Source organism: Procambarus clarkii, unplaced genomic scaffold (genome assembly GCF_040958095.1).
Source record: "Procambarus clarkii isolate CNS0578487 unplaced genomic scaffold, FALCON_Pclarkii_2.0 HiC_scaffold_115, whole genome shotgun sequence".
NCBI classification, from domain to species: Eukaryota; Metazoa; Arthropoda; class Malacostraca; order Decapoda; family Cambaridae; genus Procambarus; species Procambarus clarkii.
This window is the reverse complement of record NW_027189148.1, coordinates 2,654,866-2,720,359: the sequence shown is the minus strand read 5'-3', so window position 1 is coordinate 2,720,359 and position 65,494 is coordinate 2,654,866. Positions and strand designations below refer to the sequence as shown.

General features: G+C 53.9%; 1 protein-coding gene across 1 annotated transcript; it reads left to right on the top strand.

Annotated features, from left to right (window-relative positions):
- Positions 1 to 9,840: 9,840 nt before the first annotated feature.
- Positions 9,841 to 24,193, top strand: LOC138360544 (uncharacterized; the record flags this gene model as incomplete). The annotated part of the gene is made up of 7 exons (XM_069320287.1): positions 9,841 to 10,056; positions 10,944 to 11,087; positions 13,038 to 13,241; positions 17,109 to 17,408; positions 19,120 to 19,251; positions 23,245 to 23,484; positions 24,182 to 24,193. Coding segments are annotated over 7 exons (1,248 nt in total), but the record flags the coding sequence as incomplete, so codon positions are not given.
- Positions 24,194 to 65,494: the final 41,301 nt, after the last annotated feature.

Below are 65,494 nucleotides of genomic sequence, written 5' to 3'. Positions count from 1 at the left end.
TAAAGATTGTGGTGCTGGTTGTGGTGCTGGTTGTGGTGCAGGTTGTGGTACTGGTTTTGATGCAGGTTGTTGTGCAGGTTGTGGTGCAGGTTGTGGGGCTGGTTGTGGCGCTGGTTGTGGCGCAGGTTGTGGTGCAGGTTGTATTCGAGGTTGTGGTGCAGGTTGTAGCGCAGGTTGTGGTCGAGGTTGTGGTGCAGGTTGTGGTCGAGGTTTTGGTGCAGGTTGTGGTGCAGGTTGTGGTGCAGGTTGTGGTGCAGGTTGTGTTGCTGGTTGTGGTGCAGGTTGTAATGCAGGTTGTGGTGCAGGTTGTGGTGCAGGTTGTGGTGCAGGTTGTAGTGCAGGTTGTGTTGCAGGTTGTGGTGCAGGTTGTGGTGCTGGTTGTGGTGCAGGTTGTGGTGCAGGTTGTGGGCAGGTTGTAGTGCTGGTTTTGGTGCAGGTTGTGGAGCAGGTTGTGGTGCAGGTTGTAGTGCAGGTTGTGTTGCATGTTGTGGTGCAGGTTGTGGTGCTGGTTGTGGTGCAGGTTGTGGTGCAGGTTGTGGTGCAGGTTGTAATGCTGGTTGTGGTGCAGGTTGTGGAGCAGGTTGTGGTGCAGGTTGTGGTGCAGGTTGTGGTGCAGGTAGTAGTGCAGGTTGTGGGTGCTGGTTGTGGTGCTGGTTGTGGTGCTGGTCGTGGTGCTGGTTGTGGTCCAGGTTGTGGTGCTGGTTGTAGTCCAGGTTGTGGTGCAGGTTGTGGTGCAGGTTGTGGTGCAGGTTGTGGTGCAGGTTGTGGTGCAGATTGTAATGCAGGTTGTAGTTCAGGTTGTGGTGCAGGTTGTGGTGCAGGTTGTAGTGCTGGTTGTAGTGCAGGTTATGGTGCAGGTTGTGGTGAAGGTTGTGGTGCTGGTTGTAATACAGGTTGTGGTGCAGGTTGTGGTGCAGGTTGTGGTGCAGGTTGTGGTGCAGGTTGTAGTGCAGGTAGTGGTGCAGGTTGTGGTGCAGGTTATGGTGCAGGTTGTGGTGCAGGTGTTGGCTCAGGTTGTGGTGCGGGTTGTGGTGCAGGTTGTGGTACAGGTTGTTGTGCAGGTTGTAGTGCAGGTTGTGGTGTTGGTTGTGGTGCTGGTTGTGGTGCAGGTTGTGGTGCAGGTTGAGGGGCTGGTTGTGGTGCAGAATGTGGTGCAGGGTTGTGGTGCAGGTTGTGGTGCTGGTTGTGGTGCAGGTTGAGGGGCTGGTTGTGGTGCAGGTTGTGGTGCAGGTTGTGGTGCAGGTTGTGGTGCTAGTTGTAGTGCAGGTTGTTGTGCAGGTTGTAGTGCAGGTTGTAGTGCTGGTTGTAGTGCAGGTTGTGGTGCAGGTTGTGGTGCAGGTTGTAGTGCAGGTTGTGGTGCAGGTTGTGTTGAAGGTTGTGGTGCAGGTTGTGGGGCAGGTTGTGGTGCAGGTTGTGGTGCAGGTTGTGGTGCAGGTTGTGGTGCAGGTTGTGGTGCAGGTTGTAGTTCAGGTTGTAGTGCAGGTAGTGGTGCAGGTTGTGGTGCAGGTTGTGGTGCAGGTGTGGTGCAGGTGTTGGATCAGGTTGTGGTGCAGGTTGTGGTGCAGGTTGTGGTGCAGGTTGTGGTACAGGTTGTTGTGCAGGTTGTGCTCGAGGTTGTGGTGCAGGTTGTGGTGCAGGGCGTAATGCAGGTTGTTGTTTAGGTTATTGTGCAGGTTGTGGTGCAGGTTGTGGTGCTGGTTGTAGCTCAGGTTGTGGTGCAGGTTGTGGTGCTGGTTGTGGTGCAGGTTGTGGTGCAGGTTATTGTGCAGGATGTGGTCTAGGGTGTAGTGCAGGTTGTGGTGCAGGTTGTGGTGCAGGTTGTGGTGCAGGTTGTGGTGAAGGTTGTAGTGCAGGTTGTGGTGCAGGTTGTGGTCGAAGTTGTGGTGCAGGTTGTGGTGCAGGTTGTTGTGCAGGTTGTTTTGCAGGTTGTGGCTCAGGTTGTGGTGCAGGTTTTGGCTCAGGTTGTGGTGCAGGTTGTGGTGCAGGTTGTGGTGCAGGCTGTGGTGCAGGTTGTGGTGCAGGTTTTGGCTCAGGTTGTGGTGCAGGTTGTGGTGCAGGTTGTGGTGCAGGCTGTGGTGCAGGTTGTGGTGCTGGTTGTAGTGAAGGTTGTGGTGCTGGTTGTGGTGCTGGTTGTGGTGCAGGTTGTGGTGCAGGTTTAGGCTCAGGTTGTGGTGCAGGTTGTGATGCTGGTTGTGATACAGGTGTGGTGCAGGTTGTGATGAAGGTTGTTGTGCAGGTTGTGGTGCAGGTTGTGGGGCTGGTTGTGGCGCTGGTTGTGGTGCAGGTTGTGGTGCAGGTTGTTTTGCAGGTTGTTGTGCAGGTTGTCGCTCAGGTTGTGGTGCAGGTTGTGGTGCTGGTGGTGATGCAGGTTGTGGTGCAGGTTGTTGTGCAGGTTGTTGCGCAGGTTGTGGCTCAGGTTGTGGTGCAGGTTGTGGCTCAGGTTGTGGTGCTGGTTGTGGTGCAGGTTGTGGTGCAGGTTGTGGCTCAGGTTGTGGTGCAGGTTTTGGCTCAGGTTGTGGTGCAGGTTGTGGTGCAGGTTGTGGTGCAGGCTGTGGTGCTGGTTGTGGTGCTGGTTGTGGTGCAGGTTGTGGTGCAGGTTGTGATGCAGGTTGTGGTGCAGGTTGTGGTGCAGGCTGTTGTGCAGGTTGTGGTGCAGGTTGTGGCTCAGGTTGTGGTGCTGGTTGTGGTGCAGGTTGTGGTGCAGGTTGTGGCTCAGGTTGTGGTGCAGGTTTTGGCTTAGGTTGTGGTGCAGGTTGTGGTGCAGGTTGTGGTGCAGGCTGTGGTGCTGGTTGTGGTGCTGGTTGTGGTGCAGGTTGTGGTGCAGGTTGTGGTGCAGGTTGTGGTGCAGGTTGTGCTGTAGGCTGTGGTGCAGGTTGTGGTACAGGTTGTGGTGCTGGTTGTGGTGCTGGTTGTGGTGCAGGTTGTGGTGCAGGTTTTGGCTCAGGTTGTGTGAAGGTTGTGGTGCTGGTTTTGATGCAGGTTGTGGTGCAGGTTGTGGTGCAGATTTTGGTGCAGGTTGTAGTGCAGGTTGTGGTGCAGGTTGTGGTGCAGGTTGTGTTGCAGGTTGTGGTGAAGGTTGTTGTGCAGGTTGTGGCTCAGGTTGTGGTGCAGGTTGTGGTGCTGGTGGTGATTCGGGTTGTGGTGCAGGTTGTGGTGCAGGTTGTGTTGCAGGTTGTGGTACAGGTTGTGTTGCAGGTTGTGGTGCAGGTTGTGGTGCAGATTGTGGTCCAGGTTGTGGTGCAGGTTGTGGTGCAGATTGTGGTGCAGGTTGTGGTGCAGATTGTGGTGCAGGTTGTAGTGCAGGTTGTAGTGTAGGTTGTGTTGCAGGTTGTGGTGCAGGTTGTTGTGCAGGTTGTGGCTCAGGTTGTGGTGCAGGTTGTGGTGCTGGTGGTGATGCGGGTTGTGGTGCAGGTTGTGGTGCAGGTTGTGGTGCAGGTTGTTGTGCAGGTTTTGGCTCAGGTTGTGGTGCAGGTTGTGGTACTGGTTGTGATGCAGGTTGTGGTGCAGGTTGTGGAGAAGGTTGTTGTGCAGGTTGTGGTGCAGGTTTTGGCTCAGGTTGTGGTGCAGGTTGTGGTACTGGTTGTGATGCAGGTTGTGGTGCAGGTTGTGGAGAAGGTTCTTGTGCAGGTTGTGGTGCAGGTTGCAGGGCTGGTTGTGGTGGTTGTGGCGCAGGTTGTGCTGCAGGTTGTATTCGAGGTTGTGGTGCAGGTTGTGGTCGAGGTTTTGGTGCAGGTTGTGGTGCAGGTTGTGGTGCAGGTTGTGTTGCAGGTTGTGGTGCAGGTTGTGGTGCTGGTTGTGGTGCAGGTTGTGGTGCAGGTTGTGGTGCAGGTTGTAGTGCTGGTTGTGGTGCAGGTTGTGGTACAGGTTGTGGTGCAGGTTGTGGTGCAGGTTGTGGTGCAGGTTGTGGTGCAGGTTGTGGTACAGGTTGTGTTGCAGGTTGTGGTGCATGTTGTGGTGCAGGTTGTGGTGCAGGTTGTGGTGCAGGTTGTGGTGCAGGTTGTGGTTTTGGTTGTGGTGCTGGTTGTGGTGTAAGTTGTGGTGCTGGATGTGGTGCTGGTTGTGGTGCTGGTTGTGGTGCTGGTTGTGGTGCAAGTTGTAGTGCAGGTTGTGGTGCAGGTTGTGGTGCAGGTTGTGGTCCAGGTTGTGGCGCTGGTTGTGGTCCAGGTTGTGGTGCTGGTTGTGGTGCAGATTGTGGTGCAGATTGTGGTGCAGGTTGTGGTGCAGATTGTGGTGCAGGTTGTAGAGCAGGTTGTGGTGCAGGTTGTGGTGCAGGTTGTAGTGCTGGTTGTAGTGCAGGTTGTGGTGCAGGTTGTGGTGCAGGTTGTGGTGCAGGTTGTAGTTCAGGTTGTAGTGCAGGTTGTGGTGCAGGTTGTGGTGCTGGTGGTGATGCGGGTTGTGGTGCAGGTTGTGGTGCAGGTTGTTGTGCAGGTTGTTGTGCAGGTTGTGGCTCAGCTTTTGGTGCAGGTTTTGGCTCAGGTTGTGGTGCAGGTTGTGGTGCAGGTTTTGGTGCAGGCTGTTGTGCAGGTTGTGGTGCTGGTTGTGATAAAGGTTGTGGTGCTGGTTGTGGTGCTGGTTGTGGTGCAGGATGTGGTGCAGGTTTTGGCTCAGGTTGTGGTGCAGGTTGTGGTACTGGTTGTGATGCAGGTTGTGATGCAGGTTGTTGTGCAGGTTGTGGTGCAGGTTGTGGGGCTGGTTGAGGCGCTGGTTGTGGCGCAGGTTGTGGTGCAGGTTGTATTCGAGGTTGTGGTGCAGGTTGTAGCGCAGGTTGTGGTCGAGGATGTGGTGCAGGTTGTGGTCGAGGTTTTGGTGCAGGTTGTGGTGCAGGTTGTGGTGCAGGTTGTGGTGCAGGTTGTGTTGCTGGTTGTGGTGCAGGTTGTAATGCAGATTGTGGTGCAGGTTGTGGTGCAGGTTATGGTGCAGGTTGTAGTGCAGGTTGTGTTGCAGGTTGTGGTGCAGGTTGTGGTGCTGGTTGTGGTGCAGGTTGTGGTGCAGGTTGTGGTGCAGGTTGTAGTGCTGGTTGTGGTGCAGGTTGTGGAGCAGGTTGTGGTGCAGGTTGTGGTGCAGGTTGTGGTGCAGGTTGTGTTGCAAGTTGTGGTGCAGGTTGTGGTGCAGGTTGTGGTGCAGGTAGTAGTGCAGGTTGTGGTGCTGGTTCTGGTGCTGGTTGTGGTGCTGGTCGTGGTGCTGGTTGAGGTCCAGGTTGTGGTGCTGGTTGTGGTCCAGGTTGTGGTGCAGGTTGTGGTGCAGGTTGTGGTGCAGGTTGTGGTGCAGGTTGTTGTGCAGATTGTAATGCAGGTTGTAGTGCAGGTTGTGGTGCAGGTTGTGGTGCAGGTTGTAGTGCTGGTTGTAGTGCAGGTGATGGAGCAGGTTGTGGTGCAGGTTATGGTGCAGGTTGTGGTGCAGGTGTTGGCTCAGGTTGTGGTGCAGGTTGTGGTGCAGGTTGAGTTGCAGGTTGTGGTCGAAGTTGTGGTGCAGGTTGTGATACAGGTTCTGGTGCTAGTTGTGGTGCTGGTTGTGGTGCAGATTGTGGTGCAGGTTGTGGTGCAGGTTGTGGTACAGGTTGTTGTGCAGGTTGTAGTGCAGGTTGTGGTGTTGGTTGTGGTGCTGGTTGTGGTGCAGGTTGTGGTGCAGGTTGAGGGGCTGGTTGTGGTGCAGGTTGTGGTGGAGGTTGTGGTGCAGGTTGTGGTGCTGGTTGTGGTGCAGGTTGAGGGGCTGGTTGTGGTGCAGGTTGTAGTGCAGGTTGTGGAGCAGGTTGTGGTGCTGGTTGTAGTGCAGGTTGTTGTGCAGGTTGTAGTGCTGGTTGTAGTGCAGGTTGTGGTGCAGGTTGTGGTGCAGGTTGTAGTGCAGGTTGTGGTGCAGGTTGTGGTGAAGGTTGTGGTGCAGGTTGTGGTGCAGGTTGTGGTGCAGGTTGTGGTGCAGGTTGTGGTGCAGGTTGTGGTGCAGGTTGTAGTTCAGGTTGTAGTGCAGGTAGTGGTGCAGGTTGTGGTGCAGGTTGTGGTGCAGGTTGTGGTGCAGGTGTTGGATCAGGTTGTGGTGCAGGTTGTGGTGCAGGTTGTGGTGCAGGTTGTGGTGCAGGTTGTTGTGCAGGTTGTGGTCGAGGTTGTGGTGCAGGTTGTGGTGCAGGGTGTAATGGAGGTTGTTGTTCAGGTTATTGTGCAGGTTGTGGTGCAGGTTGTGGTGCTGGTTGTGGCTCAGGTTGTGGTGCAGGTTGTGGTGCTGGTTGTGGTGCAGGTTGTGGTGCAGGTTATTGTGCAGGTTGTGGTCTAGGGTGTAGTGCAGGTTGTGGTGCAGGTTGTGGTGCACGTTGTGGTGAAGGTTGTAGTGCAGGTTGTAGTGCAGGTTGTAGTTTAGGTTGTGGTGCAGGTTGTGGTCGAAGTTGTGGTGCAGGTTGTGGTGCAGGTTGTTGTGCAGGTTTTTTTGCAGGTTGTGGCTCAGGTTATGGTGCAGGTTTTGGCTCAGGTTGTGGTGCAGGTTGTGGTGCAGGTTGTGGTGCAGGTTGTGGTGCAGGTTGTGGTGCAGGTTTTGGCTCAGGTTGTGGTGCAGGTTGTGGTGCAGGTTGTGGTGCAGGCTGTGGTGCAGGTTGTGGTGCTGGTTGTGGTGAAGGTTGTGGTGCTAGTTGTGGTGCTGGTTGTGGTGCAGGTTGTGGTGCAGGTTTAGGCTCAGGTTGTGGTGCAGGTTGTGATGCTGGTTGTGATACAGGTGTGGTGCAGGTTGTGATGAAGGTTGTTGTGCAGGTTGTGGTGCAGGTTGTGAGGCTGGTTGTGGCGCTGGTTGTGGTGCAGGTTGTGGTGCAGGTTGTTTTGCAGGTTGTTGTGCAGGTTGTCGCTCAGGTTGTGGTGCAGGTTGTGGTGCTGGTGGTGATGCAGGTTGTGGTGCAGGTTGTGGTGCAGGTTGTTGTGCAGGTTGTTGCGCAGGTTGTGGCTCAGGTTGTGGTACAGGTTTTGGCTCAGGTTGTGGTGCAGGTTGTGGTGCAGGTTGTGGTGTAGGCTGTGGTGCAGGTTGTGGTACAGGTTGTGGTGCTTGTTGTGGTGTAGGTTGTGGTGCAGGTTGTGGTGCAGGTTTTGGCTCAGGTTGTGGTGAAGGTTGTGGTGCTGGTTGTGATGCAGGTTGTGGTGCAGGTTGTGGTGCAGATTTTGGTGCAGGTTGTAGTGCAGGTTGTGGTGCAGGTTGTGGTGCAGGTTGTGTTGCAGGTTGTGGTGCAGGTTGTTGTGCAGGTTGTGGCTCAGGTTGTGGTGCAGGTTGTGGTGCTGGTGGTGATTCGGGTTGTGGTGCAGGTTGTGGTGCAAGTTGTGTTGCAGGTTGTGGTGCAGGTTGTGGTGCAGGTTTTGGTGCAGGTTGTGGTGCAGGTTGTGGTGCAGGTTGTGGTGCAGATTGTGGTGTAGGTTGTAGTGCAGGTTGTAGTGCAGGTTGTGTTGCAGGTTGTGGTGCAGGTTGTTGTGCAGGTTGTGGCTCAGGTTGTGGTGCAGGTTGCGGTGCTGGTGGTGATGCGGGTTGTTGTGCAGGTTGTGGTGCAGGTTGTTGTGCAGGTTGTTGTGCAGGTTTTGGCTAAGGTTGTGGTGCAGGTTGTAGTACTGGTTGTGATGCAGGTTGTGGTGCAGGTTGTGGAAAAGGTTGTTGTGCAGGTTGTGGTGCAGGTTTTGGCTCAGGTTGTGGTGCAGGTTGTGGTACTGGTTGTGATGCAGGTTTTGGTGCTGGTTGTGGAGATGGTTCTTATGCACGTTGTGGTGCTGGTTGTGGGGCTGGTTGTGGCGGTGGTTGTGGCGCAGGTTGTAGTGAAGGTTATATTCGAGGTTGTGGTGCAGGTTGTAGCGCAGTTTGTGGTCGAGGTTGTGGTGCAGGTTGTGGTCGAGGTTTTGGTGCAGGTTGTGGTGCAGGTTGTGGTGCAGGTTGTGTTGCTGGTTGTAGTGCAGGTTGTGTTGCAGGTTGTGGTGCAGGTTGTGGTGCTGGTTGTGGTGCAGGTTATGGTGAAGGTTGTGATGAAGGTTGTTGTGCAGGTTATGGTGCAGGTTGTGGGGCTGGTTGTGGCGCTGGTTGTGGTGCAGGTTGTGGTGCAGGTTGTTTTGCAGGTTGTTGTGCAGGTTGTCGCTCAGGATGTGGTGCAGGTTGTGGTGCTGGTGGTGATGCAGGTTGTGGTGCAGGTTGTTGTGCAGGTTGTTGCGCAGGTTGTGGCTCAGGTTGTGGTGCAGGTTTTGGCTCAGGTTGTGGTGCAGGTTGTGGTGCAGGTTGTGGTGTAGGCTGTGGTGCAGGTTGTGGTACAGGTTGTGGTGCTGGTTGTGGTGCTGGTTGTGGTGCAGGTTGTGGTTCAGGTTTTGGCTCAGGTTGTGGTGAAGGTTGTGGTGCTGGTTGTGATGCAGGTTGTGGTGCAGGTTGTGGCGCAGATTTTGGTGCGGGTTGTAGTGCAGGTTGTGGTGCAGGTTGTGTTGCAGGTTGTGGTGCAGGTTGTTGTGCAGGTTGTGGCTCAGGTTGTGGTGCAGGTTGTGGTGCTGGTGGTGATTCGGGTTGTGGTGCAGGTTGTGGTGCAAGTTGTGTTGCAGGTTGTGGTGCAGGTTGTGGTGCAGGTTGTGGTCCAGGTTGTGGTGCAGGTTGTGGTGCAGGTTGTGGTGCAGGTTGTGGTGCAGATTGTGGTGCAGGTTGTAGTGCAGGTTGTAGTGCAGGTTGTGTTGCAGGTTGTGGTGCAGGTTGTTGTGCAGGTTGTTGCTCAGGTTGTGGTGCAGGTTGTGGTGCTGGTGGTGATGCGGGTTGTGGTGCAGGTTGTGGGTGCAGGTTGTTGTGCAGGTTGTTGTGCAGGTTTTGGCTCAGGTTGTGGTGCAGGTTGTAGTACTGGTTGTGGTGCAGGTTGTAGTACTGGTTGTGATGCAGGTTGTGGTGCAGGTTGTGGAGAAGGTTGTTGTGCAGGTTGTGGTGCAGGTTTTGGCTCAGGTTGTGGTGCAGGTTGTGGTACTGGTTGTGATGCAGGTTGTGGTGCAGGTTGTGGAGAAGGTTCTTGTGCAGGTTGTGGTGCAGGTTGTGGGGCTGGTTGTGGCGGTGGTTGTGGCGCAGGTTGTAGTGCAGGTTGTATTCGAGGTTGTGGTGCAGGTTGTAGTGCAGGTTGTGGTCGAGGTTGTGGTGCAGGTTGTGGTCGAGGTTTTGGTGCAGCTTGTGGTGCAGGTTGTGGTGCAGGTTGTGTTGCTGGTTGTAGTACAGGTTGTGTTGCAGGTTGTGGTGCAGGTTGTGGTGCTGGTTGTGGTGCAGGTTGTGGTGCAGGTTGTGGTGCAGGTTGTAGTGCTGGTTGTGGTGCAGGTTGTGGGACAGGTTGTAGTGCAGGTTGTGGTGCAGGTTGTGGTGCAGGTTGTGGTGCAGGTTGTGGTGCAGGTTGTGGCGCATGTTTTGGTGCAGGTTGTGGTGCAGGTTGTGGTGCAGGTTGTGGTGCAGGTTGTGGTGCTGGTTGTGGTGTAAGTTGTGGTGCTGGTTGTGGTGCTGGTTGTGGTGCTGGTTGTGGTGCTGGTTGTGGTGCAAGTTGTGTTGCAGGTTGTGGTGCAGGTTGTGGTGCAGGTTGTGGTCCAGGTTGTGGCGCTGGTTGTGGTCCCGGTTGTGGTGCAAGTTGTGGTGCAGGTTGTGGTGCAGGTTGTAGTTCAGGTTGTAGTGCAGGTTGTGGTGCTGGTTGTGGTGCTGGTTGTGGTGCAATTTGTAGTGCTGGTTGTGGTGCAGGTTGTGGTGCAGGTTGTGGTGCAGGTTGTGGTGCAGGTTGTGGTGCAGGTTGTAGTTCAGGTTGTAGTGCAGGTTGTGGTGCAGGTTGTGGTGCAGGTTGTGGTGCAGGTGTTGGCTCAGGTTGTGGTGCAGGTTGTGGTGCAGTTTGTGGTGCAGGTTGTTGTGCAGGTTGTGGTCGAGGTTGTGGTGCAGGTTGTGGTGCAGGGTGTAATGCAGGTTGTTGTTCAGGTTGTGGTGCAGGTTGTGGTGCAGGTTGTGGTGCTGGATGTGGTGCAGGTTGTGGTGCAGGTTGTAGCGCAGGTTGTTGTCAAGGGTGTAGTGCAGGTTGTGGTCGAGGTTTTGGTGCAGGTTGTGGTGCAGGTTGTGGTGCAGGTTGTGTTGCTGGTTGTGGTGCAGGTTGTGGTGCAGGTTGTGGTGCAGGTTGTGGTGCAGGTTGTAGTGCAGGTTGTGTTGCAGGTTGTGGTGCAGGTTGTGGTGCTGGTTGTGGTGCAGGTTGTGGTGCAGGTTGTAGTGCTGGTTGTGGTGCAGGTTGTGTTGCAGGTTGTGGTGCAGGTTGTGGTGCAGGTTGTAGCGCAGGTTGTGGTCGAGGTTGTGTTGCAGGTTGTGGTGGAGGTTGTGGTGCAGGTTGTGGTCCAGGTTGTGTTGCAGGTTGTCGTCCAGGTTGTGGTGCAGGTTGTGGTGCAGGTTGTGTTGCAGGTTGTAGTGCAGGTTGTGGTGCAGGTTGTGGTGCAGGTTGTAGTGCTGGTTGTGTTGCAGGTTGTGGTGCAGGTTGTGGTGCTGGTTGTGGTGCAGGTTGTGGTGCAGGTTGTAGTGCTGGTTGTGGTGCAGGTTGTGGTGCAGGTTGTGGTGCAGGTTGTGGTGCAGGTTGTGGTGCAGGTTGTGGTGCAGGTTGTGTTGCAGGTTGTGGTGCAGGTTGTGGTGCAGGTTGTGGTCCAGGTTGTGTTGCAGGTTGTGGTGCAGGTTGTGGTGCAGGTTGTAGCGCAGGTTGTGGTCGAGGTTGTGTTGCAGGTTGTGGTGCAGGTTGTGGTGCAGGTTGTGGTCCAGGTTGTGTTGCAGGTTGTGGTCCAGGTTGTGGTGCAGGTTGTGGTGCAGGTTGTGGTGCAGGTTGTGGTGCAGGTTGTGGTGCAGGTGTTGGCTCAGGTTGTGGTGCAGGTTGTGGTGCAGTTTGTGGTGCAGGTTGTTGTGCAGGTTGTGGTCGAGGTTGTGGTGCAGGTAGTGGTGCAGGGTGTAATGCAGGTTGTTTTCAGGTTGTGGTGCAGGTTGTGGTGCAGGTTGTGGTGCTGGATGTGGTGCAGGTTGTGGTGCAGGTTGTAGCGCAGGTTGTTGTCAAGGGTGTAGTGCAGGTTGTGGTCGAGGTTTTGGTGCAGGTTGTGGTCGAGGTTTTGGTGCAGGTTGTGGTGCAGGTTGTGGTGCAGGTTGTGGTGCAGGTTGTGTTGCTGGTTGTGGTGCAGGTTGTGGTGCAGGTTGTGGTGCAGGTTGTGGTGCAGGTTGTAGTGCAGGTTGTGTTGCAGGTTGTGGTGCAGGTTGTGGTGCTGGTTGTGGTGCAGGTTGTGGTGCAGGTTGTAGTGCTGGTTGTGGTGCAGGTTGTGTTGCAGGTTGTGGTGCAGGTTGTGGTGCAGGTTGTAGCGCAGGTTGTGGTCGAGGTTGTGTTGCAGGTTGTGGTGGAGGTTGTGGTGCAGGTTGTGGTCCAGGTTGTGTTGCAGGTTGTGGTCCAGGTTGTGGTGCAGGTTGTGGTGCAGGTTGTGTTGCAGGTGGTAGTGCAGGTTGTGGTGCAGGTTGTGGTGCAGGTTGTAGTGCTGGTTGTGTTGCAGGATGTGGTGCAGGTTGTGGTGCTGGTTGTGGTGCAGGTTGTGGTGCAGGTTGTAGTGCTGGTTGTGGTGCAGGTTGTGGTGCAGGTTGTGGTGCAGGTTGTGGTGCAGGTTGTGGTGCAGGTTGTGTTACAGGTTGTGGTGCAGGTTGTGGTGCTGGTTGTGGTCCAGGTTGTGTTGCAGGTTGTGGTCCAGGTTGTGGTGCAGGTTGTGGTGCAGATCGTGTGCAGGTTGTAGTGCAGGTTGTGGTGCAGGTTGTGGTGCAGGTTGTAGTGCAGGATGTGGTGCAGGTTGTTGGTGAAGGTTTTGTGGTGCTGGTTGTGGTGCAGGTTGTGGTGCAGGTTGTGGTGCAGGTTGTGGTGCAGGTGTTATGAAGGTTGTTGTGCAGGTTGTGGTGCAGGTTGTGGGGCTGGTTGTTTCGCTGGTTGTGGCGCATGTTGTGGTGCAGGTTGTATTCGAGGTTGTGGTGCAGGTTGTGGCGCAGGTTTGTGTGTCGAGGTTGTGTGGTTGCAGGTTTGTGGTCGAGGTTGTGGTGCAGGTTGTTGCCGAGGTTGTGGTGCAGGTTGTGGTCGAAGTTGTGGTGCAGGTTGTGGTCGAAGTTGTGGTGCAGGTTGTGGTGCAGGTTGTGGTGCTGGTTGTGGTGCTAGTTGTGGTTGCAAGATTGTGGTGCAGGTTGTGGTTGCAGGTTGTGGTACAGGTTGTTGTGCAGGTTGTAGTGCAGGTTGTGGTGTTGGTTGTGGTGCTGGTTGTGGTGAAGGTTTGTGGTGCAGGTTGTGGTGCAGGTTGTGATGCAGGTTGTGGTGCTGGTTTGTGGTGCAGGTTGTGGTGCAGGTTGTGATGAAGGTTGTTGTGCAGGTTGTGGTGCTGGTTGTGGTGCAGGTTTGAGGGGCCTGGTTGTGGGCAGGTTGTGGTGCAGGTTGTGGTGCAGGTTATGGTGCTCGTTGTAGTGCAGGTTGTTTGTGCAGGTTGTTGTGCTGGTTGTGGTGCTGGTTGTGGCGCTAGTTGTGGTGAAGGTTGTGGTGCAGGTTATGGTGCTGATTGTGGTGCTGGTTGTGGTGCAGTTGTGGTGCCAGGTTGTGGTGCCAGGTTGTGGTGCTGGTTGTGGTTGCTGGGTTGTTGTGCTAGTTGTGGTGCAGGTTGTGGTGCAGGTTGGTGCTGATTGTGGTGCTCGTTGTGGTGCAGGTTGTGGTGCAGGTTGTTTTGCAGGTTTGTGGTGGTGGTGTGTTGGTGGTTGTGTGCTGGTTGTGGTGCAGGTTGTGGTGCAGGATGTGGTCCAGGTAGTAGTGCAGGTTGTAGTGCAGGTGGTGGTGCAGGTTGTGGTGCAGGTTGTGGTGCAGGTTGGGTGCAGGTTGTGGTGAGGTTTGTGGTGCAGGTTGTGGCTCAGGTTGTGGTGCAGGTTTGAAGTGAAGGTTGTAATGACGGTTGTGGTGCACGTTGTGGTACAGGTGTTGTGCAGGTTGTGGTGAAGGTTGCTGTGCAGGTTTTGTGGTTACAGGTGTTTGTGCAGGTTGTGGTCGAGATTGTGGTGCAGGTTGTTCGTTGCAGGTTTTGGCTCAGGTTGTGGTGCAGGTTGTGGTGCTGGTGGTGATGCAGAATGTGGCGCACGTTGTGGTGCAGGTTGTTGTGCAGGTTGTTGTGCAAGTTGTGGCTCAGGTTGTGGTGCAGGTTGTGGCTCAGGTTGTGGTGCAGGTTGTGGTGCAGGTTGTGGTGCAGGCTGTGGTGCAGGTCGTTGAAGCTGGTGTGGTGAAGGTTGTGGTGCTGGTTGTTGGTGTTGGTTGTGGTGCAGGTTTTGGCTCAGGTTGTGGTGCAGGTTGTGGTGCCTAGTGGTAATGCCAGGTTGTGGTGCATGGTTGTGGGTGAAGGTTGTTGTGCAGGTTGTTGTGCAGGTTGGGGTGCAGGTTGTGGTGCAGGTTGTAGTGCTGGTTGTGGTGCAGGTTGTGTTGCAGGTTGTGGTGCAGGTTGTGGTGCAGGTTGTTGCGCAGGTTGTGGTCGAGGTTGTGGTTACAGGTTTGTGGTGCAGGTTGTGGTGCAGGTTGTGGTCCAAGGTTGTGTTGCAGGTTTGTGGCTCCAGGTTGTGGTGCAGGTTGTGGTGCAGGTTGTGTTGCAGGTTGTAGTGCAGGTTGTGGTGCAGGTTGTGGTGCAGGTTGTAGTGCTGGTTGTGTTGCAGGTTGTAATGAAGGTTGTGGTTGCTGGTTGTGGTGCAGGTTGTGGTGCAGGTTGTGGTGCAGGTTGTAGTGCTGGTTGTGGTGCAGGTTGTGGGACAGGTTGTGGTGCAGGTTGTGGTGCAGGTTGTGGTGCACGTTGTGGTGCAGGTTGTGGTGCAGGTTGTGGTGCATGTTTTGGTGCAGGTTGTGGTGCAGGTTGTGGTGCAGGTTGTGGTGCAGGTTGTGGTGCTGGTTGTGGTGTAAGTTGTGGTGCTGGTTGTGGTGCTGGTTGTGGTGCTGGTTGTGGTGCTGGTTGTGGCAAGTTGTAGTGCAGGTTGTGGTGCAGGTTGTGGTGCAGGTTGTGGTCCAGGTTGTGGCGCTGGTTGTGGTCCCGGTTGTGGTGCAAGTTGTGGTGCAGGTTGTGGTGCAGGTTGTAGTTCAGGTTGTAGTGCAGGTTGTGGTGCTGGTTGTGGTGCTGGTTGTGGTGCAATTTGTAGTGCTGGTTGTGGTGCAGGTTGTGGTGCAGGTTGTGGTGCAGGTTGTGGTGCAGGTTGTGGTGCAGGTTGTAGTTCAGGTTGTAGTGCAGGTTGTGGTGCAGGTTGTGGTGCAGGTTGTGGTGCAGGTGTTGGCTCAGGTTGTGGTGCAGGTTGTGGTGCAGTTTGTTGTGCAGGTTGTTGTGCAGGTTGTGGTCGAGGTTGTGGTGCAGGTTGTGGTGCAGGGTGTAATGCAGGTTGTTGTTCAGGTTGTGGTGCAGGTTGTGGTGCAGGTTGTGGTGCTGGATGTGGTGCAGGTTGTGGTGCAGGTTGTAGCGCAGGTTGTGTCAAGGGTGTAGTGCAGGTTGTGGTCGAGGTTTTGGTGAAGGTTGTGGTGCAGGTTGGTGCAGGTTGTGGTGCAGGTTGTGTTGCTGGTTGCGGTGCAGGTTGTGGTGCAGGTTATGGTGCAGGTTGTGGTGCAGGTGTAGTGCAGGTTGTGTTGCAGGTTGTGGTGCAGGTTGTGGTGCTTGGTTGTGGTGCAGTTGTGGTGCAGGTTGTAGTGCTGGTTGTGGTGCAGGTTGTGTTGCAGGTTGTGGTGCAGGTTGTGGTGCAGGTTGTAGCGCAGGTTTGGTTCGAGGTTGTGTTGCAGGTTGTGGTGGAGGTTGTGGTGCAGGTTGGTGGTCCAGGTTGTGTTGCAGGTTGTGGTCCAGGTTGTGGTGCAGGTTGTGGTGCAGTTGTTGTTGCAGGTTGTAGGCAGGTTGTGGTGCAGGTTGTGGTGCAGGTTGTAGTGTGGTTGTGTTGCAGGTTGTGGTGCAGGTTTGTGGTGCTGGTTGTAGTGCAGGTGTGGTGCAGGTTGTAGTGCTGGTTGGGTGCAGGTTGTGGTGCAGGTTGTGGTGCAGGTTGTGGTGCAGGTTGTGGTGCAGGTTGTGTTACAGGTTGTGGTGCAGGTTGTGGTGCAGGTTGTGGTCCAGGTTGTGTTGCAGGTTGTGGTGCAGGTTGTGGTGCAGGTTGTGGTGCAGATTGTGGTGCAGGTTGTAGTGCAGGTTGTGTGCAGGTTGTGGTGCAGGTTGTAGTGCAGGATGTGGTGCAGGTTGTGGTGAAGGTTGTGGTGCTGGTTGTGGTGCAGGTTGGTGCAGGTTGTTGTGCAGGTTGTGGGCAGGTTGTGATGAAGGTTGTTGTGCAGGTTGTGGTGCAGGTTGTGGGGTGGTTGTTTCGCTGGTTGTGGCGCAGGTTGTGGTGCAGGTTGTATTCGAGGTTGTGGGCAGGTTGTGGCGCAGGTTGTGGTCGAGGTTGTGGTGCAGGTTGTGGTCGAGGTTTGTGGTGCAGGTTGTTGCCGAGGTTGTGGTGCAGGTTGTGGTCGAAGTTGTGGTGCAGGTTGTGGTCGAAGTTGTGGTGCAGTTGTGGTGCAGGTTGTGGTGCTGGTTGTGGTGCTAGTTGTGGTGCAGATTGTGGTGCAGGTTGTGGTGCAGGTTGTGGTTACAGGTTGTTGTGCAGGTTGTAGTGCAGGTTGTGGTGTTGGTTGTGGTGCTGGGTTGTGGTGCAGGTTGTGGTGCAGGTTGTGATGCAGGTTGTGGTGCTGGTTGTGGTGCAGGTTGTGGTGCAGGTTGTGATGAAGGTTGTTGTGCAGGTTGTGGTGCTGGTTGTGGTGCAGGTTGAGGGGTGGTTGTGGTGCAGGTTGTGGTGCAGGTTGTGGTGCAGGTTGTGGTGCAGGTTATGGTGCTCGGTAGGCTGGTTGTTGTGCAGGTTGTTGTGCTGGTTGTGGTGCTGGTTGTGGCGGCTAGTTGTGGTGCAGGTTGTGGTGCAGGTTATGGTGATGATTGTGTGGCTGGTTGTGGTGCACGTTGTGGTGCAGGTTGTGGTGCAGGTTGTGTGCTGGTTGTGGTGCTGGTTGTTGTGCTAGTTGTGGTGCAGGTTGTGGTGCAGGTTGGTGCTGATTGTGGTGCTCTGTGGTGCAGGTTGTGGTGCAGGTTGTTTTGCAGGTTGGGTGGTGGTTGTGTGGTGGTTGTGGTGCTGGTTGTGGTGCAGGTTGTGGTGCAGGATGTGGTCCAGGTTGTAGTGCAGTGTGTAGTGCAGGTGGTGGTGCAGGTTGTGGTGCAGGTTGTGGTGCAGGTTGTGGTGCAGGTTGTGGTGCAGGTTGTGGTGCAGGTTGTGGCTCAGGTTGTGGTGCAAGTGAAGTGAAGGTTGTAATGACGGTTGTGGTGCACGTTGTGGACAGGTTGTTGTGCAGGTTGTGGTGAAGGTTGCTGTGCAGGTTGTGGTACAGGTTGTTGTGCAGGTTGTGGTAGAGATTGTGGGCAGGTTGTTGTGCAGGTTTTGGCTCAGGTTGTGGTGCAGGTTGTGGTGCAGGTTGTGTTGCAGGTTGTAGTGCAGGTTGTGGTGCAGGTTGTGGTGCAGGTTGTAGTGCTGGTTGTGTTGCAGGTTGTAATGAAGGTTGTGGTGCTGGTTGTGGTGCAGGTTGTGGTGCAGGTTGTGGTGCAGGTTGTAGTGCTGGTTGTGGTGCAGGTTGTGGGACAGGTTGTGGTGCAGGTTGTGGTGCAGGTTGTGGTGCACGTTGTGGGTTGTGTGCAGGTTGTGGTGCAGGTTGTGGTGCATGTTTTGGTGCAGGTTGTGGTGCAGGTTGTGGTGCAGGTTGTGGTGCAGGTTGTGGTGCTGGTTGTGGTGTAAGTTGTGGTGCTGGTTGTGGTGCTGGTTGTGGTGCTGGTTGTGGTGCTGGTTGTGGTGCAGGTTGTGGTGCAGGTTGTGGTGCAGGTTGTGGTGCAGGTTGTGGTCCAGGTTGTGGCGCTGGTTGTGGTCCCGGTTGTGGTGCAAGTTGTGGTGCAGGTTGTGGTGCAGGTTGTAGTTCAGGTTGTAGTGCAGGTTGTGGTGCTGGTTGTGGTGCTGGTTGTGGTGCAATTGTAGTGCTGGTTGTGGTGCAGGTTGTGGTTCAGGTTGTGGTGCAGGTTGTGGTGCAGGTTGTGGTGCAGGTTGTAGTTCAGGTTGTAGTGCAGGTTGTGGTGCAGGTTGTGGTGCAGGTTGTGGTGCAGGTGTTGGCTCAGGTTGTGGTGAAGGTTGTGGTGCAGTTTGTTGTGCCGGTTGTTGTGCAGGTTGTGGTCGAGGTTGTGGTGCAGGTTGTGGTGCAGGGTGTAATGCAGGTTGTTGTTCAGGTTGTGGTGCAGGTTGTGGTGCAGGTTGTGGTGCTGGATGTGGTGCAGGTTGTGGTGCAGGTTGTAGCGCAGGTTGTTGTCAAGGGTGTAGTGCAGGTTGTGGTCGAGGTTTTGGTGCAGGTTGTGGTGCAGGTTGTGGTGCAGGTTGTGGTGCAGGTTGTGTTGCTGGTTGCGGTGCAGGTTGTGGTGCAGGTTATGGTGCAGGTTGTGGTGCAGGTTGTAGTGCAGGTTGTATTGCAGGTTGTGGTGCAGGTTGTGGTGCTGGTTGTGGTGCAGGTGTGGGTGCAGGTTGTAGTGCTGGTTGTGGTGCAGGTTGTGTTGCAGGTTGTGGTGCAGGTTGTGTGGTGCAGGTTGTAGCGCAGGTTGTGGTCGAGGTTGTGTTGCAGGTTGTGGTGGAGGTTGTGGTGCAGGTTGTGGTCCAGGTTGTGTTGCAGGTTGTGGTCCAGGTTGTGGTGCAGGTTGTGTGCAGGTTGTGTTGCAGGTTGTAGTGCAGGTTGTGGTGCAGGTTGTGGTGCAGGTTGTAGTGCTGGTTGTGTTGCAGGTTGTGGTGCAGGTTGTGGTGCTGGTTGTGGTGCAGGTTGTGGTGCAGGTTGTAGTGCTGGTTGGGGTGCAGGTTGTGGTGCAGGTTGTGGTGCAGGTTGTGGTGCAGGTTGTGGTGCAGGTTGTGTTACAGGTTGTGGTGCAGGTTGTGGTGCAGGTTGTGGTCCAGGTTGTGTTGCAGGTTGTGGTGCAGGTTTGTGGTGCAGGTTGTGGTGCAGATTGTGGTGCAGGTTGTAGTGCAGGTTGTGGTGCAGGTTGTGGTGCAGGTTGTAGTGCAGGATGTGGTGCAGGTTGGTTGTGGTGAAGGTTGTGGTGCTGGTTGTGGTGCAGGTTGTGGTGCAGGTTGTGGTGCAGGTTGTGGTGCAGGTTGTGATGAAGGTTGTTGTGCAGGTTGTGGTGCAGGTTGTGGGGCTGGTTGTTTCGCTGGTTGTGGCGCAGGTTGTGGTGCAGGTTGTATTCGAGGTTGTGGTGCAGGTTGTGGCGCAGGTTGTGGTCGAGGTTGTGGTGCAGGTTGTGGTCGAGGTTGTGGTGCAGGTTGTTGCCGAGGTTGTGGTGCAGGTTGTGGTCGAAGTTGTGGTGCAGGTTGTGGTCGAAGTTGTGGTGCAGGTTGTGGTGCAGGTTGTGGTGCTGGTTGTGGTGCTAGTTGTGGTGCAGATTGTGGTGCAGGTTGTGGTGCAGGTTGTGGTACAGGTTGTTGTGCAGGTTGTAGTGCAGGTTGTGGTGTTGGTTGTGGTGCTGGTTGTGGTGCAGGTTGTGGTGCAGGTTGTGATGCAGGTTGTGGTGCTGGTTGTGGTGCAGGTTGTGGTGCAGGTTGTGATGAAGGTTGTTGTGCAGGTTGTGGTGCTGGTTGTGGTGCAGGTTGAGGGGCTGGTTGTGTGCAGGTTGTGGTGCAGGTTGTGGTGCAGGTTATGGTGCTCGTTGTAGTGCTGGTTGTTGTGCAGGTTGTTGTGCTGGTTGTGGTGCTGGTTGTGGCGCTAGTGTGGTGCAGGTTGTGGTGCAGGTTATGGTGCTGATTGTGGTGCTGGTTGTGGTGCACGTTGTGGTGCAGGTTGTGGTGCAGGTTGTGGTGCTGGTTGGGTGCTGGTTGTTGTGCTAGTTGTGGTGCAGGTTGTGGTGCAGGTTGGTGCTGATTGTGGTGCTCGTTGTGGTGCAGGTTGTGGTGCAGGTTGTTTTGCAGGTTGTGGTGGTGGTTGTGTTGGTGGTTGTGGTGCTGGTTGTGGTGCAGGTTGTGGTGCAGGATGTGGCAGGTTGTAGTGCAGTTGTAGTGCAGGTGGTGGTGCAGGTTGTGGTGCAGGTTGTGGTGCAGGTTGTGGTGCAGGTTTTGCAGGTTGTGGTGCAGGTTGTGGTGCAGGTTGTGGCTCAGGTTGTGGTGCAGGTTGAAGTGAAGGTTGTAATGACGGTTGTGGTGCACGTTGTGGTACAGGTTGTTGTGCAGGTTGTGGTGAAGGTTGCTGTGCAGGTTTGTGGTACAGGTTGTTGTGCAGGTTGTGGTAGAGATGTGGTGCAGGTTGTTGTGCAGGTTTTGGCTCAGGTTGTGGTGCAGGTTGTGGTGCTGGTGGTGATGCAGAATGTGGCGCACGTTGTGGTGCAGGTTGTTGTGCAGGTTGTTATGCAAGTTGTGGCTCAGGTTGTGGTGCAGGTTGTGGCTCAGGTTGTGGTGCAGGTTTGGTGCAGGTTGTGGTGCAGGCTGTGGTGCAGGTCGTGATGCTGGTTGTGGTGAAGGTTGTGGTGCTGGTTGTGGTGCTGGTTGTGGTGCAGGTTTTGCTCAGGTTGTGGTGCAGGTTGTGGTGCTAGTTGTAATGCAGGTTGTGGTGCAGGTTGTGGTGAAGGTTGTTGTGCAGGTTGTTGTGCAGGTTGGGTGCAGGTTGTGGTGCAGGTTGTAGTGCTGGTTGTGGTGCAGGTTGTGTTGCAGGTTGTGGTGCAGGTTGTGGTGCAGGTTGTTGCGCAGGTTGTGGTCGAGGTTGTGTTGCAGGTTGTGGTGCAGGTTGTGGTGCAGGTTGTGGTCCAGGTTGTGTTGCAGGTTGTGGTCCAGGTTGTGGTGCAGGTTGTGGTGCAGGTTGTGTTGCAGGTTGTAGTGCAGGTTGTGGTGCAGGTTGTGGTGCAGGTTGTAGTGCTGGTTGTGTTGCAGGTTGTAATGAAGGTTGTGGTGCTGTTGTGGTGCAAGTTGTGGTGCAGGTTGTAGTGCTGGTTGTGGTGCAGGTTGTGTGCAGGTTGTGGTGCAGGTTGTGGTGCAGGTTGTGGTGCAGGTTGTGTTGCAGGTTGTGGTGCAGGTTGTGGTGCAGGTTGTGGTCCAGGTTGTGTTGCAGGTTGTGGTCCAGGTTGTGGTGCAGGTTGTGGTGCAGATTATGGTGCAGGTTGTAGTGCAGGTTGTGGTGCAGGTTGTGGTGCAGGTTGTAGTGCTGGTTGTAGTGCAGGTTGTGGTGCAGGTTGTGGTGCAGGTTGTAGGCAGGATGTGTTGCAGGTTGTGGTGAAGGTTGTGGTGCTGGTTGTGGTGCAGGTTGTGGTGCAGGTTGTGGTGCAGGTTGTGATGAAGGTTGTTGTGCAGGTTGTGGTGCAGGTGTGGGGCTGGTTGTTTCGCTGGTTGTGGCGCAGGTTGTATTCGAGGTTGTGGTGCAGGTTGTTGCGCAGGTTGTGGTCGAGGTTGTGGTGCAGGTTGTGGTCGAGGTTGTGGTGCAGGTTGTGGCCGAGGTTGTGTGCAGGTTGTGGTCGAAGTTGTGGTGCAGGTTGTGGTCGAAGTTGTGGTGCAGGTGTGGTGCAGGTTGTGGTGCTGGTTGTGCTAGTTGTGGTGCAGATTGTGGTGCAGGTTGGTGCAGGTTGTGGTACAGGTTGTTGTGCAGGTTGTTGCAGGTTGTGGTGTTGGTTGTGGTGCTGGTTGTGGTGCAGGTTGTGGTGCAGGTTGTGGTGCAGGTTGTGATGCAGGTTGTGGTGCAGGTTGTGGTGCAGGTTGTGGCTCAGGTTGTGGTGCAGGTTGAAGTGAAGGTTGAATGACGGTTGTGGTGCACGTTGTGGTACAGGTTGTTGTGCAGGTTGTGGTGAAGGTTGCTGTGCAGGTTGTGGTACAGGTTGTTGTGCAGGTTGTGGTAGAGATTGTGGTGCAGGTTGTTGTGCAGGTTTTGGCTCAGGTTGTGGTGCAGGTTGTGGTGCTGGTGGTGATGCAGAATGTGGCGCACGTTGTGGTGCAGGTTGTTGTGCAGGTTGTTATGCAAGTTGTGGCTCAGGTTGTGGTGCAGGTTGTGCTCAGGTTGTGGTGCAGGTTGTGTGTGCAGGTTGTGGTGCAGGCTGTGGTGCAGGTCGTGATGCTGGTTGTGGTGAAGGTTGTGGTGCTGGTTGTGTGGTGGTTGTGGTGCAGGTTTTGGCTCAGGTTGTGGTGCAGGTTGTGGTGCTAGTTGTAATGCAGGTTGTGGTGCAGGTTGTGGTGAAGGTTGTTGTGCAGGTTGTTGTGCAGGTTGGGGTGCAGGTTGTGGTGCAGGTTGTTGCGCAGGTTGTGGTCGAGTTGTGTTGCAGGTTGTGGTGCAGGTTGTGGTGCAGGTTGTGGTCCAGGTTGTGTTGCAGGTTGTGGTCCAGGTTGTGGTGCAGGTTGTGGTGCAGGTTGTGTTGCAGGTTGTAGTGCAGGTTGTGGTGCAGGTTGTGGTGCAGGTTGTAGTGCTGGTTGTGTTGCAGGTTGTAATGAAGGTTGTGTGCTGGTTGTGGTGCAGGTTGTGGTGCAGGTTGTAGTGCTGGTTGTGTGCAGGTTGTGGTGCAGGTTGTGGTGCAGGTTGTGGTGCAGGTTGTGGTGCAGGTTGTGTTGCAGGTTGTGGTGCAGGTTGTGGTGCAGGTTGTGGTCCAGGTTGTGTTGCAGGTTGTGGTGCAGGTTGTGGTGCAGGTTGTGGTGCAGATTATGGTGCAGGTTGTAGTGCAGGTTGTGGTGCAGGTTGTGGTGCAGGTTGTAGTGCTGGTTGTAGTGCAGGTTGTGGTGCAGGTTGTGGTGCAGGTTGTAGTGCAGGATGTGTTGCAGGTTGTGTGAAGGTGTGGTGCTGGTTGTGGTGCAGGTTGTGGTGCAGGTTGTGGTGCAGGTTGTGATGAAGGTTGTTGTGCAGGTTGTGGTGCAGGTTGTGGGGCTGGTTGTTTCGCTGGTTGTGGCGCAGGTTGTATTCGAGGTTGGTCCAGGTTGTGGTCGAGGTTGTGGTGCAGGTTGTGGCCGAGGTTGTGGTGCAGGTTGTGGTCGAAGTTGTGGTGCAGGTTGTGGTCGAAGTTGTGGTGCAGGTTGTGGTGCAGGTTGTGGTGCTGGTTGTGGTGCTAGTTGTGGTGCAGATTGTGGTGCAGGTTGTGGTGCAGGTTGTGGTACAGGTTGTTGTGCAGGTTGTAGTGCAGGTTGTGGTGTTGGTTGTGGTGCTGGTTGTGGTGCAGGTTGTGGTGCAGGTTGTGGTGCAGGTTGTGATGCAGGTTGTGGTGCAGGTTGTGGTGCAGGTTGTGGTGCAGGTTGTGATGAAGGTTGTTGTGCAGGTGGTGGTGCTGGTTGTGGTGCAGGTTGAGGGGCTGGTTGTGGTGCAGGTTGTGGTGCAGGTTGTGGTGCAGGTTATAGTGCTCGTTGTAGTGCAGGTTGTTGTGCAGGTTGTTGTGCTGGTTGTGGTGCTGGTTGTGGCGCTAGTTGTGGTGCAGGTTGTGGTGCAGGTTATGGTGCTGATTGTGGTGCTGGTTGTGGTGCACGTTGTGGTGCACGTTGTGGTGCAGGTTGTGGTGCTGGTTGTGGTGCTGGTTGTTGTGCTAGTTGTGGTGCAGGTTGTGGTGCAGGTTGGTGCTGATTGTGGTGCTCGTTGTGGTGCAGGTTGTGGTGCAGGTTGTTTTGCAGGTTGTGGTGGTGGTTGTGTTGGTGGTTGTGGTGCTGGTTGTGGTGCAGGTTGTTGTGCAGGATGTGGTCCAGGTTGTAGTGCAGGTTGTAGTGCAGGTGGTGGTGCAGGTTGTGGTGCAGGTTGTGGTGCAGGTTGTGGTGCAGGTTGTGGTGCAGGTTGTGGCTCAGGTTGTGGTGCAGGTTGAAGTGAAGGTTGTAATGACGGTTGTGGTGCACGTTGTGGTACAGGTTGTTGTGCAGGTTGTGGTGAAGGTTGTTGTGCAGGTTGTGGTACAGGTTGTTGTGCAGGTTGTGGTCGAGATTGTGGTGCAGGTTGTGGTGCAGGTTGTGGCTCAGGTTGTGGTGCATGTTGTGGTGCTGGTGGTGATTCAGAATGTGGCGCACGTTGTGGTGCAGGTTGTTGTGCAGGTTGTTGTGCAGGTTGTGGCTCAGGTTGTGTTGCAGGTTGTGGCTCAGGTTGTGGTGCAGGTTGTGGTGCAGGTTGTGTTGCAGGCTGTGGTGCAGGTCGTGATGCTGGTTGTGGTGAAGGTTGTGGTGCTGGTTGTGGTGCTGGTTGTGGTGCAGGTTTTGGCTCAGGTTGTGGTGCAGGTTGTGGTGCTAGTTGTAATGCAGGTTGTGGTGCAGGTTGTGGTGAAGGTTGTTGTGCAGGTTGTTGTGCAGGTTGGGGTGCAGGTTGTGGGGCTGGTTGTGGCGGTGGTTTTGGCGCAGGTTGTGGTGCAGGTTGTGGTCGAGGTTGTGGTGCAGGTTGTGGTCGAGGTTGTGGTGCAGGTTGTGGCCGAGGTTGTAGTGCAGGTTGTGGTGCAGGTTGTGGTGCTGGTTGTGGTGCTGGTTGTGGTGCAAATTGTGGTGAAGGTTTTGGTGCAGGTTGTGGTGTTGGTTGTGGTTCTGGTTCTGGTGCAGGTTGTGGTGCAGGTTCTTGTGCAGGTTGTGGTGAAGGTTGTGATGCAGGTTGTGGTGCTGGTTGTGGTGCAGTTTGTGGTGCATGTTGTGGTGAAGGTTGTTGTGCAGGTTGTGGTGCTGGTTGTGGTGCAGGTTGAGGGGCTGGTTGTGGTGCAGGTTGTGGTGCAGGTTGTGGTGCAGGTTGTGGTGCTGGTTGTTGGTGCAGGTTGTTGTGCTAGTTGTAGTGCAGGTTGTGGTGCAGGTTGTGGTGCAGGTTATTGTGCAGGTTGTGGTGCTGTATGTGGAGCTGGTTGTGGTGCAGGTTGTGGTGTAGGTTGTGGTGCAGGTTGTAGTGCAGGTTGTAGTGCAGGTAGTGGTGCAGGTTGTGGTGCAGGTTGTGGTGCAGGTTGTAGTGCAGGTTGTAGAGCAGGTTGTGGTGCAGGTTGTGGCTCAGGTTGTGGTGCAGGTTGTGGCTCAGGTGGTGGTGCAGGTTGTGGTGCAGGTTGTGGTGCAGGTTGTGGTGCAGGTTGTGTTGCAGGTTGTGTTGTAGGTTGTTGTGCAGGTTGTTGTGCAGGTTGTTGTGCAGGTTGTGGTGCAGGTTGTGGTGCAGGTTGTGGCTCAGGTTGTGGTGCAGGTTTTGATTATGGTTGTAATGCAGGTTATTGTGCATGTTATTGTGCAGGTTGTGGTCTAGGTTGTAGTGCAGGTTGTGGTGAAGGTTGTGGTGCAGGTTGTGGTGAAGGTTGTGGTGCAGGTTGTGGTCGAGGTTGTGGTGCAGGTTGTGGTGCAGGTTGTGGTACAGGTTGTTGTGCAGGTTGTGACTCAGACTGTGGTGCAGGTTGTGGTGCTGGTGGTGATGTAGGTTGTGGTGCAGGTTGTTGTGCAAGGTTGTTGTGCAGGTTGTGGCTCAGGTTGTGGTGCAGGTTGTGGTGCAAGTTGTTGTGCAGGCTGTGGTGCAGGTTGTGGTGCAGGTTGTAGTGCAGGTTTTGGCTCAGGTTGTGGTGCAGGTTGTGGTGCTGGTTGTGATGCAGGTTGTGGTGAAGGTTGTTGTGCAGGTTGTGGTGCAGGTTGTGGGGCTGGTTGTGGCGCTGGTTGTGGCGTAGGTTGTGGTGCAGGTTGTGGTCGAGGTTGTGGTGCAGGTTGTGGCGCAGGTTGTGGTCGAGGTTGTGGTGCAGGTTGTGGTCGAGGTTGTGGTGCAGGTTGTGGCCGAGGTTGTGGTGAAGGTTGTGGTCGAGGTTGTGGTGCAGGTTGTGGTCGAAGTTGTGGTGCAGGTTGTGGTGCAGGTTGTGGTGCTGGTTGTGTTGCTGGTTGTGTTGCTGGTTGTGGTGCAGGTTGTGATGCAGGTTATGGTGCAGGTTGTGGTGCAGGTTGTTGTGGAGGTTGTAGTGCAGGTTGTGGTGATATTTGTGGTGCTGGTTGTGGTGCAGGTTGAGGTGAAGGTTGTGGTGCAGGTTGTGGTGCTGGTTGTGGTTCTGGTTGTGGTGCAGGTTGTGGTGCAGGTTGTGGTGCTGGTTGTTGTGCAGGTTGTGGTGCAAGTTGTGGTGCAGGTTGTTGTGCAGGTTGTGGTGCAGGTTGTGATGCAGGTTGTGGTGCTGGTTGTAGTGCAGGTTGTGGTGCAGGTTGTTGTGCAGGTTGTGGTGCTGGTTGTGGTGCTGGTTGTGGTGCTGGTTGTGGTGCAGGTTGTGGTGCAGGTTGTGGTGCTGATTGTGGTGCTAGTTGTGGTGCAGGTTGTGGTGCAGGTTGTTGTGCAGGTTGTGGCTCAGGTTGTGGTGCAGGTTGTGGTGCTGGTTGTGGTGCAGGTTGTGGTGCAGGTTATTGTGCAGGTTGTGGTCTAGGTTGTAGTGCAGGTTGTGGTGAAGGTTGTGGTGCAGGTTGTGGTGCAGGTTGTGGTGCAGGTTGTGGTCGAGGTTGTGGTGCAGGTTGTGATGCAGGTTATTGTGCAGGTTGTGGCTCAGACTGTGGTTCAGGTTGTGGTGCAGGTTGTGGTGCAGGCTGTGGTGCAGGTTGTGGTGCAGGTTGTGGTGCAGGTTTTGGCTCAGGTTGTGGTGCAGGTTGTGGTGCTGGTTGTGATGCACGTTGTGGTGCAGGTTGTGGTGAAGGTTGGTGCAGGTTGTGGTGCAGGTTGTGGTTCAGGTTGTGGCTCAGGTTGTGGTGCAGGATGTGGTGTGCTGGTTGTGGTGCAGGTTGTGGTGCAGGTTATTGTGCAGGTTGTGGTCTAGGTTGTAGTGCAGGTTGTTGTGCAGGTTGTGGTGCAGGTTGTAGTGAAGGTTGTGGTGCAGGTTGTGGTGCAAGTTGTGGTGCAGGTTGTGGTCGAGGTTGTGGTGCTGGTTGTGGTGCAGGTTGTGGTGCAGGTTGTTGTGCAGGTTGTTTTGCAGGTTGTGGCTCAGGTTGTGATGCAGGTTTTGGCTCAGGTTGTGGTGCAGGTTGTGGTGCAGGTTGTGGTGCAGGCTGTGGTGCAGGTTGTGGTGCTGGTTGTGGTGAAGGTTGTGGTGCTGGTTGTGGTGCTGGTTGTGGTGCAGGTTATGGTGAAGGTTTAGGCTCAGGTTGTGGTGCAGGTTGTGGTGCTGGTTGTGATACAGGTTGTGGTGCAGGTTGTGATGAAGGTTGTTGTGCAGGTTGTGGTGCTGGTTGTGATACAGGTTGTGGTGCAGGTTGTGATGAAGGTTGTTGTGCAGGTTGTGGTGCAGGTTGTGGGGCTGGTTGTGGCGCTGGTTGTGGCGCAGGTTGTGGTGCAGGTTGTATTCGAGGTTGTGGTGCAGGTTGTGGCGCAGGTTGTGGTCGAGGTTGTGGTGCAGGTTGTGGTCGAGGATGTGGTGCAGGTTGTTGCCGAGGTTGTGGTGCAGGTTGTGGTCGAGGTTGTGGTGCAGGTTGTGGTCGAAGTTGTGGTGCAGGTTGTAGTGCAGGTTGTGGTGCTGGTTGTGGTGCTGGTTGTGGTGCAGGTTGTGGTACAGGTTGTTGTGCAGGTTGTAGTGCAGGTTGTGGTGTTGGTTGTGGTGCTGGTTGTGGTGCAGGTTGTGGTGCAGGTTGTGGTGCAGGTTGTGGTGCTGGTTGTCGTTCTGGTTGTGGTGCAGGTTGTGGTGCAGGTTGTGGTGCTGGTTGTGGTGCAGGTTGTGGTGCAGGTTGTGGTGCAGGTTGTTGTGCAGGTTGTGGTGCAGGTTGTGATGCAGGTTGTTGTTCTGGTTCTGGTGCAGGTTGTGGTGCAGGTTGTAGTAAAGGTTGTTGTACAGAATGTGGTACTGGTTGTGCTGCAAGTTGAGGGGCTGGTTGTGGTGCAGGTTGTGGTGCAGGTTGTGGTGCAGGTTGTGGTGCTGGTTGTGGTGCAGGTTGTTGTGCAGGTTGTGGTGCAGGTTGTGGTGCAGGTTATTGTGCAGGTTGTGCTCAGACTGTGGTTCAGGTTGTGGTGCAGGTTGTGGTACAGGTTGTAGTGCAGGTTGTGGTGCTGATTGTGGTGCTGGTTGTGGTGCAGGTTGTGGTGCAGGTTGTTGTGCAGGTTGTGGCTCAGGTTGTTGTGCTGGTTGTGGTGCAGGTTGTGGTGCAGGCTGTTCTGCAGGTTGTGGCTCAGGTTGTTGTGCAGGTTGTGGTGCAGGTTGTGGCTCAGGTTGTGGTGCAGGTTGTGGTGCTGGTTGTGGTGCAGGTTGTGGTGCAGGTTATTGTGCAGGTTGTGGTCTAGGTTGTAGTGCAGGTTGTGGTGCAGGTTGTGGTAAAGGTTGTGGTGCAGGTTGTGGTGCAGGTTGTGGTGCAGGTTGTGGTCGAGGTTGTGGTGCAGGTTGTGGTGCAGGTTGTGGTGCAGGTTATTGTGCAGGTTGTGGCTCAGACTGTGGTTCAGGTTGTGGTGCAGGTTGTGGTGCAGGCTGTGGTGCAGGTTGTGGTGCAGGTTGTGGTGCAGGTTTTGGCTCAGGTTGTGGTGCAGGTTGTGGTGCTGGTTGTGATGCACGTTGTGGTGCAGGTTGTGGTGAAGGTTGTGGTGCAGGTTTGTGGTGCAGGTTGTGGTGCAGGTTGTGGTTCAGGTTGTGGTGCAGGATGTGGTGCTGGTTGTGGTGCAGGTTGTGGTGTTGGTTATTGTGCAGGTTGTGGTCTAGGTTGTAGTGCAGGTGTTGTGCAGGTTGTGGTGCAGGTTGTAGTGAAGGTTGTGGTGCAGGTTGTGGTGCAAGTTGTGGTGCAGGTTTGTGGTCGAGGTTGTTGTGCTGGTTGTGGTGCAGGTTGTGGTGCAGGTTGTTGTGCAGGTTGTTTTGCAGGTTGTGGCTCAGGTTGTGACGCAGGTTTTGGCTCAGGTTGTGGTGCAGATTGTGGTGCTGATTGTGGTGCTGGTTGTGGTGCAGGTTGTGGTGCAGGTTGTTTGTGCAGGTTGTGGCTCAGGTTGTTGTGCAGGTTGTGGTGCAGGTTGTGGCTCAGGTTGTGGTGCAGGTTGTTGTGCAGGTTGTGTTGCAGGTTGTGGTGCTGATTGTGGTGCTGGATGTGGTGCAGGTTGTGGTGCAGGTTGTTGTGCAGGTTGTGGCTCAGGTTGTTGTGCAGGTTGTGGTGCAGGTTGTGGCTCAGGTTGTGGTGCAGGTTGTGGTGCTGGTTGTGGTGCAGGTTGTGGTGCAGGTTATTGTGCAGGTTGTGGTCTAGGTTGTAGTGCAGGTTGTGGTGCAGGTTGTGGTGAAGGTTGTGGTGCAAGTTGTGGTGCAGGTTGTGGTGCAGGTTGTGGTCGAGGTTGTGTGCAGGTTGTGGTGCAGGTTGTGGTGCAGGTTATTGTGCAGGTTGTGGCTCAGACTGTGGTTCAGGTTGTGGTGCAGGTTGTGGTGCAGGCTGTGGTGCAGGTTGTTGTGCAGGTTGTGGTGCAGGTTTTGGCTCAGGTTGTGGTACAGGTTGTGGTGCTGGTTGTGATGCACGTTGTGGTGCAGGTTGTGGTGAAGGTTGTGGTGCAGGTTGTAGTGCAGGTTGTGGTGCAGGTTGTGGCTCAGGTTGTGGTGCAGGATGTGGTGCAGTTTATTGTGCAGGTTGTGGTCTAGGTTGTAGTGCAGGTTGTTGTGCAGGTTGTGGTGCAGGTTGTAGTGAAGGTTGTGGTTCAGGTTGTGGTGCAGGCTGTGGTGCAGGTTGTGGTGCAGGTTGTGGTGCAAGTTTTGGCTCAGGTTGTGGTGCAGGTTGTGTTGCTGTTGTGATGCACGTTGTGGTTGCAGGTTGTGGGTGAAGGTTGTGGTGCAGGTTGTGGTGCAGGTTGTGGTGCAGGTGTGGCTCAGGTTGTGGTGCAGGATGTGGTGCTGGTTGTGGTGCAGGTTGTGGTGGCAGGTTATTGTTGCAGGTTGTGGTCTAGGTTGTAGTGCAGGTTGTTGTGCAGGTTTGTGGTGCAGGTTGTAGTGAAGGTTGTGGTGCAGGTTGTGGTGCAAGTTGTGGTGCAGGTTGTGGTCGAGGTTGTTGTGCTGGTTGTGGTGCAGGTTGTGGTGCAGGTTGTTGTGCAGGTTGTTTTGCAGGTTGTGGCTCAGGTTGTGACGCAGGTTTTGGCTCAGGTTGGTGGTGCAGGTTGTGGTGCTGATTGTGGTGCTGGTTGTGGTGCAGGTTGTGGTGCAGGTTGTTGTGAAGGTTGTGGCTCAGGTTGTTGTGCAGGTTGTGGTGCAGGTTGTGGCTCAGGTTGTGGTGTGCAGGTTGTTGTGCAGGTTGTGTTGCAGGTTGTGGTGCTGATTGTGGTGCTGGATGTGGTGCAGGTTGTGGTGTCAGGTTGTTGTGCAGGTTGTGGCTCAGGTTTTTGTGCAGGTTGTGGTGCAGGTTGTGGCTCAGGTTGTGGTGCAGGTTGTGGTGCTGGTTGTGGTGCAGGTTGTGGTGCAGGTTATTGTGCAGGTTGTGGTCTAGGTTGTAGTGCAGGTTGTGGTGCAGGTTGTGGTGAAGGTTGTGGTGCAGGTTGTGGTGCAGGTTGTGGTGCAGGTTGTGGTGCTGGTTGTTTGTGCAGGTTGTGGTGCAAGTTGTGGTGGCAGGTTGTTGTGCAGGTTGTGGTGCAGGTTGTGATGCAGGTTGTGGTGCTGGTTGTAGTGCAGGTTGTGGTGCAGGTTGTTGTGCAGGTTGTGGTGCTGGTTTGGTGCTGGTTGTGGTGCTGGTTGTGGTGCAGGTTGTGGTGCAGGTTGTGGTGCTGATTGTGGTGCTAGTTGTGGTGCAGGTTGTGGTTGCAGGTTGTTGTGCAGGTTGTGGCTCAGGTTGTTGTGCAGGTTTTGGTGCAGGTTGTGGCTCAGGTTGTGGTGCAGGTTGTGGTGCTGGTTGTGGTGCAGGTTGTGTGCAGGTTATTGTGCAGGTTGTGGTCTAGGTTGTAGTGCCAGGTTGTGGTGAAGGTTGTGGTGCAGGTTTGTGGTGCAGGTTGTGGTGCAGGTTGTGGTCGAGGTTGTGGTGCAGGTTGTGATGCAGGTTATTGTGCAGGTTGTGGCTCAGACTGTGGTTTCAGGTTGTGGTGCAGGTTGTGGTGCAGGCTGTGGTGCAGGTTGTGGTGCAGGTTGTGGTGCAGGTTTTGGCTCAGGTTGTGGTGAGGTTTTGGTGCTGGTGTGGATGCACGTTGTGGTGCAGGTTGTGGTGAAGGTTGTGGTGCAGGTTGTGGTGCAGGGTTGTGGTTTCAGGTGTTGGCTCAGGTTGTGGTGCAGGATGTGGTGCTGGTTGTGGTGCAGGTTGTGGTGCAGGTTATTGTGCAGGTTGTGGTCTAGTTGTAGTGCAGGTTGTTGTGCAGGTTGTGGTGCAGGTTGTAGTGAAGGTGTGGTGCAGGTTGTGGTGCAAGTTGTGGTGCAGGTTGTGGTCGAGGTTGTGGTGCTGGTTGTGGTGCAGGTTGTGGTGCAGGTTTGTTGTGCAGGTTGTTTTGCAGGTTGTGGCTCAGGTTGTGATGCAGGTTTGGCTCAGGTTGTGGTGCAGGTTGTGGTGCAGGTTGTTGGTGCAGGCTGTGGTGCAGGTTGTGGTGCTGGTTGTGGTGAAGGTTGTGGTGCTGGTTGTGGTGCTGTTTGTGGTGCAGGTTATGGTGAAGGTTTAGGCTCAGGTTGTGGTGCAGGTTGTGGTGCTGGTTGTGATACAGGTTGTGGTGCAGGTTGTGATGAAGGTTGTTGTGCAGGTTGTGGTGCTGGTTGTGATACAGGTTGTGTGGTGCAGGTTGTGATGAAGGTTGTTGTGCAGGTTGTGGTGCAGGTTGTGGGGCTGGTTGTGGCGCTGGTTGTTACGCAGGTTGTGGTGCAGGTTGTATTCGAGGTTGTGGTGCAGGTTGTGGCGCAGGTTGTGGTCGAGGTTGTGGTGCAGGTTGTGGTCGAGGATGTGGTGCAGGTTGTTGCCGAGGTTGTGGTGCAGGTTGTGGTCGAGGTTGTGGTGCAGGTTGTGGTCGAAGTTGTGGTGCAGGTTGTAGTGCAGGTTGTGGTGCTGGTTGTGGTGCTTGGTTGTGGTGCAGGTTGTGGTACAGGTTGTTGTGCAGGTTGTAGTGCAGGTTGTGGTTGTTGGTTGTGGTGCTGGTTGTGGTGCAGGTTGTGGTGCAGGTTGTGGTGCAGGTTGTGGTGCTGGTTGTCGTTTCTGGTTGGTGGTGCAGGTTGTGGTGCAGGTTGTGGTTCTGGTTGTGGTGCAGTGTTGTGGTGCAGGTTGTGGTGGCAGGTTGTTGTGCAGGTTGTGGTGCAGGTTGTGATGCAGGGTTGTTGTTCTGGTTCTGGTGCAGGTTGTGGTGCAGGTTGTAGTAAAGGTTGTTGTACAGAATGTGGTACTGGTTGTGCTGCAAGTTGAGGGGCTTGTTGTGGTGCAGGTTGTGGTGCAGGTTGTGGTGCAGGTTTGTGGTGCTGGTTGTGGTGCAGGTTGTTGTGCAGGTTGTGGTGCAGGTTGTGTGCAGGTTATTGTGCAGGTTGTGGCTCAGACTGTGGTTCAGGTTGTGGTGCAGGTTGTGGTACAGGTTGTAGTGCAGGTTGTGGTGCTGATTGTGGTGCTGGTTGTGGTGCAGGTTGTGGTGCAGGTTGTTGTGCAGGTTGTGGCTCAGGTTGTTGTGCTGGTTGTGGTGCAGGTTGTGGTGCAGGCTGTTGTGCAGGTTGTGGCTCAGGTTGTTGTGCAGGTTGTGGTGCAGGTTGTGGCTCAGGTTGTGGTGCAGGTTGTGGTGCTGGTTGTGGTGCAGGTTGTGGTGCAGGTTATTGTGCAGGTTGTGGTCTAGGTTGTAGTGCAGGTTGTGGTGCAGGTTGTGGTAAAGGTTGTGGTGCAGGTTGTGGTGCAGGTTGTGGTGCAGGTTGTGGTCGAGGTTGTGGTGCAGGTTGTGGTGCAGGTTGTGGTGCAGGTTATTGTGCAGGTTGTGGCTCAGACTGTGGTTCAGGTTGTGGTGCAGGTTGTGGTGCAGGCTGTGGTGCAGGTTGTGGTGCAGGTTGTGGTGCAGGTTTTGGCTCAGGTTGTGGTGCAGGTTGTGGTGCTGGTTGTGATGCACGTTGTGGTGCAGGTTGTGGTGAAGGTTGTGGTGCAGGTTGTGGTGCAGGTTGTGGTGCAGGTTGTGGTTCAGGTTGTGGTGCAGGATGTGGTGCTGGTTGTGGTGCAGGTTGTGGTGTTGGTTATTGTGCAGGTTGTGGTCTAGGTTGTAGTGCAGGTTGTTGTGCAGGTTGTGGTGCAGGTTGTAGTGAAGGTTGTGGTGCAGGTTGTGGTGCAAGTTGTGGTGCAGGTTGTGGTCGAGGTTGTTGTGCTGGTTGTGGTGCAGGTTGTGGTGCAGGTTGTTGTGCAGGTTGTTTTGCAGGTTGTGGCTCAGGTTGTGACGCAGGTTTTGGCTCAGGTTGTGGTGCAGATTGTGGTGCTGATTGTGGTGCTGGTTGTGGTGCAGGTTGTGGTGCAGGTTGTTGTGCAGGTTGTGGCTCAGGTTGTTGTGCAGGTTGTGGTGCAGGTTGTGGCTCAGGTTGTGGTGCAGGTTGTTGTGCAGGTTGTGTTGCAGGTTGTGGTGCTGATTGTGGTGCTGGATGTGGTGCAGGTTGTGGTGCAGGTTGTTGTGCAGGTTGTGGCTCAGGTTGTTGTGCAGGTTGTGGTGCAGGTTGTGGCTCAGGTTGTGGTGCAGGTTGTGGTGCTGGTTGTGGTGCAGGTTGTGGTGCAGGTTATTGTGCAGGTTGTGGTCTAGGTTGTAGTGCAGGTTGTGGTGCAGGTTGTGGTGAAGGTTGTGGTGCAGGTTGTGGTGCAGGTTGTGGTGCAGGTTGTGGTCGAGGTTGTGGTGCAGGTTGTGGTGCAGGTTGTGGTGCAGGTTATTGTGCAGGTTGTGGCTCAGACTGTGGTTCAGGTTGTGGTGCAGGTTGTGGTGCAGGCTGTGGTGCAGGTTGTTGTGCAGGTTGTGGTGCAGGTTTTGGCTCAGGTTGTGGTACAGGTTGTGGTGCTGGTTGTGATGCACGTTGTGGTGCAGGTTGTGGTGAAGGTTGTGGTGCAGGTTGTAGTGCAGGTTGTGGTGCAGGTTGTGGCTCAGGTTGTGGTGCAGGATGTGGTGCAGTTTATTGTGCAGGTTGTGGTCTAGGTTGTAGTGCAGGTTGTTGTGCAGGTTGTGGTGCAGGTTGTAGTGAAGGTTGTGGTTCAGGTTGTGGTGCAGGCTGTGGTGCAGGTTGTGGTGCAGGTTGTGGTGCAAGTTTTGGCTCAGGTTGTGGTGCAGGTTGTGTTGCTGGTTGTGATGCACGTTGTGGTGCAGGTTGTGGTGAAGGTTGTGGTGCAGGTTGTGGTGCAGGTTGTGGTGCAGGTTGTGGCTCAGGTTGTGGTGCAGGATGTGGTGCTGGTTGTGGTGCAGGTTGTGGTGCAGGTTATTGTGCAGGTTGTGGTCTAGGTTGTAGTGCAGGTTGTTGTGCAGGTTGTGGTGCAGGTTGTAGTGAAGGTTGTGGTGCAGGTTGTGGTGCAAGTTGTGGTGCAGGTTGTGGTCGAGGTTGTTGTGCTGGTTGTGGTGCAGGTTGTGGTGCAGGTTGTTGTGCAGGTTGTTTTGCAGGTTGTGGCTCAGGTTGTGACGCAGGTTTTGGCTCAGGTTGTGGTGCAGGTTGTGGTGCTGATTGTGGTGCTGGTTGTGGTGCAGGTTGTGGTGCAGGTTGTTGTGAAGGTTGTGGCTCAGGTTGTTGTGCAGGTTGTGGTGCAGGTTGTGGCTCAGGTTGTGGTGCAGGTTGTTGTGCAGGTTGTGTTGCAGGTTGTGGTGCTGATTGTGGTGCTGGATGTGGTGCAGGTTGTGGTGCAGGTTGTTGTGCAGGTTGTGGCTCAGGTTTTTGTGCAGGTTGTGGTGCAGGTTGTGGCTCAGGTTGTGGTGCAGGTTGTGGTGCTGGTTGTGGTGCAGGTTGTGGTGCAGGTTATTGTGCAGGTTGTGGTCTAGGTTGTAGTGCAGGTTGTGGTGCAGGTTGTGGTGAAGGTTGTGGTGCAGGTTGTGGTGCAGGTTGTGGTGCAGGTTGTGGTCGAGGTTGTGGTGCAGGTTGTGGTGCAGGTTGTGGTGCAGGTTATTGTGCAGGTTGTGGCTCAGACTGTGGTTCAGGTTGTGGTGCAGGTTGTAGTGCAGGCTGTGGTGCAGGTTGTTGTGCAGGTTGTGGTGCAGGTTTTGGCTCAGGTTGTGGTACAGGTTGTGGTGCTGGTTGTGATGCACGTTGTGGTGCAGGTTGTGGTGAAGGTTGTGGTGCAGGTTGTGGTGCAGGTTGTGGTGCAGGTTGTGGCTCAGGTTGTGGTGCAGGATGTGGTGCAGGTTATTGTGCAGGTTGTGGTCTAGGTTGTAGTGCAGGTTGTTGTGCAGGTTGTGGTGCAGGTTGTAGTGAAGGTTGTGGTTCAGGTTGTGGTGCAAGTTGTGGTGCAGGTTGTGGTCGAGGTTGTGGTGCTGGTTGTGGTGCAGGTTGTGGTGCAGGTTGTTGTGCAGGTTGTTTTGCAGGTTGTGGCTCAGGTTGTGATGCAGGTTTTGGCCCAGGTTGTGGTGCAGGTTGTGGTGCAGGCTGTGGTGCAGGTTGTGGTGCTGGTTGTGGTGAAGGTTGGGGTGCTGGTTGTGGTGCTGGTTGTGGTGCAGGTTGTGGTGAAGGTTTAGGCTCAGGTTGTGGTGCAGGTTGTGGTGCTGGTTGTGATACAGGTTGTGGTGCAGGTTTTGATGAAGGTTGTTGTGCTGGTTGTGATACAGGTTGTGGTGCAGGTTGTGATGAAGGTTGTTGTGCAGGTTGTGGTGCAGGTTGTGGGGCTGGTTGTGGCGCTGGTTGTGGCGCAGGTTGTGGTGCAGGTTGTATTCGAGGTTGTGGTGCAGGTTGTGGCGCAGGTTGTGGTCGAGGTTGTGGTGCAGGTTGTGGTCTAGGATGTGGTGCAGGTTGTTGCCGAGGTTGTGGTGCAGGTTGTGGTCGAGGTTGTGGTGCAGGTTGTGGTCGAAGTTGTGGTGCAGGTTGTGGTGCAGGTTGTGGTACAGGTTGTTGTGCAGGTTGTAGTGCAGGTTGTGGTGTTGGTTGTGGTGCTGGTTGTGGTGCAGGTTGTGGTGCAGGTTGTGGTGCAGGTTGTATTGCTGGTTGTGGTTCTGGTTGTGGTGCAGGTTGTGGTGCAGGTTGTGGTGCTGGTTGTGGTGCAGGTTGTGTTGCAGGTTGTGGTGCAGGTTGTTGTGCAGGTTGTGGTGCAGGTTGTGATGCAGGTTGTAATTCTGGTTGTCGTGCAGGTTGTGGTGCAGGTTGTGATGTAGGTTGTTGTGCAGGTTGTGGTGCTGGTTGTGGTGCAGGTTGAGGGGCTGGTTGTGGTGCAGGTTGTGGTGCAGGTTGTGGTGCAGGTTGTGGTGCTGGTTGTAGTGCAGGTTGTTGTGCAGGTTGTGGTGCTGGTTGTGGTGCTGGTTGTGGTGCAGGTTGTGGTGCTAATTGTGGTGCAGGTTGTGGTGCAGGTTGTGGTGCTGGTTGTGTTTCTGGTTGTGATGCACGTTGTGGTGCAGGTTGTTGAGCAGGTTGTGGTGCTGGTTGTGGTTCTGGTTGTTGTGCTAGTTGTGGTGCTGGTTGTGGTGCAGGTTGTGGTGCAGGTTGTTGTGCAAGTTGTGGTGGTGGTTGTGGTAGTGGTTGTGGTGCTGGTTGTGGTGCAGGTTGTGTGCAGGTTGTGGTGCACGTTGTGGTACAGGTTGTGGTGCACGTTGTGGTGAAGGTTGTGGTGCAGGTTGTGTGCAGGTTGTTGTGCAGGTTGTGGTCGAGGTTGTGGTGCAGGTTGTGGTGCAGGTTGTTGTGCACGTTGTTGTGCAGGTTGTGGCTGAGGTTGTGGTGCAGGTTGTGGTGCTGATGGTGATGCAGAATGTGGTGCACGTTGTGGTGCAGGTTGTTGTGCAGGTTGTGGCTCAGGTTGTGGTGCTGGTTGTGGTGCAGGTTGTGGTGCAGGTTGTTGTGCAGGTTGTGGCTCAGGTTGTTGTGCTGGTTGTGGTGCAGGTTGTGGTGCTGGTTGTGGTGCAGGTTGTGGTGCAGGTTATTGCAGGTTGTGGTCTAGGTTGAAGTGCAGGTTGTGGTAAAGGTTGTGGTGCAGGTTGTGGTGCAGGTTGTGTTGCAGGTTGTGGTCGAGGTTGTGGTGCAGGTTATTGTGCAGGTTGTGGCTCAGACTGTGGTTCAGGTTGTGGTGCAGGTTGTGGTGCAGGCTGTGGTGCAGGTTGTGGTGCAGGTTGTGGTGCAGGTTTTGGCTCAGGTTGTGGTGCAGGTTGTGGTGCTGGTTGTGATGCATGTTGTGGTGCAGGTTGTGGTGAAGGTTGTGGTGCAGGTTGTGGTGCAGGTTGTGGTGCAGGTTGTGCTCAGGTTGTGGTGCAGGATGTGGTGTTGGTTGTGGTGCAGGTTGTGGTGCAGGTTATTGTGCAGGTTGTGGTCTAGGTTGTAGTGCAGGTTGTTGTGCAGGTTGTGGTGCAGGTTGTAGTGAAGGTTGTGGTGCAGGTTGTGGCCGAGGTTGTGGTGAAGGTTGTGGTCGAGGTTGTGGTGCAGGTTGTGGTCGAAGTTGTGATGCAGGTTGTGGTGCAGGTTGTGATGCAGGTTATTGTGCAGGTTGTGGCTCAGACTGTGGTTCAGGTTGTGGTGCAGGTTGTGTTGCTGGTTGTGGTGCAGGTTGTGATGCAGGTTATGGTGCAGGTTGTGGTGCAGGTTGTTGTGCAGGTTGTAGTGCAGGTTGTGGTGTTATTTGTGGTGCTGGTTGTGGTGCAGGTTGAGGTGAAGGTTGTGGTGCAGGTTGTGGTGCTGGTTGTGGTTCTGGTTGTGGTGCAGGTTGTGGTGCAGGTTGTGGTGCTGGTTGTTGTGCAGGTTGTGGTGCAAGTTGTGGTGCAGGTTGTTGTGCAGGTTGTGGTGCAGGTTGTGATGCAGGTTGTAGTGCTGGTTGTAGTGCAGGTTGTGGTGCAGGTTGTTGTGCAGGTTGTGGTGCTGGTTGTGGTGCTGGTTGTGGTGCTGGTTGTGGTGCAGGTTGTGGTGCTGGTTGTGGTGCTGATTGTGGTGCTGGTTGTTGTGCAGATTGTGGTGCAGGTTGTTGTGCAGGTTGTGGCTCAGGTTGTTGTGCAGGTAGTGGTGCAGGTTGTGGCTCAGGTTGTGGTGCAGGTTGTGGTGCTGGTTGTGGTGCAGGTTGTGGTGCAGGTTATTGTGCAGGTTGTGGTCTAGGTTGTAGTGCAGGTTGTGGTGAAGGTTGTGGTGCAGGTTGTGGTGCAGGTTGTGGTGCAGGTTGTGGTCGAGGTTGTGGTGCAGGTTGTGGTGCAGGTTGTGATGCAGGGTATTGTGCAGGTTGTGGCTCAGACTGTGGTTCAGGTTGTGGTGCAGGTTGTGGTGCAGGCTGTGGTGCAGGTTGTGGTGCAGGTTGTTGTGGAGGTTTTGGCTCAGGTTGTGGTGCAGGATGTGGTGCTGGTTGTGATGCACGTTGTGGTGCAGGTTGTGGTGAAGGTTGTGGTGCAGGTTGTGGTGCAGGTTGTGGTGCAGGTTGTGGCTCAGGTTGTGGTGCAGGATGTGGTGCTGGTTGTGGTGCAGGTTGTGGTGCAGGTTATTGTGCAGGTTGTGGTCTAGGTTGTAGTGCAGGTTGTTGTGCAGGTTGCGGTGCAGGTTGTAGTGAAGGTTGTGGTGCAGGTTGTGGTGCAAGTTGTGGTGCAGGTTGTGGTCGAGGTTGTGGTGCTGGTTGTGGTGCAGGTTGTGGTGCAGGTTGTTGTGCAGGTTGTTTTGCAGGTTGTGGCTCAGGTTGTGATGCAGGTTTTGGCTCAGGTTGTGGTGCAGGTTATTGTGCAGGTTGTGGCTCAGACTGTGGTTCAGGTTGTGGTGCAGGTTGTAGTGCAGGCTGTGGTGCAGGTTGTTGTGCAGGTTGTGGTGCAGGTTTTGGCTCAGGTTGTGGTACAGGTTGTGGTGCTGGTTGTGATGCACGTTGTGGTGCAGGTTGTGGTGAAGGTTGTGGTGCAGGTTGTGGTGCAGGTTGTGGTGCAGGTTGTGGCTCAGGTTGTGGTGCAGGATGTGGTGCAGGTTATTGTGCAGGTTGTGGTCTAGGTTGTAGTGCAGGTTGTTGTGCAGGTTGTGGTGCAGGTTGTAGTGAAGGTTGTGGTTCAGGTTGTGGTGCAAGTTGTGGTGCAGGTTGTGGTCGAGGTTGTGGTGCTGGTTGTGGTGCAGGTTGTGGTGCAGGTTGTTGTGCAGGTTGTTTTGCAGGTTGTGGCTCAGGTTGTGATGCAGGTTTTGGCCCAGGTTGTGGTGCAGGTTGTGGTGCAGGCTGTGGTGCAGGTTGTGGTGCTGGTTGTGGTGAAGGTTGGGGTGCTGGTTGTGGTGCTGGTTGTGGTGCAGGTTGTGGTGAAGGTTTAGGCTCAGGTTGTGGTGCAGGTTGTGGTGCTGGTTGTGATACAGGTTGTGGTGCAGGTTGTGATGAAGGTTGTTGTGCTGGTTGTGATACAGGTTGTGGTGCAGGTTGTGATGAAGGTTGTTGTGCAGGTTGTGGTGCAGGTTGTGGGGCTGGTTGTGGCGCTGGTTGTGGCGCAGGTTGTGGTGCAGGTTGTATTCGAGGTTGTGGTGCAGGTTGTGGCGCAGGTTGTGGTCGAGGTTGTGGTGCAGGTTGTGGTCTAGGATGTGGTGCAGGTTGTTGCCGAGGTTGTGGTGCAGGTTGTGGTCGAGGTTGTGGTGCAGGTTGTGGTCGAAGTTGTGGTGCAGGTTGTGGTGCAGGTTGTGGTACAGGTTGTTGTGCAGGTTGTAGTGCAGGTTGTGGTGTTGGTTGTGGTGCTGGTTGTGGTGCAGGTTGTGGTGCAGGTTGTGGTGCAGGTTGTGGTGCTGGTTGTGGTTCTGGTTGTGGTGCAGGTTGTGGTGCAGGTTGTGGTGCTGGTTGTGGTGCAGGTTGTGTTGCAGGTTGTGGTGCAGGTTGTTGTGCAGGTTGTGGTGCAGGTTGTGATGCAGGTTGTGGTTCTGGTTGTGGTGCAGGTTGTGGTGCAGGTTGTGATGTAGGTTGTTGTGCAGGTTGTGGTGCTGGTTGTGGTGCAGGTTGAGGGGCTGGTTGTGGTGCAGGTTGTGGTGCAGGTTGTGGTGCAGGTTGTGGTGCTGGTTGTAGTGCAGGTTGTTGTGCAGGTTGTGGTGCTGGTTGTGGTGCTGGTTGTGGTGCAGGTTGTGGTGCTACTTGTGGTGCAGGTTGTGGTGCAGGTTGTGGTGCTGATTGTGTTCTGGTTGTGATGCACGTTGTGGTGCAGGTTGTTGAGCAGGTTGTGGTGCTGGTTGTGGTGCTGGTTGTTGTGCTAGTTGTGGTGCTGGTTGTGGTGCAGGTTGTGGTGCAGGTTGTTGTGCAAGTTGTGGTGGTGGTTGTGGTAGTGGTTGTGGTGCTGGTTGTGGTGCAGGTTGTAGTGCAAGTTGTGGTGGTGGTTGTGGTGGTGGTTGTGGTGCAGGTTGTGTGCAGGTTGTGGTGCACGTTGTGGTACAGGTTGTGGTGCACGTTGTGGTGAAGGTTGTGGTGCAGGTTGTGGTGCAGGTTGTTGTGCAGGTTGTGGTCGAGGTTGTGGTGCAGGTTGTGGTGCAGGTTGTTGTGCACGTTGTTGTGCAGGTTGTGGCTGAGGTTGTGGTGCAGGTTGTGGTGCTGATGGTGATGCAGAATGTGGTGCACGTTGTGGTGCAGGTTGTTGTGCAGGTTGTGGCTCAGGTTGTGGTGCTGGTTGTGGTGCAGGTTGTGGTGCAGGTTGTTGTGCAGGTTGTGGCTCAGGTTGTTGTGCTGGTTGTGGTGCAGGTTGTGGTGCTGGTTGTGGTGCAGGTTGTGGTGCAGGTTATTGTGCAGGTTGTGGTCTAGGTTGAAGTGCAGGTTGTGGTAAAGGTTGTGGTGCAGGTTGTGGTGCAGGTTGTGTTGCAGGTTGTGGTCGAGGTTGTGGTGCAGGTTATTGTGCAGGTTGTGGCTCAGACTGTGGTTCAGGTTGTGGTGCAGGTTGTGGTGCAGGCTGTGGTGCAGGTTGTGGTGCAGGTTGTGGTGCAGGTTTTGGCTCAGGTTGTGGTGCAGGTTGTGGTGCTGGTTGTGATGCATGTTGTGGTGCAGGTTGTGGTGAGGTTGTGGTGCAGGTTGTGGTGCAGGTTGTGGTGCAGGTTGTGGCTCAGGTTGTGGTGCAGGATGTGGTGTTGGTTGTGGTGCAGGTTGTGGTGCAGGTTATTGTGCAGGTTGTGGTCTAGGTTGTAGTGCAGGTTGTTGTGCAGGTTGTGGTGCAGGTTGTAGTGAAGGTTGTGGTGCAGGTTGTGGCCGAGGTTGTGGTGAAGGTTGTGGTCGAGGTTGTGGTGCAGGTTGTGGTCGAAGTTGTGGTGCAGGTTGTGGTGCAGGTTGTGATGCAGGTTATTGTGCAGTTTGTGTCTCAGACTGTGGTTCAGGTTGTGGTGCAGGTTGTGTTGCTGGTTGTGGTGCAGGTTGTGATGCAGGTGGTTATGGTGCAGGTTGTGGTGCAGGTTGTGGTGCAGGTTGAGGTGAAGGTTGTGGTGCAGGTTGTGGTGCTGGTTGTGGTTCTGGTTGTGGTGCAGGTTGTGGTGCAGGTTGTGGTGCTGGTTGTTGTGCAGGTTGTGGTGCAAGTTGTGGTGCAGGTTGTTGTGCAGGTTGTGGTGCAGGTTGTGATGCAGGTAGTAGTGCTGGTTGTAGTGCAGGTTGTGGTGCAGGTTGTTGTGCAGGTTGTGGTGCTGGTTGTGGTGCTGGTTGTGGTGCTGGTTGTGGTGCAGGTTGTGGTGCAGGTTGTGGTGCTGATTGTGGTGCTGGTTGTTGTGCAGGTTGTGGTGCAGGTTGTTGTGCAGGTTGTGGCTCAGGTTGTTGTGCAGGTAGTGGTGCAGGTTGTGGCTCAGGTTGTGGTGCAGGTTGTGGTGCAGGTTGTGGTGCAGGTTGTGGTGCAGGTTATTGTGCAGGTTGTGGTCTAGGTTGTAGTGCAGGTTGTGGTGAAGGTTGTGGTGCAGGTTGTGGTGCAGGTTGTGGTGCAGGTTGTGGTCGAGGTTGTGGTGCAGGTTGTGGTGCAGGTTGTGATGCAGGTTATTGTGCAGGTTGTGGCTCAGACTGTGGTTCAGGTTGTGGTGCCGGTTGTGGTGCAGGCTGTGGTGCAGGTTGTGGTGCAGGTTGTGGTGGAGGTTTTGGCTCAGGTTGTGGTGCAGGTTGTGGTGCTGGTTGTGATGCACGTTGTGGTGCAGGTTGTGGTGAAGGTTGTGGTGCAGGTTGTGGTGCAGGTTGTGGTGCAGGTTGTGGCTCAGGTTGTGGTGCAGGATGTGGTGCTGGTTGTGGTGCAGGTTGTGGTGCAGGTTATTGTGCAGGTTGTGGTCTAGGTTGTAGTGCAGGTTGTTGTGCAGGTTGCGGTGCAGGTTGTAGTGAAGGTTGTGGTGCAGGTTGTGGTGCAAGATGTGGTGCAGGTTGTGGTCGAGGTTGTGGTGCTGGTTGTGGTGCAGGTTGTGGTGCAGGTTGTTGTGCAGGTTGTTTTGCAGGTTGTGGCTCAGGTTGTGATGCAGGTTTTGGCTCAGGTTGTGGTGCAGGTTGTGGTGCAGGTTGTGGTGCAGGCTGTGGTGCAGGTTGTGGTGCTGGCTGTGGTGAAGGTTGTGGTGCTGGTTGTGGTGCTGGTTGTGGTGCAGGTTGTGGTGAAGGTTTAGGCTCAGGTTGTGGTGCAGGTTGTGGTGCTGGTTGTGATACAGGTTGTGGTGCAGGTTGTGATGAAGGTTGTTGTGCAGGTTGTGGTGCTGGTTGTGATACAGGTTGTGGTGCAGGTTGTGATGAAGGTTGTTGTGCAGGTTGTGGTGCAGGTTGTGGGCTGGTTGTGGCGCTGGTTGTGGCGCAGGTTGTGGTGCAGGTTGTATTCGAGGTTGTGGTGCAGGTTGTGGCGCAGGTTGTGGTCGAGGTTGTGGTGCAGGTTGTGGTCGAGGATGTGGTGCAGGTTGTTGCCGAGGTTGTGGTGCAGGTTGTGGTCGAGGTTGTGGTGCAGGTTGTGGTCGAAGTTGTGGTGCAGGTTGTAGTGAAGGTTGTGGTGCTAATTGTGGTGCTGGTTGTGGTGCAGGTTGTGGTACAGGTTGTTGTGCAGGTTGTAGTGCAGGTTGTGGTGTTGGTTGTGGTGCTGGTTGTGGTGCAGATTGTGGTGCAGGTTGTGGTGCAGGTTGTGGTGCTGGTTGTCGTTCTGGTTGTGGTGCAGGTTGTGGTGCAGGTTGTGGTGCTGGTTGTGGTGCAGGTTGTGGTGCAGGTTGTGGTGCAGGTTGTTGTGCAGGTTGTGGTGCAGGTTGTGATGCAGGTTGTTGTTCTGGTTCTGGTGCAGGTTGTGGTGCAGGTTGTAGTAAAGGTTGTTGTACAGGTTGTGGTATTGGTTGTGCTGCAAGTTGAGGGGCTGGTTGTGGTACAGGTTGTGGTGCAGGTTGTGGTGCAGGTTGTGGTGCTGGTTGTGGTGCAGGTTGTTGTGCAGGTTGTGGTGCAGGTTGTGGTGCAGGTTATTGTGCAGGTTGTGGCTCAGACTGTGGTTCAGGTTGTGGTGCAGGTTGTGGTGCAGGTTGTGGTGCAGGTTGTGGTGCTGATTGTGGTGCTGGTTGTGGTGCAGGTTGTGGTGCAGGTTGTTGTGCAGGTTGTGGCTCAGGTTGTGGTGCTGGTTGTGGTGCAGGTTGTGGTGCAGGTTGTTGTGCAGGTTGTGGCTCAGGTTGTTGTGCAGGTTGTGGTGCAGGTTGTGGCTCAGGTTGTGGTGCAGGTTGTGGTGCTGGTTGTGGTGCAGGTTGTGGTGCAGGTTATTGTGCAGGTTGTGGTCTAGGTTGTAGTGCAGGTTGTGGTGCAGGTTGTGGTGCAGGTTGTGGTGCTGGTTGTGGTGCAGGTTGTGGTGCAGGTTGTGGTCGAGGTTGAGGTGCAGGTTGTGGTGCAGGTTGTGGTGCAGGTTATTGTGCAGGTTGTGGCTCAGACTGTGGTTCAGGTTGTGGTGCAGGTTGTGGTGCAGGCTGTGGTGCAGGTTGTGGTGCAGGTTGTGGTGCAGGTTTTGGCTCAGGTTGTGGTGCAGGTTGTGGTGCTGGTTGTGATGCACGTTTTGGTGCAGGTTGTGGTGAAGGTTGTGGTGCAGGTTGTGTTGCAGGTTGTGGTGCAGGTTGTGGCTCAGGTTGTGGTGCAGGATGTGGTGCTGGTTGTGGTGCAGGTTGTGGTGCAGGTTATTGTGCAGGTTGTGGTCTAGGTTGTAGTGCAGGTTGTTGTGCAGGTTTTGGTGCAGGTTGTAGTGAAGGTTGTGGTGCAGGTTTTGGCTCAGGTTGTGGTGCAGGTTGTGGTGCTGATTGTGGTGCTGGTTGTGGTGCAGGTTGTTGTGCAGGTTGTTGTGCAGGTTGTGGCTCAGGTTGTTGTGCAGGTTGTGGTGCAGGTTGTGGCTCAGGTTGGTTGCAGGTTATAGTGCAGGTTGTGTTGCAGGTTGTGGTGCTGATTGTGGTGCTGGTTGTGGTGCAGGTTGTGGTGCAGGTTGTTGTGCAGGTTGTGGCTCAGGTTGTTGTGCAGGTTGTGGTGCAGGTTGTGGCTCAGGTTGTGGTGCAAGTTGTGGTGCTGGTTGTGGTGCAGGTTGTGGTGCACGTTATTGTGCAGGTTGTGGTCTAGGTTGTAGTGCAGGTTGTGGTGCAGGTTGTGGTGAAGGGTGTGCAGGTGCTGTGGTGCAGGTTGTGGTGCAGGTTGTGGTCGAGGTTGTGGTGCAGGTTGTGATGCAGGTTGTGGTGCAGGTTATTGTGCACGTTGTGGCTCAGACTGTGGTTCAGGTTGTGGTGCAGGTTGTGGTGCAGGCTGTGGTGCAGGTGTTGTGCAGGTTGTGGTGCAGGTTTTGGCTCAGGTTGTGGTGCAGGTTGTGGTGCTGGTTGTGATGCACGTTGTGGTGCAGGTTGTGGTGAAGGTTGTGATGCAGGTTGTGGTGCAGGTTGTGGTGCAGGTTGTGGCTCAGGTTGTGGTGCAGGATGTGGTGCAGGTTATTGTGCAGGTTGTGGTCTAGGTTGTACTGCAGGTTGTTGTGCAGGTTGTGGTGCAGGTTGTAGTGAAGGTTGTGGTTCAGGTTGTGGTGCAAGTTGTGGTGCAGGTTGTGGTCGAGGTTGTGGTGCTGGTTATGGTGCAGGTTGTGGTGCAGGTTGTTGTGCAGGTTGTTTTGCAGGTTGTGGCTCAGGTTGTGATGCAGGTTTTGGCCCAGGTTGTGGTGCAGGTTGTGGTGCAGGTTGTGGTGCAGGCTGTGGTGCAGGTTGTGGTGCTGGTTGTGGTGAAGGTTGGGGTGCTGGTTGTGGTGCTGGTTGTGGTGCAGGTTGTGGTGAAGGTTTAGGCTCAGTTGTGGTGCAGGTTGTGGTGCTGGTTGTGATACAGGTTGTGGTGCAGGTTGTGATGAAGGTTGTTGTGCAGGTTGTGGTGCAGGTTGTGGGCTGGTTGTGGCGCTGGTTGTGGCGCAGGTTGTGGTGCAGGTTGTATTCGAGGTTGTGGTGCAGGTTGTGGCGCAGGTTGTGGTCGAGGTTGTGGTGCAGGTTGTGGTCGAGGATGTGGTGCAGGTTGTTGCCGAGGTTGTGGTGCAGGTTGTTGTCGAGGTTGTGGTGCAGGTTGTGGTCGAAGTTGTGGTGCAGGTTGTGGTGCAGGTTGTGGTACAGGTTTTTGTGCAGGTTGTAGGCAGGTTGTGGTGTTGGTTGTGGTACTGGTGTGGTGCAGGTTGTGGTGCAGGTTGTGGTGCAGGTTGTGGTGCTGGTTGTGGTTCTGGTTGTGGTGCAGGTTGTGGTGCAGGTTGTGGTGCTGGTTGTGGTGCAGGTTGTGTTGCAGGTTGTGGTGCAGGTTGTTGTGCAGGTTGTGGTCAAGGTTGTGATGCAGGTTGTGGTTCTGGTTGTGGTGCAGTGTTGTGGTGCAGGTTGTGATGTAGGTTGTTGTGCAGGTTGTGGTGCTGGTTTGTGGAGCAGGTTGAGGGGCTGGTTGTGGTGCAGGTTGTGGTGCAGGTTGTGGTGCAGGTTGTGGTGGCTGGTTGTAGTGCAGGTTGTTGTGCAGGTTGTGGTGCTGGTTGTGGTGCTGGTTGTGGTGCAGGTTGTGGTGCTAGTTGTGGTGCAGGTTGTGGTGCAGGTTGTGGTGCTGATTGTGTTTCTGGTTGTGATGCACGTTGTGGTGCAGGTTGTTGAGCAGGTTGTGGTGCTGGTTGTGGTGCTGGTTGTTGTGCTAGTTGTGGTGCTGGTTGTGGTGCACGTTGTGGTACAGGTTGTGGTGCACGTTGTGGTGAAGGTTGTGGTGCAGGTTTGTGGTGCAGGTTGTTGTTCTGGTTCTGGTGCAGGTTGTGGTGCAGGTTGTAGTAAAGGTTGTTGTACAGGTTGTGGTATTGGTTGTGCTGCAAGTTGAGGGGCTGGTTGTGGTACAGGTTGTGGTGCAGGTTGTGGTGCAGGTTGTGGTGCTGGTTGTGGTGCAGGTTGTTGTGCAGGTTGTGGTGCAGGTTGTGGTGCAGGTTATTGTGCAGGTTGTGGCTCAGACTGTGGTTCAGGTTGTGGTGCAGGTTGTGGTGCAGGTTGTGGTGCAGGTTGTGGTGCTGATTGTGGTGCTGGTTGTGGTGGAGGTTGTGGTGCAGGTTGTTGTGCAGGTTGTGGCTCAGGTTGTGGTGCTGGTTGTGGTGCAGGTTGTGGTGCAGGTTGTTGTGCAGGTTGTGGCTCAGGTTGTTGTGCAGGTTGTGGTGCAGGTTGTGGCTCAGGTTGTGGTGCAGGTTGTGGTGCTGGTTGTGGTGCAGGTTGTGGTGCAGGTTATTGTGCAGGTTGTAGTCTAGGTTGTAGTGCAGGTTGTGGTGCAGGTTGTGGTGCAGGTTGTGGTGCTGGTTGTGGTGCAGGTTGTGGTGCAGGTTGTGGTCGAGGTTGTGGTGCAGGTTGTGGTGCAGGTTGTGGTGCAGGTTATTGTGCAGGTTGTGGCTCAGACTGTGGTTCAGGTTGTGGTGCAGGTTGTGGTGCAGGCTGTGGTGCAGGTTGTGGTGCAGGTTGTGGTGCAGGTTTTGGCTCAGGTTGTGGTGCAGGTTGTGGTGCTGGTTGTGATGCACGTTTTGGTGCAGGTTGTGGTGAAGGTTGTGGTGCAGGTTGTGTTGCAGGTTGTGGTGCAGGTTGTGGCTCAGGTTGTGGTGCAGGATGTGGTGCTGGTTGTGGTGCAGGTTGTGGTGCAGGTTATTGTGCAGGTTGTGGTCTAGGTTGTAGTGCAGGTTGTTGTGCAGGTTTTGGTGCAGGTTGTAGTGAAGGTTGTGGTGCAGGTTTTGGCTCAGGTTGTGGTGCAGGTTGTGGTGCTGATTGTGGTGCTGGTTGTGGTGCAGGTTGTTGTGCAGGTTGTTGTGCAGGTTGTGGCTCAGGTTGTTGTGCAGGTTGTGGTGCAGGTTGTGGCTCAGGTTGTGGTGCAGGTTATAGTGCAGGTTGTGTTGCAGGTTGTGGTGCTGATTGTGGTGCTGGTTGTGGTGCAGGTTGTGGTGCAGGTTGTTGTGCAGGTTGTGGCTCAGGTTGTTGTGCAGGTTGTGGTGCAGGTTGTGGCTCAGGTTGTGGTGCAAGTTGTGGTGCTGGTTGTGGTGCAGGTTGTGGTGCAGGTTATTGTGCAGGTTGTGGTCTAGGTTGTAGTGCAGGTTGTGGTGCAGGTTGTGGTGAAGGTTGTGGTGCAGGTTGTGGTGCAGGTTGTGGTGCAGGTTGTGGTCGAGGTTGTGGTGCAGGTTGTGATGCAGGTTGTGGTGCAGGTTATTGTGCAGGTTGTGGCTCAGACTGTGGTTCAGGTTGTGGTGCAGGTTGTGGTGCAGGCTGTGGTGCAGGTTGTTGTGCAGGTTGTGGTGCAGGTTTTGGCTCAGGTTGTGGTGCAGGTTGTGGTGCTGGTTGTGATGCACGTTGTGGTGCAGGTTGTGGTGAAGGTTGTGATGCAGGTTGTGGTGCAGGTTGTGGTGCAGGTTGTGGCTCAGGTTGTGGTGCAGGATGTGGTGCAGGTTATTGTGCAGGTTGTGGTCTAGGTTGTAGTGCAGGTTGTTGTGCAGGTTGTGGTGCAGGTTGTAGTGAAGGTTGTGGTTCAGGTTGTGGTGCAAGTTGTGGTGCAGGTTGTGGTCGAGGTTGTGGTGCTGGTTGTGGTGCAGGTTGTGGTGCAGGTTGTTGTGCAGGTTGTTTTGCAGGTTGTGGCTCAGGTTGTGATGCAGGTTTTGGCCCAGGTTGTGGTGCAGGTTGTGGTGCAGGTTGTGGTGCAGGCTGTGGTGCAGGTTGTGGTGCTGGTTGTGGTGAAGGTTGGGGTGCTGGTTGTGGTGCTGGTTGTGGTGCAGGTTGTGGTGAAGGTTTAGGCTCAGGTTGTGGTGCAGGTTGTGGTGCTGGTTGTGATACAGGTTGTGGTGCAGGTTGTGATGAAGGTTGTTGTGCAGGTTGTGGTGCAGGTTGTGGGGCTGGTTGTGGCGCTGGTTGTGGCGCAGGTTGTGGTGCAGGTTGTATTCGAGGTTGTGGTGCAGGTTGTGGCGCAGGTTGTGGTCGAGGTTGTGGTGCAGGTTGTGGTCGAGGATGTGGTGCAGGTTGTTGCCGAGGTTGTGGTGCAGGTTGTTGTCGAGGTTGTGGTGCAGGTTGTGGTTGAAGTTGTGGTGCAGGTTGTGGTGCAGGTTGTGGTACAGGTTTTTGTGCAGGTTGTAGTGCAGGTTGTGGTGTTGGTTGTGGTACTGGTTGTGGTGCAGGTTGTGGTGCAGGTTGTGGTGCAGGTTGTGGTGCTGGTTGTGGTTCTGGTTGTGGTGCAGGTTGTGGTGCAGGTTGTGGTGCTGGTTGTGGTGCAGGTTGTGTTGCAGGTTGTGGTGCAGGTTGTTGTGCAGGTTGTGGTCAAGGTTGTGATGCAGGTTGTGGTTCTGGTTGTGGTGCAGGTTGTGGTGCAGGTTGTGATGTAGGTTGTTGTGCAGGTTGTGGTGCTGGTTGTGGAGCAGGTTGAGGGGCTGGTTGTGGTGCAGGTTGTGGTGCAGGTTGTGGTGCAGGTTGTGGTGCTGGTTGTAGTGCAGGTTGTTGTGCAGGTTGTGGTGCTGGTTGTGGTGCTGGTTGTGGTGCAGGTTGTGGTGCTAGTTGTGGTGCAGGTTGTGGTGCAGGTTGTGGTGCTGATTGTGTTTCTGGTTGTGATGCACGTTGTGGTGCAGGTTGTTGAGCAGGTTGTGGTGCTGGTTGTGGTGCTGGTTGTTGTGCTAGTTGTGGTGCTGGTTGTGGTGCAGGTTGTGGTGCAGGTTGTGTGCAGGTTGTTGTGCATGTTGTGGTGGTGGTTGTGGTAGTGGTTGTGGTGCTGGTTGTGGTGCAGGTTGTGTGCAGGTTGTGGTGCACGTTGTGGTACAGGTTGTGGTGCACGTTGTGGTGAAGGTTGTGGTGCAGGTTGTGGTGCAGGTTGTTGTGCAGGTTGTGGTCGAGGTTGGGGTGCAGGTTGTGGTGCAGGTTGTTGTGCAGGTTGTTGTGCAGGATGTGGCTGAGGTTGTGGTGCAGGTTGTGGTGCTGATGGTGATGCAGAATGTGGTGCACGTTGTGGTGCAGGTTGTTGTGCAGGTTGTGGCTCAGGTTGTGGTGCTGGTTGTGGTGCAGGTTGTGGTGCAGGTTATTGTGCAGGTTGTGGTCTAGGTTGTAGTGCAGGTTGTGGTGCAGGTTGTGGTAAAGGTTGTGGTGCAGGTTGTGGTGCAGGTTGTTGCAGGTTGTGGTCGAGGTTGTGGTGCAGGTTGTGGTGCAGGTTATTGTGCAGGTTATGGCTCAGACTGTGGTTCAGGTTGTGGTGCAGGTTGTGGTGCAGGCTGTGGTGCAGGTTGTGGTGCAGGTTGTGGTGCAGGTTGTGGCTCAGGTTGTGGTGCAGGATGTGGTGCTGGTTGTGGTGCAGGTTGTGGTGCAGGTTATTGTGCAGGTTGTGGTCTAGGTTGTAGTGCAGGTTGTTGTGCAGGTTGTGGTGCAGGTTGTAGTGAAGGTTGTGGTGCAAGTTGTGGTGCAAGTTGTGGTGCAGGTTGTGGTGCCAGGTGTAATGCAGGTTAGTGTTTAGGTTGTTGTGCAGGTTGTGGTGCTGGTTGTGGTGCAGGTTGTTGTGCAGGTTGTTGTGCAGGTTGTTTTGCAGGTTGTGGCTCAGGTTGTGACGCAGGTTTTGGCTCAGGTTGTGGTGCAGGTTGTGGTGCTGATTGTGGTGCTGGTTGTGGTGCAGGTTGTGGTGCAGGTTGTTGTGCAGGTTGTGGCTCAGGTTGTTGTGCAGGTTGTGGTGCAGGTTGTGGTGCAACGCTGAAAAATCAAAATTTTTGTTCTGAAGGAAAATAACTAGTTTTACGTTAATAAACCGCTCTAGCGATTAATATAGACACCCAGGACCTATATATGCTTACCAAAAATTGAATTTTTATCAAAAACTGGGTTTTTACTATTGCTGGACTCTGCCAATTTTTCTGACTCCGAGGGAAAAAAAATTTGAATGTTCGAATGTTTGAATGTTTGAATGTTTGAATGTTTTGAATGTTCAGAAGTGCACCTTGGCGGCTCAGAAATTCAAATTTCTGGGGTTCCAGGTGTGCCCAGACGGTATCCGACCTGACCCAGATTCGTGCCGCGCCATTGCTGACATGCCTACTCCAAGGACAGCAAAGGACGTGCGTAGGTTTTTGGGGGCGGCCGGATATTTTCGTCGTCATATTGAAGGCTTCGCTGGCATTTCAGCACCCCTGACTGACCTGACAAAGAAAAATGCGAAGTTTGTGTGGAAATCAGAACATGACGAGGCCTATCGCAAACTGAAAGACCAACTAATCACGACACCGGTATTGGCTATTCCTGATTTTGAGAAAGAGTGGGAAGTGCACACTGACGCCAGCGGTATTGCTATTGGCGGGTGCTTAATTCAGCGAGACGCAGATAATTTACCCCATCCAGTAGCCTATTTCAGTAGGAAGGTCAAAGGACCTGAAGTTCGTTATTCAGCTACGGATCGGGAGGTACTGGCAGTAGTAGAATCAGTTAGGTATTTCGAGCCTTACCTATTTCAGCGGCATTTTGTAATCTACACAGACCATCGAGCGTTAACACACATTTAAAAAGCGAACGAAATGCCCACGAATGTCACGCTGGTCTCACGAACTTTCGGCCCACTCATTCCAGATCTTGTACAAGCCTGGTCCAGCACATGTTGTGCCAGATACGCTAAGTAGAAATATAGCGGCAGTACAGATTAATGAAAATATTGAAACCATTCCATCGGATCAAATGAGAGAATACCAGATGAACGAGCCGAGATGGAAAGAGATTATTGAGTATTTAGAGGGAGGAAAATACCCGAAAAAGAAAAAGAATTTACCTATTCATGATTTTGAAATGAAACAGGGCGTCCTGTATTATGTCAACTGCCAGAATGATAGGGCAGTATTTCAGCTAGTTATTCCGGACGCGTTGCTGTCATCAGCGTTAAAGCTTGCGCATGCTTCAAAAATAGCAGGGCATCCAGGGATCTTTAAAACCCACTTAAAAGCAAAGTCTCTATTTTATTTTCCAGGATTACTTTCTGAGGTAATCAATTTTGTGAAGTCGTGCCCTCGTTGCCAGAGGAGGAAAGGCACCCTTAAGGTACAAGCCCCACTTCAGGAATTTCCTGAAATTCGTGAACCGTTAGATCGTGTGGGGGCCGATCTGATTGATTTACACCATAGTCATGCGGGTAACAGATACGTGTTGGTGCTAGTTGACCATCTGTCTAGATACACCACACTAGTTGCATTACCTCAGAAGGATTCTCGTACGGTTGCAGATGCATTCTTGCGTAGGTTCGTTACTGTATTCGGACCTCCTAAAGTTTTAGTCTCTGACCGGGGTCAAGAATTCAATGGGAATATATTTAGAGAAGTTTGTAAGATTTTAGAGACAACTTCGGCTTTTACAACGGCCTACCACCCACAAGCAAACGGAATGACGGAACGGACTAATCGTTCAGTCAAGGATATGCTTGCAATCCTTGCTGAACATGATGCAAACACCTGGGATGAACACCTACCCTATGTTCAGTTCGCCTTGAATACTGCCATCCACCAATCAATTAACACCCAACCACTTCATTTGTTTACTGGTAATTCATGCAATTTCCCCTCAGGTCTGCTTAACAGACATAATGTTGCATATGGGGAGGACTATCCTTCAGAGGTCCTTGGGAAAATGAGAAATGCATGGAATATTGCAGCTGAAGCGTCCAAGAAGGCACGGACTCGGTATGCTCATTTTTATGACAAGAAAGTGCGCCCTCTTGAGTTGACGGAAGGAAGCCTCGTATTGAGAGTGAATGAGGCTGCGCCCGCCAATCAGAGCAGGAAGCTAGCTCCGAGGTGGCGAGGACCCTATAGAGTAATTAAAAGGGCGGGGCCGGTTAATCTTGTTATAAAAGGAGTGTTCGAGGACCAGGTGGAAAGGACAATTCACGTGAATAAATTGAAACATTATCATGCTAGAGAGGAATTAGAACTGCCTTCAGCGGGTCTAGTTCCTGACTCAGCAGTGCTGACTCATGGCTTCACCGACGAGTCAGAAGATGAGGATGACCCTCTGTCATCGCTCATCAGTAGTCAGGTGCAGTCTCGCCACCCTATGGTGACGAGATCTCGCGCAGTACAGTAAAGTAACTTCCTTGGTTAGTATAATTTAGTATTCATTAGATTTTCCTGTAAAGGCAATGAGATGTACTATGTCTATACTTGACTCAGGTAGCAACTTTTACCGTGCTCTGGGGTTCCACCTCCACCAAACCCAGAGTATATCTATGCTTCCGCTGTGTTGTGTCTGTCTGTTCCCAGGTCTGATTGGTACACCGACCCAGTTGTTCCAGCCACACGTGAACCCTTGTCTGTAAAGACCGAGGGGGGAGGCACGTTACACAAAGCCCTCACCCCACCAGACCCAGTAACCCATACATCAGTTACTTTGGGGATGAGTGACTGTCCAAGAGTCACCCGGCCGACGCCTCACGTCACTAACGAGGTTGTCAGGGCCAGCGAGCTGTCCACATTATAGCAGTCACCGGAGGTGCCATACAACGCCGGGGTAGCTGTCTCGAGATCACCACTACCCACCTGCTGCGTCATCAAGACTGCAGCCATGCCAGCAGTGTTGGAGGAGAGGTCAAGAAATGGAAAGCACGTAGCAGTACTCAAGAATTTCGCCGGAAGATTAATGATTACGTCATCTGAAGTAACAAGAAAGCGGAAGTAAGGCGGTCACAGGTGGAAGGCACGGTTTCCCTACAGAGTACCGGGACTCGCCAATAGAAGGTCGCAAAATTGTCTCCTTTGGCCTAAAGTCGGCGGTACGAGGGTATACACAGTTGGTGTTTACGGCCTAGTAACCTGGTGACATCAAGAAACGCCTGAGATGACGTGAGCAATGATGGAAGACGAGATTCACCTGTTCTGCAAACAAGCAACCCGCCTCTACGACCTTCTGACACCACTCCTGCTAAGAGACACCGTTGGTACATCCAGTCCTGCTCTGCTGTGGTCATCTGCGACGTCAAGTTTAACATCAAGACTGCCGTGTGAACTGTGATTGATATGAAGGCGTGTGGACTGTCGAGAGCAAGATTAATGGCCGAAGTAACAGTATTCTACAGCTGTCACTTGGCACTCAGCTCTACTACACTCTGTCGTCATTCAGGAGTACCAGATGGGAGTACAAGAGGACCAGGTATTGATGTCTACACATGAGAAGAAGCAAGATCGACACCGTCATCGTCAGCGACTACATTCAGCATCCAGCAGCATCGATTTTTTTTCGATTACTCAATATGAACAATTGATACAAACAACAAAGTTGGCTCTGAACATCTGTGTAAAGAACATCTGGACACTTTTGTTTAAATGTTGAAAAACAGAGTTAGAATCACAATATTTTTTTAAATGTTGAAAAACAGATTTAAAATAATTCTGGTATAATATATGAATTTTGCTCTATAAATTGGTCAGTAATCAAAATCGAAGCCCCTGTGTAATTGTCTCAGCCCAGAACAAACGGTTATGGAAAATTATGTTGTGCTATTTTTTTTTCAGAATGTTTGAACACAGGAGAGGCGGACCAATATAAACATTGACACTTCTAGTGAGTGAGAACACTTGGCTGTACAGTCAGCTGAAACCTGTGATATAGTATAGGAATTTTTTTTATATTTTTAGATAGATGTAATAAACGTTAGGTGTGTTCCTTAACATGTCAAGGTTGACATTGATGGGGAGTGGTTAGTACACGGATGTGTACCTGATAGTTCCGTAGTACGCTCCCGGATGACTGAAAGTTCAGTCTGATGATATAACTTTAATGTTTGTTTGAGCACGGAGTGGCCGGCTCTAGAGGACACATGGACTTGGCTAGTGAAGAGCCAAGAGTTTAATAGCTAGTTTTTGATGGTAGAGTAGGGACATGTTATTTAGCTATGTCAGTAAGGATAGGATGTATGTTTCCTGATGTTAGAGGATTGCTGTCAGTTGACAGCTGAGAAATTTATGAAATATGAACATGTTTATTATGATGTTGGACTATTATTTGTCGCATTTTATTAGTTAGGTTAGCTTTTGTTTGTGGCATGAGTTGAATTGTGGGTTTGGATACTAAACCTCGTGAATTTTAACAAATTAACAAGGTTTACTAAGTGCTTGTGCGGGGGGGGTTGTAACAAACTAGGCTGTTGTAAGAATTATTCCAGAAGGTTCCAGAAGTTCGAGTAGGGACCTGACCTCTCAACAACGCCCAGTCCCCTGGGAATTAGCAGGTCTGAGTCACAAATGGCGGGCATCTTTGTTCATAGCTGCGTATAATGAACCATCCCATAGTATTCAGTAATTTAGAGAAAATTAGCCTTTATTCATTTTGCATTAAAATTGTATTGTATAATAGTACTGGATACAATATCAAGAGTATTCTAATTATTGAGTTTAAGTCACCATCAGTGACGTCACGAATCAGATCTAACTTTTAAGGCGGAGTGACCGGCGGTCATAGGTCAGCAGGGTTGACATGTCTAGTATTTCTCAAAGTTCAATTAACCATTTTGGGGATCGGAAACAGCTCTGCCGTTAGATGTTTGTAATTTAATTCAGTAAAATAATTCAACCAGTCTGGATCAATTCAGTACAAACAGAGGTTAATTGTTATAACTTAACCTTGCTAAAGTAACTGGGTAAGCGATGCGGAACAATACAATGTTCTAGTCTGGGCGAGATCAGACGAGGAGAGATCAGTGTGAATACGGGAGCAGCTGGGAGAGGTCAAACATCTTACCTCTCCCCAAGACCAGCCCAACACCCAGAGCTGGTCGCCCAAGGTATAGTTGCTATGGTTATGTATAGAAATAGTCTCATTTGCCACTCAGGTCAAGTAGGGAGTGTTAAAGTGATAGGGAGTGAACACATTTAGATTTTTGTTTTAGTTTCTTTTAATAAATTAAGTTAATAATTTGCATTTTTATTGTTTCCATTTGGTTATGTGTATACTTGTCCTGGTCACGTGGTCCACACGAGGCAGAGTTGTATTGGGCGCCGATTCTAACATCGAATCGGAATTATCATTACCGTGTAATTTATTCCACACTCAAGGTCATCGTATATAGTGGGGATCAAGCCCCTAGGTTGATTAATTAGCGTGATCGATCCAGACCTCGATCATTGCTCTTCTTTTTACTGGTCTGGTGGTGGCAGCGTAGAGGCGACTCTAGGGTTTTGTTCAGAGCCTAGGTCACGTCATACTGGGTGTAGAATCCTAAGTCGGTCAATCGTCTTAGGACCACGTGGCGTGGAGTTGGCTTTGGTAAAAGTTTTGGAGTCCCTTGGTAGAGAATAAAAAGTAAGAATACGGGTAGAGGGAGAAGGAAGAGAAGTAGAGAGAGGGACCCTAACCCGTGTTACAGTGGTGCTGGTTGTGGTGCAGGTTGTGGTGCAGGTTGTTGTGCAGGTTGTGGCTCAGGTTGTTGTGCAGGTTGTGGTGCAGGTTGTGGCTCAGGTTGTGGTGCAGGTTGTGGTGCTGGTTGTGGTGCAGGTTGTAGTGCAGGTTATTGTGCAGGTTGTGGTCTAGGTTGTAGTGCAGGTTGTGGTGCAGGTTGTGGTGAAGGTTGTGGTGCAGGTTGTGGTGCAGGTTGTGGTGCAGGTTGTGGTCGAGGTTGTGGTGCAGGTTGTGGTGCAGGTTGTGGTGCAGGTTATTGTGCAGGTTGTGGCTCAGGTTGTGGTGCAGGTTGTGGTGCTGGTTGTGATGCACGTTGTCGTGCAGGTTGTGGTGAAGGTGGTGGTGCAGGTTGTGGTGCAGGTTGTGGTGCAGGTTGTGGCTCAGGTTGTTGTGCAGGATGTGGTGCAGGTTATTGTGCAGGTTGTGGTCTAGGTTGTAGTGCAGGTTGTTGTGCAGGTTGTGGTGCAGGTTGTAGTGAAGGTTGTGGTGCAGGTTGTGGTGCAAGTTGTGGTGCAGGTTGTGGTCGAGGTTGTGGTGCTGGTTGTGGTGCAGGTTGTGGTGCAGGTTGTGGCTCAGGTTGTGATGCAGGTTTTGGCTCAAGTCGTGGTGCAGGTTGTGGTGCAGGTTGTGGTGCAGGCTGTGGTGCAGGTTGTGGTGCTGGTTGTGGTGAAGGTTGTGGTGCTGGTTGTGGTGCTGGTTGTGGTGCAGGTTGTGGTGAAGGTTTAGGCTCAGGTTGTGGTGCAGGTTGTGGTGCTGGTTGTGATACAGGTTGTGGTGCAGGTTGTGATGAAGGTTGTTGTGCTGGTTGTGATACAGGTTGTGGTGCAGGTTGTGATGAAGGTTGTTGTGCAGGTTGTGGTGCAGGTTGTGGGGCTGGTTGTGGCGCTGGTTGTGGCGCAGGTTGTGGTCGAGGTTGTGGTACAGGTTGTGGTCGAGGATGTGGTGCAGGTTGTTGCCGAGGTTGTGGTGCAGGTTGTGGTCGAGGTTGTGGTGCAGGTTGTGGTCGAAGTTGTGGTGCAGGTTGTGGTGCAGGTTGTGGTACAGGTTGTTGTGCAGGTTGTAGTGCAGGTTGTGATGTTGGTTGTGGTGCTGGTTGTGGTGCAGGTTGTGGTGAAGGTTGTGGTGCAGGTTGTTGTGCTGGTTGTGGTTCTGATGTTGGTGCAGGTTGTGGTGCAGGTTGTGGTGCTGGTTGTGGTGCAGGTTGTGTTGCAGGTTGTGGTGCAGGTTGTTGTGCAGGTTGTGGTGCAGGTTGTGGTGCAGGTTGTGATGTAGGTTGTTGTGCAGGTTGTGGTGCTGGTTGTGGTGCAGGTTGAGGGGCTGGTTGTGGTGCAGGTTGTGGTGCAGGTTGTGGTGCAGGTTGTGGTGCTGGTTGTAGTGCAGGTTGTTGTGCAGGTTGTGGTGCTGGTTGTGGTGCTGGTTGTGGTGCAGGTTGTGGTGCTAGTTGTGGGTTAGGTTGTGGTGCAGGTTGTGGTGCTGATTGTGTTTCTGGTTGTGATGCACGTTGTGGTGCAGGTTGTTGAGCAGGTTGTGGTGCTGGTTGTGGTGCTGGTTGTTGTGCTAGTTGTGGTGCTGGTTGTGGTGCAGGTTGTGGTGCAGGTTGTTGTGCAAGTTGTGGTGGTGGATGTGGTAGTGGTTGTGGTGCTGGTTGTGGTGCAGGTTGTAGTGCAAGTTGTGGTGGTGGTTGTGGTGGTGGTTGTGGTGCAGGTTGTGTGCAGGTTGTGGTGCAGGTTGTGGCTCAGGTTGTGTTGCAGGTTGTGGTGCAGGTTGTTGTGCAGGTTGTGGTCGAGGTTGTGTTGCAGGTTGTGGTGCAGGTTGTTGTGCAGGTTATTGTGCAGGTTGCGGCTGAGGTTGTGGTGCAGGTTGTGGTGCTGATGGTGATGCAGAATGTGGTGCACGTTGTGGTGCAGGTTGTTGTGCAGGTTGTGGCTCAGGTTGTGTTCCAGGTTGTGGTGCTGGTTGTGGTGCAGGTTGTGGTGCAGGTTGTGGTGCAGGTTGTGGTGCAGGTTGTTGTGCAGGTTGTAGTGCAAGTTGTGGTGGTGGTTGTGGTGGTGGTTGTGGTGCTGGTTGTGGTGCAGGTTGTAGTGCAAGTTGTGGTGCAGGTTGTAGTGCAGGTTGTAGTGCAGGTGGTTGTGCACGTTGTGGTGCAGGTTGTGGTGCAGGTTGTGCAGGTTGTGTGTGGTTGTGGTGCTGGTTGTTGTGCAGGTTGTGGTGCAGGTTGTTGTGCTGGTTGTGGTGCTGGTTGTTGTGCAGGTTGTGGTGCAGGTTGTTGTGCAGGTTGTAGTGCAAGTTGTGGTGGTAGTTGTGGAGGTGGTTGTGGTGCTGGTTGTGGTGCAGGTTGTAGTGCAGGTTGTGGTGCAGGTTGTAGTGCAGGTTGTATTGCAGGTGGTGATGCAGGTTGTGGTGCAGGTTGTGGTGCAGGTTGTGGTGCAGGTTGTGGTGCAGGTTGTGGTGCAGGTTGTGGTGCAGGTTGTGGTGAAGGTTGTGGTGCAGGTTGTGGTGCAGGTTGTTGTGCAGGTTGTGGTCGAGGTTGCGGTGCAGGATGTTGTGCAGGTTGTTGTGCAAGTTGTTGTGCAAGTTGTAGCTCAGGTTGTGGTGCAGGTTGTGGTGCTGATGTTGATGCAGAATGTGGTGCACGTTGTGGTGCAGGTTGTTGTGCAGGTTGTGGCTCAGGTTGTGGTGCAGGTTGTGGCTCAGGTTGTGGTGCAGGTTGTTGCGCAGGTTGTGGCTCAGGTTGTGGTGCAGGTTGTGGCTCAGGTTGTGGTGCAGGTTGTGGTGCTGGTGGTGATGCAGAATGTGGTGCACGTTGTGGTGCAGGTTGTTGTGCAGGTTGTTGTGCAGGTTGTGGCTCAGGTTGTGGTGCAGGTTGTGGCTCAAGTTGTGGTGCAGGTTGTGGTGCAGGTTGTGGTGCAGGCTGTGGTGCAGGTCGTGGTGCAGGTTGTGATGAAGGTTGTGGAGCTGGTTGTGGTGCTGGTTGTTGTGCTTGTTGTGGTGCAGGTTTTCGCTCAGGTTGTGGTGCAGGTTGTGGTGCTAGTTGTGATGCAGGTTGTGGTGCAGGTTGTGGTGCAGGTTGTGGTCGAGGTTGTGGTGCAGGTTGTGGTGCCGGGTGTAATGCAGGTTCGTGTTCAGGTTGTTGTGCAGGTTGTGGTGCAGGTTGTGGTGCAGGTTGTGGTGCAGGTTGTAGTGCAGGTTGTGGTGCAGGTTGTGGCTCAGGTTGTGGTGCAGGTTGTGGTGCTGGTTGTAGTGCTGGTTGTGGTGCAGGTTGTGGTGCTAGTTGTGGTGCAGGTTGTGGTGCAGGTTGTGGTGCTGATTGTGTTTCTGGTTGTGATGCACGTTGTGGTGCAGGTTGTTAAGCAGGTTGTGGTGCTGGTTGTGGTGCTGGTTGTTGTGCTAGTTGTGGTGCTGGTTGTGGTGCAGGTTGTGGTGCAGGTTGTTGTGCAAGTTGTGGTGGTGGTTGTGGTAGTGGTTGTGGTGCTGGTTGTGGTGCAGGTTGTAGTGCAAGTTGTGGTAGTGGTTGTGGTGGTGGTTGTGGTGCAGGTTGTGTGCAGGTTGTGGTGCACGTTGTGGTGCAGGTTGTGGTGCACGTTGTAGTGAAGGTTGTGGTGCAGGTTGTGGTGCAGGTTGTTGTAAAGGTTGTGGTCGAGGTTGTGGTGCAGGTTGTGGTGCAGGTTGTTGTGCAGGTTGTTGTGCAGGTTGTGGGGGAGGTTGTGGTGCAGGTCGTGGTGCTGATGGTGATGCAGAATGTGGTGCACGTTGTGGTGCAGGTTGTTGTGCTGGTTGTGGCTCAGGTTGTGCTGCAGGTTGTGGTGCTGGTTGTGGTGCAGGTTGTGGTGCAGGTTGTGGTGCAGGTTGTGGTGCAGGTTGTGGGGCAGGTTGTTGTGCAGGTTGTAGTGCAAGTTGTGGTGGTGGTTGTGGTGGTGGTTGTGGTGCTGGTTGTGGTGCTTGTTGTAGTGCAAGTTGTGGAACAGGTTGTAGTGCAGGTTGTAGTGCAGGTGGTGGTGCAGGTTGTGGTGCAGGTTGTGGTGCAGGTTGTGATGCAGGTTGTGGTGCACGTTGTGGTGCAGGTTGTGGTGCAGGTTGTTGTGCTGGTTGTGGTGCTGGTTGTTGTGCAGGTTGTGGTGCTGGTTGTGGTGCAGGTTGTGGTGCAGGTGGTTTTGCAGGTTGTAGTGCAAGTTGTGGTGGTAGTTGTGGTGGTGGTTGTGGTGCTGGTTGTGGTGCAGGTTGTAGTGCAGGTTGTGGTGCAGGTTGTAGTGCAGGTTGTATTGCAGGTGGTGATGCAGGTTGTGGTGCAGGTTGTGGTGCAGGTTGTGGTGCAGGTTGTGGTGCACGTTGTGGTGCAGGTTGTGGTGCAGGTTGTGGTGAAGGTTGTGGTGCAGGTTGTGGTGCAGGTTGTTGTGCAGGTTGTGGTCGAGGTTGCGGTGCAGGTTGTGGTGCAGGTTGTTGTGCAAGTTGTTGTGCAAGTTGTAGCTCAGGTTGTGGTGCAGGTTGTGGTGCTGATGTTGATGCAGAATGTGGTGCACGTTGTGGTGCAGGTTGTTGTGCAGGTTGTGGCTCAGGTTGTGGAGCAGGTTGTGGCTCAGGTTGTGGTGCAGGTTGTTGCGCAGGTTGTGGCTCAGGTTGTGGTGCAGGTTGTGGCTCAGGTTGTGGTGCAGGTTGTGGTGCTGGTGGTGATGCAGAATGTGGTGCACGTTGTGGTGCAGGTTGTTGTGCAGGTTGTTGTGCAGGTTGTGGCTCAGGTTGTGGTGCAGGTTGTGGCTCAAGTTGTGGTGCAGGTTGTGGTGCAGGTTGTGGTGCAGGCTGTGGTGCAGGTCGTGGTGCTGGTTGTGGTGAAGGTTGTGGAGCTGGTTGTGGTGCTGGTTGTGGTGCTTGTTGTGGTGCAGGTTTTGGCTCAGGTTGTGGTGCAGGTTGTGGTGCTAGTTGTGATGCAGGTTGTGGTGCAGGTTGTGGTGCAGGTTGTGGTCGAGGTTGTGGTGCAGGTTGTGGTGCCGGGTGTAATGCAGGTTCGTGTTCAGGTTGTTGTGCAGGTTGTGGTGCAGGTTGTGGTGCAGGTTGTGGTGCAGGTTGTGGTGCAGGTTGTGGTGCAGGTTGTGGCTCAGGTTGTGGTGCAGGTTGTGGTGCTAGTTGTGGTGCAGGTTGTGGTGCAGGTTATTGTGCAGGTTGTGGTCTAGGTTGTAGCGCAGGTTGTGGTGCAGGTTGTGGTGCAGGTTGTGGTGAAGGTTGATGTGCAGGTTGTGGTCGAAGTTGTGGTGCAGGTTGTGGTGCAGGTTGTAGTGCAGGTTGTGGTGCAGGTTGTGGTGCAGGTTGTGGTGAAGGTTGTTGTGCAGGTTGTTGTCGAGGTTGTGGTGCAGGTTGTGGTGTCAGGTGTAATGCAGGTTCGTGTTTAGGTTGTTGTGCAGGTTGTGGTGCAGGTTGTGGTGCAGGTTGTGGTGCAGGTTGTGGGGCAGGTTGTGGCTCAGGTTGTGGTGCAGGTTGTGGTGCTGGTTGTGGTGCAGGTTGTGGTGCAGGTTATTGTGCAGGTTGTGGTGTAGGTTGTAGCGCAGGTTGTGGTGCAGGTTGTGGTGCAGGTTGTGGTGAAGGTTGATGGGCAGGTTGTGGTCGAAGTTGTGGTGCAGGTTGTGGTGCAGGTTGTAGTGCTGGTTGTGGTGCTGGTTGTTGTGCAGGTTGTGGTGCAGGTTGTGGTGCAGGTTGTGGTGCAGGTTGTTGTGCAGGTTGAAGTGCAAGTTGTGGTGGTGGTTGTGGTGGTGGTTGTGGTGCTGGTTGTGGTGCAGGTTGTAGTGCAGATTGTGGTGCAGGTTGTAGTGCAGGTTGTAGTGCAGGTGGTGGTGCAGGTTGTGGTGCAGGTTGTGGTGCAGGTTGTGGTGCACGTTGTGGTGCAGGTTGTGGTGCTGGTTGTGGTGCTGGTTGTTGAGCAGGTTGTGGTGCAGGTTGTGGTGCAGGTTGTGGTGCAGGCTGTTGTGCAAGTTGTGGTGGTGGTTGTGGTGGTGGTTGTGGTGCTGGTTGTGGTGCAGGTTGTAGTGCAGATTGTAGTGCAGGTGGTGATGCAGGTTGTGGTGCAGGTTGTGGTGCAGGTTGTGGTGCACGTTGTGGTGCAGGTTGTGGTGCAGGTTGTGGTGAAGGTTGTGGTGCAGGTTGTGGTGCAGGTTGTTGTGCAGGTTGTGGTCGAGGTTGTGGTGCAGGTTGTGGTGCAGGTTGTTGTGCAAGTTGTTGTGCAAGTTGTAGCTCAGGTTGTGGTGCAGGTTGTGGAGCTTATGTTGATGCAGAATGTGGTGCACGTTGTGGTGCAGGTTGTTGTGCAGGTTGTTGTGCAGGTTGTGGCTCAGGTTGTGGTGCAGGTTGTGGCTCAGGTTGTGGTGCAGGTTGTGGTGGTGGTGGTGATGCAGAATGTGGTGCACGTTGTGGTGCAGGTTGTTGTGCAGGTTGTTGTGCAGGTTGTGGCTCAGGTTGTGGTGCAGGTTGTGGCTCAAGTTATGGTGCAGGTTGTGGTGCAGGTTGTGGTGCAGGTTTTGGTGCAGGCTGTGGTGCAGGTCGTGGTGCTGGTTGTGTTGAAGGTTGTGGAGCTGGTTGTGGTGCTGGTTGTGGTGCATGTTGTGGTGCAGGTTTTGGCTCAGGTTGTGGTGCAGGTTGTGGTGCTAGTTGTGATGCAGGTTGTGGTGCAGGTTGTGGTGAAGGTTGTTGTGCAGGTTGTGGTCGAGGTTGTGGTGCAGGTTGTGGTGCCGGGTGTAATGCAGGTTCGTGTTCAGGTTGTTGTGCAGGTTGTAATGCAGGTTGTGGTGCAGGTTGTGGTGCAGGTTGTGGCTCAGGTTGTGGTGCAGGTTGTGGTGCATGTTATTGTGCAGGTTGTGGTCTAGGTTGTAGCGCAGGTTGTGGTGCAGGTTGTAATGCAGGTTGTGGTGAAGGTTGATGTGCAGGTTGTGGTGAAGGTTGTGGTGCAGGTTGCGGTCGAGGTTGTGGTGCAGATTGTGGTGCAGGTTGTGGTGCAGGGTTTGTGCAAGTTGTAGCTCAGACTGTGGTGCCGGTTGTGGTGCTGGTGGTGATGCAGGTTGTGGTGCAGGTTGTGGTGCAGGTTGTTGTGCAGGTTGATGTGCAGGTTGTGGCTCAGGTTGTGGTGCAGGTTGTGGCTCAGGTTGTGGTGCAGGTTGTGGTGCAGGTTGTGGTGCAGTCTGTGGTGCAGGTTGTGGTGCAGGTTGTGGCGCAGGTTTTGGCTCAGGTTGTGGTGCAGGTTGTGGCGCTGGTTGTGATGCACGTTTTGGTGCAGGTTGTGGTGAAGGTTGTTGTGCAGGTTGTAGTGCAGGTTGTTTGGCTGGTTGTGGCACTGGTTGTGGCGCAGGTTGTGGTGCAGGTTGTGGTCGAGGTTGTGGTTCAGGTTGGGGCGCAGGTTGTGGTCGAGGTTTTGGTGCAGGTTGTGGTCGAGGTTGTGCTGCTGATTGTGGCTGAGGTTGTGGTGCAGGTTGTGGTCGAGGTTGTGGTCGAAGTTGTGGTGCAGGTTGTGGCGCTGGTTGTTGTGCTGGTTGTTGTGCAGGTTGTGGTGCAGGTTGTGGTGCAGGTTGTAGTGCAGGTTGTTGTGCAGGTTGTAGTGCAGGTTTTAGTGTTGGTTGTGGTGCTGGTTGTGGTGCAGGTTGTGGTTCAGTTTGTGGTGCAGGTTGTGGTGCTGGTTGTGGTTCTGGTTGTGGTGCAGGTTGTGGTGCAGGTTGTTGTGCAGGTTGTTGTGCAGGTTGTGGCTCAGGTTGTGGTGCAGATTGTGGCTCAGGTTGTGGTGCAGGATGTAGTGCAGGTTGTGGTGCAGGCTGTGGTGCAGGTTGTGGTGCAGGTTGTGGTGCAGGTTTTGGCTCAGGTTGCGGTGCAGGTTGTGGTGCTGGTTGTGATGCAGGTTGTAATGCAGGTTGTGGTGAAGGTTGTTGTGCAGGTTGTGGTGCAGGTTGTGGGGCTGGTAGTGGCGCTGGTTGTGTAGCAGGTTGTGGTCGAGGTTGTGGTGCAGGTTGTGGTCGAGGTTGTGGTGCAGGTTGTGGTCGAGGTTGTGGTGAAGGTTGTTGTGCAGGTTGTGGTGCAGGTTGTGGGGCTGGTAGTGGCGCTGGTTGTGGCGCAGGTAGTGGTCGAGGTTGTGGTGCAGGTTGTGGTCGAGGTTGTGGTGCAGGTTGTGGCCGAGGTTGTGGTGCAGGTTGTGGTCGAGGTTGTGGTGCAGGTTGTGGTCGAAGTTGTGGTGCAGGTTGTGGTGCAGGTTGTGGTGCTGGTTGTGGTGCAGGTTGTGGTGCAGGTTGTGCTGCAGGTTGTGTGCAGGTTGTGCTGCAGGTTGTGGTGCAGGTTGTTGTGCAGGTTGTAGTGCAGGTTGTGGTGTTGGTTGTGGTGCTGGTTGTGGTGCAGGTTGTGGTGCAGGTTGTGGTGCAGGTTGTGGTTCTGGTTGTGGTGCTGGTTGTATTGCCAGTTGTTGTGCAGGTTGTTGTGCAGGTTGTGGTGCTGATTGTGGTGCAGGTTGTTGTGCTAGTTGTGATGCAGGTTGTTGTGCAGGTTGTGGTGCAGGTTGTGGTGCTGATTGTCGTGCTGGTTGTGGTGCAGGTTGTTGTGCAGGTTGTGGTGCTGGTTGTGGTGCTGGTTGTTGTGCTAGTTGTGGTGCAGGTTGTTGTGCAGGTTGTGGTGCTGATTGTGGTGCTGGTTTGGGTGCAGGTTGTGGTGCAGGTTGTTGTGCAGGTTGTGGTGCTGGTTGTGGTGCTGCTTGTGGTGCTGGTTGTGGTGCAGGTTGTGGTGCAAGTTGTGGTGCTGATTGTGGTGCTGGTTGTGGTGCAGGTTGTTGTGCAGGTTGTGGTGCAGGTTATGGTGCAGGTTATGGTGCTGGTTGTGGTGCCAGAGTTGGTGCAGGTTGTGGTGCAGGTTGTGATGCTGATTGTGGTGCTGGTTGTTGTGCTAGTTGTGGTGCAGGTTGTGGTGCAGGTTGTGGTGAAGGTTGTTGTGCAGGTTGTGGTGCTGGTTGTGCTGCAGGTTGAGGGGCTGGTTGTGGTGCAGGTTGTGGTGCAGGTTGTGGTGCTGGTTGTGGTGCAGGTTGTGGTGCAGGTTGTGGTGCAGGTTGTGGTGCAGGTTGTGGTGCAGGTTGTGGTGCTGATTGTGGTGCTGGTTGTGGTGCAGGTTGTTGTGCAGGTTGTTGTGCAGGTTTTGATACTGGTTGTGGTGCTGGTTGTTGTGTTAGTTGTGGTGCAGGTTGTGGTGCTGATTGGGGTGCTAGTTTTGGTGCAGGTTGTGGTGCATGTTGTTGTGCATGTTGTGGTGCTGGTTGTGGTGCTGGTTGTGGTGCTGGTTAGGGTGCAGTTGTGGTTGTGGTGCAGGTTGTGTGCAGGTTATGGTGCAGGTTGTGGTGCAGTTTGTGGTGCTTTGTGGTTCTGGTTGTAGTGCAGGTTGTGGCTCAGGTTGTGGTGCAGGTTGTGGTGCAGGTGGTGGTGCAGGCTGTGGTGCAGGTTGTGGTGCAGGTTGTAGTGCAGGTTGTGGTGCAAGTTGTTGTGCAGGTTATAGTGCAGGTTGTGGTGTTGGTTGTGGTGCAGGTTGTGATGAAGGTTGTTGTGCAGGTTGTGGTGAAGGTTGTGGGGCTGGTTGTGGCGCTGGTTGTGGCGCAGGTTGTGGTGCAGGTTGTATTCGAGGTTGTGGTGCAGGTTGTGGCGCAGGTTGTGGTCGAGGTTGTGGTGCAGGTTGTGGTCGAGGTGTTGTTGCAGGTTGTGGCCGAGGATGTGGTGCAGGTTGTGTGTCGAAGTTGTGGTGCAGGTTGTGGTGCAGGTTGTGGTGCAGGTTGTGGTGCAGGTTGTGGTACAGGTTGTTGTGCAGGTTGTAGTGCAGGTTGTGGTGTTGGTTGTGGGGCTGGTTGTAGTGCAGGTTGTGGTGCAGGTTGTGGTGCAGGTTGTGGTGCAGGTTGTGGTGCAGGTTGTGGTGCTGGTTGTGGTTCTGGTTGTAGTGCAGGTTTTGGTGCAGGTTGTGGTGCTGGTTGTGGTGCAGGTTGTGGTGCAGGTTGTTGTGCAGGGTGTCGTGCAGGTTGTGATGCAGGTTGTGGTTCTCGTTGTGGTGCAATTTGTGGTGCAGGTTGTGATGTAGGTTGTTGTGCAGGTTGTGGTGCTAGTTGTTGTGCAGGTTGAGGGGCTAGTTGTGGTGCAGGTTGTGGTGCAGGTTGTGGTGCACGTTGTGGTGCAGGTTGTTGTGCAGGTTGTGGTGCTGGTTGTGGTGCTGGTTGTGGTGCTAGTTGTGGTGCAGGTTGTGGTGCAGGTTGTGGTGCAGGTTGTTGTACAGGTTGTGGTGGTGGTTGTGGTGGTGGTTGTGGTGCAGGTTGTAGTGCAGGTTGTGGTGCAGGTTGTAGTGCAGGTTGTAGTGCAGGTGGTGGTGCAGGTTGTGGTGCAGGTTGTGGTGCAAGTTGTGGTGCAGGCTGTGGTGCAGGTTGTGGTGCAGGTTGTGGTGCAGGTTGTGGTGAAGGTTGTGGTGCAGGTTGTGGTGCAGGTTGTTGTGCAGGTTGTGGTCGAGGTTGTGGTGCAGGTTGTGGTGCAGGTTGTTGTGCAGGTTGTGTGCAGGTTGTGGCTCAGGTTGTGGTGCAGGTTGTGGTGCTGATGGTGATGCAGAATGTGGTGCACGTTGTGGTGCAGGTTGTTGTGCAGGTTGTGGCTCAGGTTGTGGTGCAGGTTGTGGCTCTGGTTGTGGTGCAGGTTGTTGTGCTGGTGGTGATGCAGAATGTGGTGCACGTTGTGGTGCAGGTTGTTGTGCAGGTTGTTGTGCAGGTTGTGGCTCAGGTTGTGGTGCAGGTTGTGGCTCAGGTTGTGGTGCAAGTTGTTTTGCAGGTTGTGGTGCAGGATGTGGTGCAGGTCGTGATGCTGGTTGTGGTG